The sequence below is a fragment of the Eleutherodactylus coqui genome, chromosome 9 (genome assembly GCF_035609145.1).
Source record: "Eleutherodactylus coqui strain aEleCoq1 chromosome 9, aEleCoq1.hap1, whole genome shotgun sequence".
Classification (NCBI taxonomy): domain Eukaryota; kingdom Metazoa; phylum Chordata; class Amphibia; order Anura; family Eleutherodactylidae; genus Eleutherodactylus; species Eleutherodactylus coqui.
The window spans coordinates 149837721-149909809 of NC_089845.1; the positions used below are offsets into that span (position 1 = coordinate 149837721).

Below are 72089 nucleotides of genomic sequence, written 5' to 3' on the forward strand. Positions count from 1 at the left end.
TCCGAACTGGGTTTCCGTCACAGATCTGAACACAACCTGATAAGCCGTGCGTCTGCGTCCATCACATGATCTAGACAGAATGTATCAGCTGGAAGGGAACAAAGAAAGATCCTAATTAGAGATGAACAAATATACTCGTTTCGAGTAATTACTCGATCGAGCACCGCGATTTTCGAGTACTTCCGTATTGGGGTGAAAAGATTCAGGGGGGGCGGGGGGAGGCGTGGCGGAGCGGGGGGTAGCAGCGGGAAACAGGGGGAAGCCCTCTCTCTCTCCCTCTCCCCCCCACTCCCCGCTGCAAACCCCCACTCACCCACGGCGCCCCCCGAATCTTTTCACCCGAGTACGGAAGTACTCGAAAATTGCGGCGCTTGGGTGAAAAAGGGGCATGGCCGAGTAGGTTCGCTCATCTCTAATCCTAATGAAACTCCTCCCTGAAAACTGCGAAACTGAAGCCGGACGGATTTACATTCTGTGTGGACAGCTTCCATTGAAGTCAATGGAAGCTGTCCGACCCACGGCCCTTCCGCAATCATCATTGCAGAAGGTTTGCGGGATCCGCGTCATCGCCTAGCGACAGCGCGGCATTATCTGTACTGCGCGTCGGCCGGCACATCCGCAGTACAGAATAAGAAGAATCCGGCCAGGTACTTGGGGGTTACCGGCTGGGCACAGGGTTGGATTCCCCTGCGGGATCCCAAATGAAGGATCTGACCCGGTTGTTTGCAGGCGGCCTAATGGACAAAACAATGGCTTGATATTGCTAGCACCTTGTAAGGGTCCTTTTAGATGAGCCGGTCTATTGTTTGAACGAACGAGTGAGTGACGTCACCGTGAGCTCGTCCGCTTTTGTGGGGTCCATTTATACAAGCAGATACATCGTCGGCTCGTTCAAACAAGAATCGCTCAGCCTTTCACATTCGCTGTATAAGTGACCGAGAACGACTGAGCAAGCGCTGGTTAAAGCGAACGATAAGCGAATGAGCCAATGATGGATTGTTTAGACTGAACGATTAGCGTTTACTTTCGCTCATTTGAACGGTTTTTGGTACAATAATGGTTGCGTCTAAGTGATCTTACAACAGAGATACTTTCCCAAGAAGAAGAAAAAATTACTTCCCGGACTTCTGTCTGTGATCTCCTGTCTGCTGTACATGGAATGATCAGAGTCTTTTCCTAGAATCATTGACATAAGACGTTAACACGGTTTCTTCAGCTGGCGCCCGGCCACTTCTCCAGCTGTTCTGCTCCTTCCTCTGCTTAGAAATACTTCTTGTTGTCTTATATTCTTGCAGAAGATTTCTCTCCGGTACGGAGAACACGTCTCCCCAGACACTCATTTACTCTCACCGTAGGGTTTGCTGAGCGTTACATAAGCCAGGCATTCATGGCGCCCCACCTCCTCACACCCCCTCGCACACCCATCCCGCATGCACTCGCCTACTGCTGGGCTGCAACCTTAAAAAATGCCGGGGCTATTTTTTTATCTAACCAAGATAAACTTAAAGGGTTTTTCCAGGGAGAATACTATTGTTGACCTAACCTCAGGATAGGTCATCAATAGTTGATCGGCCGGGGTCCATCGTTTGGGACCCCGACAGATCAGCTGAGCGAGTTTATGCTGTCAGCGCCACAGAGTTCGGAGCGGACATCTCTGCAAGCTCTGTGTAGTTGCCGGCGCTTGTAACTGCAGGCACGGCCCTCATTGAAACGGGAATTTATAGCACGGCATTTAAAATAGGCTTCTTGGGAGCACATTTTAAATGTCCTGCTGTAAGCAGCTGGGAGTTCCTCCAGCCCCACTGCTGGGCAATTCCCCAGCAGCAGGGAGCAGTAGGGTACTCCCTCCACCTCTCTCCTCAAGGGATTTCCCTATACATTATAGGGTTACAGGGCTTCTCGGAGAGCATGGAAGAAGAGGGCAGGGCTTAAGGGACCCGGCCTCTAGTCACACCCTCTCTACTTGCTATGGGGAATCCCTGTGAGAAGCCCTATAGCCCCAGCCCCTCTCTCTGTGCTGTGGCGATATCCTTCGGGGATCCTCATAGCAGAGAGAGAGGGGGGGGGGGCTATAGGGGATTAACCCATAGCAGGGAGAGCGTGGGGCTATGGGTTAATTCCCCATAGCCCCGTGCTCTCTCTCCCTGCTATAGGGAAATCTCTCTAGGCTCCTTCACACTGGCGAGAGCGAAATGAGGCCGTGATTCGCCCTTACCATCCTTCTGAAAACCCCTGGATGTGAGTCATTTTCACATGGGAACAGCCTCACATCCCTGCGGGGATTCCCTTCATCCCTGACGCAGCTTTCACAGCGGCAGCGGGGGATTGCAATGTCCTCCCACTGTGGAAACCCCTGGATGCGACAGCCTCACATCCCTGTCACAGCCGCAGCAGGGAATCACGATCTTCTCCTGGAGCAACTACACTTTTTTTTTAAAGCAACACGCTGCTCAAGTGAATTAGCGTTATTCATGAAGCGCTGCCAACATGGCGGATTTGTCCTACTGTATCATTGTCTGCCACGATACAAATTTCTGCCCTGGACTTCAGACTGACAGCTGTGATGCTCTGCAGCAATCACTCAGCCGTGTGGTTTTCTGGGCAAATACTATTGATGACGAAGTCATCAAGAGATGATCGGTTGGGCTCCACTGCTCGGTATGCCAGGTGATCAGTTGGTTGGGTGCCCACTGGCAACACCACAGCACAAGGGGGTACAGAGCAGAAGCAGTTAGCTCCAACTCTTGTGTAGTGGCCGACGCTCATAATTTCAGATGTAATTGATTTTAATTAGAGCTTGTTGGGGGTTGTATCTGACAGCACATCCCTTTTAGGGCTCTTTCACACGAGCGCTGCTTTAACGCTCAGATAGCCGCACTAAAACAGCGCAGCTATCTGAGCGTTAAATTGGGTGAACTAATAGCAGCCGTGAGCAGGTTGCGGCTGCTATTAGCGAGTGTGCCGCTCCCTTTCCCCCCACTCCCTTTGCCTGGGAGCCGGCGGCGCTGTGGTGTCAGAAGATAGGACATGTCCTATCTTTTGACTGTGAGACATCTCAGCGTAACAAAAAACGTGCCTATTGCGATTTTCTCGGCGTGTCAAAAAAACGCTCATCTGAAAGAACCGATAGGAAACCATGGGTTCTTTTACATGCAATTTTTTAAATGCACATACTCAGCGTGAAAACAGCGCTCATGTGAAAGAGCCCTTAAACGTATGCTCACACATGGCGGAAATGGTGTGCATCTTCCGCAATAGAAAATCCACATCAAAATCCGCTTTCTAGTGCGCATCCGCAGCAGACGTCACCCCTTCTATTAAAAGGGTGAAATCAGGTGTTGATCCTCGTCAAAATCCATACCGTTGGTTTTGATGTGGATTTTCCACTATATGTGACTGTACCCTGGAGGTACATCCCCAAAATCCGTCAAAATCCACAATTAATGTAACGTACGGATTTTCATTCAGATTTACTAGTAATTTCACTCCATTCATTGAAAACAATGACCTCTGCAGTGCAAACCTTCTGCATAGATTAACACATTGCGACTTTAAAGGAGTTGGAACACAATTACAAGTTATCCCCTATTCACTGGATAGTTGATAATTTGCTGATCAGTGGGGGTCTCATCTCTCAGACCCCCGCCGATCTCGAAAACAGGACTCTTGTGTCCTGCTCTAATTGTCACTGTGGGGGGCCACTTCTCCTCCTGCAGTGATGCCACTGTGAATGGAGCGCTGGAGGAGCAAGTGTGGTCAGTGCTTCATTCATTCCAGAAATAGAGGAGCGCTCAGCCATCTCCGCAGTCCCATCGAAAGTGAATGAAGAGTCAGTGTTCTAATGTGACCAGCGCTCTACTCAGTCTTCTCCTCACGAGGGTGAGAAAGCTTGAGGACACGAGACCCCTGATCTTGAGATCAGCAAGGGTCCCAGTAGTGAGACCCCAACTGATCAGAAAGTTATCCCCTAACCTGTGGATAGGGGATAACTTGTAATTGCGTAATATCCACACCGCATGTTAAATTACGCTGTGGTCTTTTCAAGGTAGCATGCTAAAATCCCACCGACTTTACTGCTACCTTAAAGGGGTTGTCCCGCGAAAGCAAGTGGGGTTATACACTTCTGTATGGCTATATTAATGCACTTTGTAATATACATCGTGCATTAAATATTGGCCATACAGAAGTTATATACTTACCCCCTCCGGTGTTGGCGTCCCCGTCTCCATGGCGCCGACCGAAGCCTTCTTCTGCCCGGATTAGACGCGCTTGCGCAGTCTGCCCTCTTCTGTCCCGCTCCGGCGTGCTCGCGCCGCAGAGGCATGCGCAGAAGACCTGTGCGGCGCGAGCACGCCAGAGCGGCCCCTTCAGCGGGACAGAAGCAGACTGCGCAAGCGCATCTAATCCAGGCAGAAGAAGGCTTTGGTCGGCACCATGGAGACGGGGACACCAACACCGGAGGGGGTAAGTGTGTAACTTCTGTATGTCCAATATTTAATGCACGATGTATATTACAAAGTGCATTTATATGGCCATACAGAAGTGCTGAACCCCACTTGCTTTCGCGGGACAACCCCTTTAATACACTGCTGATCTTCCAAGGTGTGAACATGAGAGATCCCAGGAGAACAAAGGCAGCAGGATCAGATATTACATATCTAGCTCTGCACCTTGTGGGGGGAGGGAATGAAGGCAGAATAGAGACGTGACAATTAGTCATGCACCCCCGCCCAGCCCCCTCCTCCTCCTGCTGGATGATTGCTGAGGATGCGGGGATGCTGCATCACTATGGGACTTCCCGGCCGCTCTGGACCACGCTCTCACTCCAACACTACCACGCCGCTTAGCAGCAGCTGATCACGCGCGAGCTAGCCCCTGATTGGCTGCCGCCTTACACACCTTTGAAGATGATTGGCCGAGACTTTCCCCGCCCGGGTCTACGTTCTATGAGCAGCAGTACTAGTGAATGGAGCCGCTGGAGATACAAAGTATAGAACAGAGAGGGGAGAGCAGCACAGAGCACGTCAGCAGCTACACTGCCCATCACATGCCCTGCGAGGTAAGTCACTGCCACCCATGCCAGCCCACGTATAGAAGGCTTAAACTAATAACCATACACACATTACTCCCTAGGCACCCTCCCCATAGCGATTAGTCGCTGTGACAACGATATATCGATATATCGCAGTTTGCAAAAGTTTTGGGGGGCATTAGATTGGGTCGATTTGTGTATTTAAGGGACTTGTGATTTCTGTCTGAAGCATGCTGGGGGTTGTAGTCCAGAGAAGGCACGAGGGGGTGATGAGCTTGTAAAGGTGGAGGGGCATTAACTTTTACATGTAACTGTTGGCTTAGCCTTTTGATACATTGTATCACTTCGAAGTGCGCGAGATCAGGGATCTGTGTTAGGTTTCCCAACCTTCAGGACATGCTGGGAGTTGTAGTGCCACAGATTGCAAATCATTGGTGTAAAGAAATAGGAACTGCTGCTTTGCAGGGTTAGGGGGTGCTATTAATGGCCTGGAAACAATAGTCTGTATATAAGTTCATTATGTTACACTGCTGTCCCTTGTGTATGAGCAGCCACTTGCAGAGGGATGCGTCGTTGCACCTTCAGTAGTTATTATCATCCCCCCCACACTTGTATTGCTGACGGTTTCCCCCTTCCATGTCAGCTGGTTCTATAGGTTACCTGCTGTAATAACAAGCAGCGGGCTCGCTCCGGCGCTGTGTATATATAGCTGTATGTACATAGCGCGGGGACGCGCCCCGGCAGAAACTAGGTGAAAGGTAACGGAGCGGCGGCTGCCAGAGTTCACGTTTCCTGAGGGTTGTAAGGCAGCAGCTGATCACGCTTCCTTCACGTGTACGCCCCGGAGACCGCTGGCCAATCGTAGCGTGAGCTGCTAGACTTTTCTAGCCAATAGGCGTCGCTCAGGGCGCTGATTGGCTGCGGCGCGGTAGCGGTGTGTTTGTGTAACTCGGGGGAGAAGGCGGGAGTCGTGTGAGGAGAATAACACAAAGGCTTCGCATGAAGTCATTGGGTGGCCGGAGTCTGCGCCACACACATGACCCGTGCTGGCCGCAGGCCCACTGGGGCGGGGGCAAAGGTTACAATAGAAACCGATGTGGAAACTCACTACATACTGTGTATAAACACTGGCATCACATTAGGGGCAGGTAAAGCCTGCACGACTGTGTAACTACCACACCCAGCATGGCCTGCAGGCCACACCTTGAGGTCTGTGGCCCTTTTACAGGGGTAATGCACAGTGACTGACCATTTGTGCGTTGGTCGGCGTACGCTCCTTCCGTGGGGATGACTGACCGCTAACACCATTTTTCATCCCCAAAGCAGCTCTCTGGTCGGCCGCACGTCTCGCCGTTTACACGAGCAGCGAGCAATTTTACGCTCGATTTAAAAAAAAAAAAAAAAAAGGCAATTACAATGAATGTGTGCGTGTCCGCAAAATGCCGTCGCCATTCACTCAGCCATGAGCGTCCATGTCTAAAAGCCCAGGAACGATCTTCGCTTGGACATCCCCTTTATGTTACAAATCCGCAGCAGCCATTCCCCGAGGCGCCCTTCATTCCCCGAGGCGCCCTTCATTCCATTCCCCGAGGCGCCCTTCATTCCATTCCCCGTGGCGCCCTTCATTCCATTCCCCGTGGCGCCCTTCATTCCATTCCCCGTGGCGCCCTTCATTCCATTCCCCGTGGCGCCCTTCATTCCATTCCCCGTGGCGCCCTTCATTCCATTCCCCGTGGCGCCCTTCATTCCATTCCCCGTGGCGCCCTTCATTCCATTCCCCGTGGCGCCCTTCATTCCATTCCCCGTGGCGCCCTTCATTCCATTCCCCGAGGCGCCCTTCATTCCATTCCCCGAGGCGCCCTTCATTCCATTCCCCGAGGCGCCCTTCATTCCATTCCCCGAGGCGCCCTTCATTCCATTCCCCGAGGCGCCCTTCATTCCATTCCCCGAGGCGCCCTTCATTCCATTCCCCGAGGCGCCCTTCATTCCATTCCCCGAGGCGCCCTTCATTTCATTCCCCGAGGCGCCCTTCATTTCATTCCCCGAGGCGCCCTTCATTTCATTCCCCGAGGCGCCCTTCATTTCATTCCCCGAGGCGCCCTTCATTTCATTCCCCGAGGCGCCCTTCATTTCATTCCCCGAGGCGCCCTTCATTTCATTCCCCGAGGCGCCCTTCATTTCATTCCCCGAGGCGCCCTTCATTCCATTCCCCGAGGCGCCCTTCATTCCATTCCCCGAGGCGCCCTTCATTCCATTCCCCGAGGCGCCCTTCATTTCATTCCCCGAGGCGCCCTTCATTCCATTCCCCGAGGCGCCCTTCATTCCATTCCCCGAGGCGCCCTTCATTCCATTCCCCGAGGCGCCCTTCATTCCATTCCCCGAGGCGCCCTTCATTCCATTCCCCGAGGCGCCCTTCATTTCATTCCCCGAGGCGCCCTTCATTCCGTAGCAGAACATTTTTTTTCTGCAGTGGATTGTAATGTTGCGGTTTTGAAACAATGGCGCGCAGAACGGATGCAGAATTCAAGCCCCACAGTGTTAGCATTGTGATGGGTAAATGTCGGCAAGCTCTCCTCTCGCCCGGTGTGACGGCGCCCTCCGGTTACATGCGCTGGCCTTATCTCCCGCAGCGGAAAACCTGCAACTAATCCATATCTGTTGGCCTTAAGGCCACCTTCACACGGGTGACAAAATCGCAAGAAAACGCCTTATGTGAAGCCCATGCTCTCCAATGGGTTCCTTCACTTGAGCGCTGCCCTCCCTGATGCCATCTTGCTTCTATCATGTTCTATATTGCCATGATTTGCATTTTTATTTTTGGCCTTGTTTTCCTATGGAGCCTTAGTTTTTACCGCAACGCACAAAATCGCGGTTTTCATGCTAGGCGATTTTTAACATAAAACATAACATAAATAAGCCCTACCCTGAATCTAAGCCCTAGCTGCACTCCATTAAAAAAAGGGAATTCTAACCTAAAAGGCTCGGTCCGGGTCCTCTCGCTGCTCTCTGGAGCTCCACCAGGTGTCCTGTAGTCCTCATTGGCCCACAGGAGATCACTTCCAGCTTGCTGGATTCATAAATCTCACCTCCAGGAAGCGATGGCGCTGATTAGTTCATCCAGTGCTGCTCAGCCAATCTCAGCCATCGCTTTCTGGAGGCGGGATTTATGAATCCAGCAAGCAGGAAGTGATCTCCTGTGGGCCAATGAGGACTGCAGGACACCTGGCGGAGCTCCAGAGAGCAGCGGGAGGACCCGGACCGAGCCTTTTAGATAAGTATTCTCTCTTTTTTTTTAATGGAGTGCAGCTATTGCTTAGTTTTGGGGTAGAGCTTAACCTTCTTGCATAAAATTGCGCAACTTTATTGCAAACAGCAGCAATGTGTGATTTTTTTTTTATTTTTTTTTATTTTTTTATTTATTTATTTATTTTTTTCACAAAAAAAACCCACATCCCTGACGCTACAAAATCGTGGGGACAAAGCTGCGATGTTGCTGCTATCCTAATAGGTGTGACATCTGTACGGCGATTTAATTTAGACTTTCCTTTTATTCGTAGCCCGTGGATGAGATACAGTACATTCCCATCCACTGCATGAATACTGTAAACACTGCAATTTTATTTTTTGCATGCAGTTCTATTGTAGAAAATCCACAGCATTTATACCCTGTGCGAACATAGCCTTAAAGGGACAGTGCAGCCTCTTATATAGAAAATGTTGGGGGTCCGGACAGCCATTGTGGGGAGGAGTTGTATGGAGCAGTGGCCAAGTGCCGCAGTATACAGCTTCGTACAGCCTAGTCAATCGCATTTCTCACTCCATTTTCATTCAATTGTGGCAAAATGTTGCATTTTTGCTTTAAGATTGCATAAAAATACCTACCATAACAGCAGGGCGTGAACACACCCTATAAGTAGTACAGGAACAGCTGAATGATCTCGCTATGTAACAAAACTTTCATACAACCCCCAACTTCCGTAGATGTCTGTGAAGACTCCATACTTGCCATTATAGCTGCTGTAAGATGACAGTCTTGCTCTTTTTTCTTTACAACAGATGGATAAAATGCAAGTGATTAGAAACCAACCCTATGGTGGCGCCCCCTGGAAATCTTCTCCAGAGAAGGGGGACTTTGAAGCTGTGGAAGCTCTTATGTACATGAGCAATCGCTGGAAGTCAGAGTCCAAAAGTTACAGTGATTTGAGACCAATCACTCCGGCATCTGACCTCTCGGAGAGTGAAGACTGCTTGATGGCAGCAGAATTCAGCAGCGGCATGCCAGCCTTTGTAAGTATGAGCTGCCCTGTTAATTGCAGAGATCTAATTGTCCAACTGTGCTACAATACAAGGTCTTACCCCAGACGTATATACGCCACAGCCGGGAATACCATTGACTGGGGGGAGAGAGTTCAGCTCTGCTAAAATCCCTCTACACCCCTTGCTGGCTGCCGGCTAGGGGAGGGGACGGAAGCTTAGCAGAGCTAGTCATGCTAAACTCCCTCCCCAGCCTATGGGAGCTGTCGGCAGGGGGTGGGACTTTAGTAATGAGAGCCGCTGCAAAACTCCCTCCCCCTTCCATTTCCTGAGTGCTCTTATAGGCTCCCATAGAAGTCTATGTGAACTGCTGGTGTATTCCTGCAAAAGATAGGACAAGTCCTATCTTTTCTGGGCGGCCGTAAAAGCAGCTGGCCGTTATGCGCACCGTACGTGCCATCTTGGACGGCCAATTTTATGCGCCGGAAATTTCCACCACGGATTTATATTATTTTAAATTTTTTTTTGGTTGTTTTTCACACTTCTCAATGAGCTCACTATTCCTCTTATGCCTTTACAGTGCCTGACTCCACCATACAGCCCTTCTGAGTTTGAAATGTCACATTCCCCTGGCATCAGCACTGTGTATTCAGCACCAACTACTGAGAAAAATAGGTCTGCAGCTGGCATGAACCATGGTAATTCAAGCCCAGTGCAACCAAAAGCCCAAGTGACCAGCGTCATCCGCCACACTGCAGACGCTCAGCTCTACAATCAACATCCTGTTCTGTCAAAGAATTTTGGATGTCACATTGCAAACGGCAACATCCAGCAGAGGGGTTCGCCTGGCATAGTGGTGCCAAAAAGTGAAATTCATAGGTGTGATGAGATCACTACTGAAACGCACGCCGCGCCTCTTGTCCTGCCTCTACATAATAACCCTCCTACCAGTCTCCAGAATTGCATTGGCAAAATAAAATCTGATGCCTGCCTTGTTCCAATGCAAATCCCGTCCCCACCACTGCTAGTTTCCACGCCATTGCCTGCGAATGCCATGTCACAGGTGCCAGTTTTGTGTCAAATGGTTCCCTTCTCTTCTAACAATTCCATGCTGACCACAGTAGTTGCCAATACTCCTGCCCAGTCCCCGGCAGTCATGCAACCTCTGTTTTACATGGGCACGCAAGTGCCAAAAGGGACAGTGATGTTTGTAATGCCGCAGCCTGTAGTGCAAAGTTCAAAGACTGTTCTGTCCAGTGGTCATCGACTATCGCCAATTGCACCGGCACCATACATTGTACCTCCAGATGGCAAGGTCTCATCACACCTCGATGCCTCCCGAATCAGAAGTCATGTCTGCAGCCAGCCTGGATGCGGCAAAACCTACTTCAAGAGTTCCCATTTGAAGGCACATATGAGAACACATACAGGTAATACGCCGGTCTGGAGTTTTATTAGTGTATGGTGTGGTTTACTACAATTATTAGCGCCTGATTCTGGAAGTAGATGGCTATGCAAAAGTCAGCAGGTAGGTCATCACTAGAGTGGTCACAACGGCACGTAATGTTTCCAGGACTAGTATGGTGCAGACATAGATGCCACCTCACTACCTATCTGGTAGCACCATGTTCAATGGGTTGTGCCATCTGAACCCCCTGTTAATTAGCTGTTTGATGGAATTTTCAGAAAGCTACTCCTAACTCCTGTAGTGCCCACTGCAGGAGATATGTGGTATTACATGGCACCAACTCAAATGCATGGGTGCTTTCACACAAGCTAATTATTCCACCAGGGTGCAGTTTAACCGGCCATGGTGGGATTCTGCACCAAAATCTGCAAGGCTAACTGCGGATTTTGATGTGAAATTACAGGCAGATTTAGGCCATTTTCAATTCTGCACCAAAATCTGCAGATGGCCATTGTGGATTTTGGGCTACTGTGGGCTAATTCCACCCGAGTAACAGCACCCTATAGGGAAAAGCCTAGCTCCAAAGCACACTTAAAGGGGTAGTCCAAGTTTTCTTAACTGGTAACCTATCCTCTAGGTAGGTCATCAGTAGCTGATTGACAGAGATCCCCTGCTTGGGACTCCCACCCATCAGCTGATCAGCCAGCCTGCTGTCAGCTCAGCAGGCCATACGTCACGACAGGAAGTGGGAAGCCCGTTTCACTCCCATTGAAATCAATGGGAGCACCGCACTTCTCTTACACCTCCTGCTTCTCTTATGGTCAGGAGAGGCGGATCCCCGGTGATCAATTACTGATGACCAGAGGATAGGTCATCCGTTCAAAAAGCACAGGATACAACTTTATTAGCCCTCTGCTATGGCATACAAACGGAGACTGTTATAATGGAGCAACACCTTTAAGCCAGACTTGAAGATTTCTATAGAGCATATATTTATGCAGCTTATTTAATTTGCGTCTTCATTTGTCTTCACAGGAGAAAAACCCTTCAGCTGTAGTTGGGAAGGTTGTGAAAGAAAGTTTGCTCGCTCCGATGAACTTTCTCGGCATCGCCGAACGCACACAGGAGAGAAGAAGTTTGCCTGTCCAAAGTGCGACCGCCGATTCATGCGCAGTGATCACCTGACCAAGCACACACGGCGCCACCTATCTATAAAAAAGCTGCCTACCTGGCAGATGGAAGTGAGCAGGCTAAGTGATATTGCTCTGCAGCAGGCCTCAGCTCCCGTGCAGTGAAGGCACTCCGCTGAGCTTGCGTCTCTCGGGTTAAAGTGCTCATGGTGCCGATCATGATGAAAGATCACATCCTCTCGGTTATGGGTGTGAGCCTCGTTCAAACAGTCTTTCTCAGGATGGAAAGTGGTGCGTGAAGAAATGGTAGCAAATACAGACAGACTGACGAAGGGTTCACTTATTTTGTATTTTTTTTTCTGCATTCTTAAAACTTGTCAAATGCAGATAGTTTTGTGCTATCGAATACATAATGTGACCAGGAGGATATGAGGGGCACGAATATCTGTACTGCTTACAATGTTATGTCAGCTAGTCCCTGGTAAGAGGGGCCTAACCTTGACTATTATACACTGGACTGGTTAGCCACCTCCTGACATAACATGGGGCTGCGTATAGCCCATAGTGACTAGTAACCAGCGCCTGACTTACTAACACTTCGAGTTTTAAGTATAAGAACTAGCTAATATGCACTAAATATACTTTGAATAGTTGACTTTTCTATCGCTCGCCGGGTAACGCCATACATACGCTTGTCTTAGGTAGCGTTAGAGACACAGTTTATAGTTTGCAATGTGTGAACGTTACACTCAGGAATGATACTTTTTTTTTAGCTTTCCAGCTTACCAAAAAAGATGCAGGGTATTTGTTTTTAAAGGAAAGCTAAATTCCTTCTTTTTTTGTGTGTGTTTGCAAAGTTTTTGCCCTTTTTAGGCAGTGCAGTAATAGCCTCTGTCTGCCAGTCACCTTTAACACCCAGCTCTGTGGGTATGTTGATGCAATTCCAATTGAAAAGCTCTTGTTAAAGTTATTATTGGGGGCACTTTTTGATCAATTGAATTGGTTTCGAGATTGACAGTTCTACTAAAGGCTGCCATTCGAAATGCAGTCCAGATTTGGATCTGTCTTTTTTTTTTATTTCTTGTATTAAAGGGGTTGTGCCACTTCTAGCTGTTTTGCTGCAGACAGCTCTGTACATGGAGCAGTGGCGCATGTTGGTACTGCAGGCTGAAGCTCTTTTACTTCACCCTGCAGTACCAACCCGGGCCACTGTGTCATGTACGGAGCTGTCTGCTTTCTCTAGTAAAACGGCTAGAAGTGGGACAGCACCTTTCTGAACTTAAGTGGGTTGGGTTTTTAGTTTTGCTTTTAAACCCACAACAAAATGTGCCACTCTTGTCCATGAGTTGGATTTACTTTTGCATTTAGTCAGTTCGATGGGGCTAAGCTGCAATACCAGACACTGCCTATTGATTAGAGATGGCACTGTTTCTGGGAAAAACATAGACTCAGTCTAATTTTGGCCAACCTCTTTCTTATTTTCTTTTTTACTTTAAAATATTTGAGAATTTTGAAGGTTGTGAGTTTTTGTTTTTTTTTTAATTTTGTACAATGTTACTACAGAACAATTCCCTCATATGTTTACTATGAACTCGCATGTGATTGGAGCCACGTACGGCCTGTATAAATCCATTCACCTGTCATTTAAAGTAATAACTGCGTTGAACAAAAAGACTTTAGCAACCAAATAGACCATGCCAGGAGTAGTCCTACAACCCCCATAGATGTCAGCAGAAAACTGCTCAAAAAGTTAGGGGCCAGTAACAAGTATCTAAAGTGTATTGTCTACATAGTACCTGGGCAATGTCCAGCTCCCGTATTATATCCCCATCGTATATCTATGGCTTTCCTAATATCCACCAGGCTGGGTTCTCAAGTTCTTAGTTTTCGACTTAAAGGGGTTGTCCATTAAACCATTGATGGCCTAGCCTAAGGATAGGCCATCAATAGTAGATCAGGGAAGAATTCCTCACCCAGAACCCCTGCTGATTAGCTGTTCGCTGGGCTAGTGTATTTGTGCAGTGGCCAGGCTTGATTTTACAGGCAAAGCTCCAAATCACTTTAAAGGGAACTTTAGTACCAAACCTGGCCACTGCAGTGGGAATGGAGCTGTCTGCTTCCTGCAGAAAACGGCTCCATGCATATGTCCATCAAACAGCTGATTGGATGGGATCCTATGCAGCAGACACCCACTGATCTACTATTGATCGTCTATTCTACAGATAGGACATCAATAGTCTACAATTGGACAACCCCTGTAAGGTCATTTTAATGTGTATGGACACTGACATCTCTGCTTCATCATTGGATACTTACAGCAAAAATCCCGTTCTCAGTACTTGATGATGCACATATATATAATATATACTATGTAGAATTATCTGCACATATGTATTTGGAGGAAATACATGCATGCACACGCATATATTTACCTATTGCTGACAGCATAGTTTCATGTCAGTATTTACAGTTCCGACCTCTTACGGGGGTAAAGGTAAATGTTTACTGAATCCTTTACTACTTAATTTGATGTACTACAGTGAGAGAAGACGCTGCAGGTTTCAGTTGCTTAAAGTGCATCTTTTTGTATATTTGTTTGTTTTTCTTCTTTGAACTGCACTTTGGTCACCGGTGTCTATAAAGATGTGAAGAAATGTGTAATATTCTATATGAAGGTCTTTATAATATGTTAAGGTGTGTCTATTGCCAACACATAAGAGAGAGTGCCTACAAATGTATGCTTCAGTGGGCTGTACGCCCGTCCCGGTCTATCCAGAATAGAAGAATGGCTGCCACCAAAGACTGCACACAGTAGTATACAAGGCAATGGACATTACACTCTAAAGCTTTATTTCTTCGTTCTCCGAATGGATCTATGCACAGACGGGACATTCTTGTGACTATTTCATATTTTTGCACAGTATTTCATATTTTGTACTTTATACAGTTAAAAAAAAAATAAAGAACACTTTTGTATCAGCGGTGAGTGACGGTAGACTTATTATTACACATCCAGGCAATAACCAGATATGTATACTCCTCCACTGAAATGTAACGATTATCGCTCAAATGAGTGAAAGCCAATGATAATGGTTTGATTGAAATGCAACCCAACGACAAACAAGAATCGTTCAGTTTCAGCCGGCATTAACCCTTTCCAATCCACTGTCTGACGTCTGAAGATATTATGATTTAAGGCTGTGCAGTTCCGATGTTGGAAGACATCCGTCGGGGCTCTCTTCCTGTATATTGCCAGCCTCTGTGCTGTCGGAGCCTATCCAACGTGTCACCTCATGCAGTACTGGCTTTAGCCAGCATATAGCGCCATTGTATAATGGCAGGAAAAGAGTAAGGTCCCTAAGAAAACCAGGATACAAATTGGACTGGAAAGGGTTAATATCATTGTTGGCTCATTTACTTATCGTTGCATTTAAACGCTCCTTACTCAGTGTTAGGCTTCTTTCACATGACTGCATATCAACAGGCCATTTCACGGCCGGCCAATATGCGCTGTGATATGATGCATTGGATTCCAATGCATCAGATCACACGGGCATATTTGCGAGACGTAAAAACGCTCCACCGGCCAATATGGCGCTGGGCGTTTTTACGTCGAGCCCCAAACATAGTTCTGGAACTATGTTTGGGCCGGAATACATCGGGCTGCTGCATGGGCTCCTATTGGAGCCCATGGCAGCGGACATGGGTGAGAGGGAGTTTAGCAGCGTGGCTGCTAAACTACCTCCCTCTGTTCTCTTCCCCGTGCAGGCTTACCTCTCCTCCCCACTCGGTCTCTGCAATGGGAGGGGGCGGGTCGGAGCTAAGCGACTCTTGGGGAAGCCCTGCCCTCTCTTCACGCTATGGGGATTCCCTCCATCTTCCCTGCAGCAGAATTCCATCTCTAAAGTCCTGTCAGTCCCTGCTAGGAAGAGGAGAAGCTCCGGGACAATGAAGGTAACGCTCGGGAAGTCCTCTCATCCCTGTGGAGACTAACAGAAGCTTACAGTGGGACATTTTAGATGTGCTTCTGGGTTTAGCAGTGCGGCAGCACACCCTCCAACCCCCTTATATCCCTTTCTCTCCCATTCCCATTGTTTAGAAGTTTAAACTAAACAATCGGAATGTTTAGCTAATCAACCTCCCCCTCCCTTGTTATCCAGCTCCATAGGAGTCTATGGAAACTCCTGCGCATCGTGCACCAACGATAGGTCAGTTCCTATATTTGCACACAGCTGGGAATTTCAGTCGCTCATGTCCTATTTTTTTTTAGGAGCATCTTTTTAGTGCGGCTAAAATTCCTTTGTCTGAACGTCTCAATAGGAAATCATTGGCTCTCATAGGCGCGTGTTTTGTGCGTGTGTATGTTAGCTGCGCGAATTTCCCCATGTGAACGAACCCTGAAAGTGCCTAAAATAGGCATGTGAGCCTCCGAACTAGACCTTGAAGCGATGGAACGTTGTGGTCTGATCTGATTAATCACATTTTCTTTTACATCATGTGACCGGCCGAGGGCTTCTTTTCCAGGTGTCTATGGGGCTTTCTAATATTAAAAATGCATCGCGGCAAATATCGCAATTTACCGTGAAATTGCGATTTTGCGCAATGCGATTTTAACATTAACAAGTCCCATAGACCCCCGGAGAAAAAAAAAATGCAGCGAATTTCGCAGTGAAAAAGAACTGTCGTGGGTAGTTATCCTCACACCTACCTAATCATTGTCCAGACCAAGGACACCCTTTCATGACCACAGTCTTACCTAATGACCGTGACCTCATTCAGCGGTATATTGCACTTTGCTACATTGCAACAAATGTTTAGGATTGGTTTGGGTAACATGGAGTTCAATATATTAACTTGGCATCTAGATGCTACAGATCTCAATTTGATCAAGCATGCGTGGGTTGTGCTGGTAGCACAGGTTTGACCCACGGTGGCCTCACCTGACAGGAGACTTAAAGGATCTTTTTCTAACGTCTTGGTGCCAGATACCACAGGACACCTTCCGAGATCTTGTGGACTCAACATGTCAAAGCTGTTTTAATAGTATAAAGGTGATTTACACATTAGACCGGTGGTTTATGTTATGGCTGGTAATTGCATATACCACGTGCACAGGGAGATTTGAAGAAAAAAAAAAAAGGGTGAAATCGGGCACTTGTGGGCAAAAAGATAAAGTAGAGATTAGAAGGTTGAGCAGAGAGAAGTTATTAAAGGGGTTGTCTCACGCCGAAACGTTTTTTTTTTTTATTCAATAGGCCCCCCGTTCGGCGCGAGACAAACCCAAGGGATGGGTTAAAAAAAAAAAAAAGTTTATTACTTACCCGAATCCCCGCGCTGCGGCGACTTCTTTCTTCCTTTACCAAGATGGCCACCGGGATCTTCACCCACGATGCACCGCGGGTCTTCTCCCATGGTGCACCGTGGGCTTCTGTGCGGTCCATTGCCGATTCCAGCCTCCTGATTGGCTGGAATCGGCACACGTGATGGGGCGGAGCTACGAGGACCAGCTCTCAGGCACGAGCGGCCCCATTCACCAGGGAGAAGACCGCACAGCGCAAGCGCGTCTAAAAACGCCAGAAGACAGTGAATTTAGACGGATCCATGGCGACGGGGACGCTAGCAACGGAACAGGTAAGTGAATAACTTCTGTATGGCTCATATTTAATGCACGATGTATATTACAAAGTGCATTGATATGGCCATACAGAAGTGCTGAACCCCACTTGATTTCACGAGACAACCCCTTTAAGGAACTCCTTAAACATAAAAGGATACAGCATCTGTCAATCATAAGGAAGGTGACCAGGGATTGGATAGCACTGCAAGCAGCAGGGATGATCCGTGGCAGCCTATCAGACAGTTCGGGATTCGTACAGGTTGGGAGGTATTAAACCACACTTGAAGGCTTCTTTCACACAAGCGCATATCGGCCGGCCGTGAAAACGGCCGCCCAATATGCGCTGTGATATGATGCATTGGATTCCAATGTATCCTATCACATGGGCGTATTTGCGAGGCGTAAAAACGCCCGGCCAATATAGCACCGGACGTTTTTACGTCGGGCCCAAAACATAGTTCTGGAACTATGTTTGGGCTGGAATACATCGGCCGCTGCATGGGCTCTTATGGGAGCCCATGGTAGCGGCCGTAGGTGGGAGGAAGTTTAGCAGCATGGCTGATAAACTCCCTCCCTCTATTCTCCTCCCCTTCCCCCGTGCAGGCTTACCTGTCTTCCTCCCCGCTCGTTGGGTGCAATTGGAAGGGGGTGGAGCTAAGTACCAATCTGCTCCTCCTCCTCCCATTGATGGCTATAGACAAGGGGTGGGGCATGGGTGGAGCTAAGTGCCTACCCTTTCCCCGCCCCTTGTCCATGGCCATCAATGGGAGGGGCAGGGCGAACCACCACTTTGCCCCACCCCCATCCAGCCCTCTCCAATTGCACAGACCGAACGGGGAGGAAGACAGGTAAGCCTGCGATGGGGAAGGAGGGAAAATGGGAGATGGATGAATTCAATGGAAGCCGTCCACGCGAAATCTGCACTAAAATAGAACATGCTACAATTATTTTCCTCCGCTGGTGAAAATCGCTGTTTGATTCCGCAAGTGTGCAGGAAGAAGTGCTTTTCCATAGCATGTAACGAATGGTACATGCTGTGGATCCGCAATGCAAATCCATTCTTGTGCAGGCGGCCATACAAGGTATTTGGGCATTACAGGCTTTAATTGAAAAAATTCACCTACACAACAATAAGGATCACCAGGGAACCTGGTCGAGAAGCACTCCTGACCCTGTATTAGGCTAGGTCAGTTGAAGTTAGTACTCACACGCAAGATACGTAAGTGAGGCCGGCCTTTAATTGACTGTAAGTGTGCACACCATTAAGAAATGCAGAACCTCAAGGACATGAGTGGCCACAAAAGTGGCATTGATTTGGGGGAATTGGAAGGCTGCATTTCTAGTCACCTATAGCATTAGTAGTAATGTGTTAACCCCTTAAAGAACAGACTAAAGTCATTTGTGTTTTCATTTATATACCACTGGTAAAAGTTAACAATGTCTGCCTCGCTATTGTGATGCATAGCGTATAAAGCTTTGTTTTCTTTGTTCACAAATAAATATTGTTACTTCTGTAACTTCTTCGGTTGCATTGAACTTGTGTTGTGACATCTCACAACCCTGCCAGTATCTAAACAGCATTTGGGGTTTGTGTGAAATATACAATGTGGGTGAGGGGTGATTGCAGCTGTTAACCTTTTAGGCGCTGCTGTCAGAAAATACGCAACATCAGAACTGAGCTTTTTTAGTCACCCTGCCTCCAAGAAGAAATTTAATTAAAGGCTAAATGTTGTATGTACTCCAGAATGGCATTAATGGAAATTACAGATTGTCCCGCAAAAAAACAAGCTATCACACAACTATATTGACAAAAAAAATTAAAAAGGTTATCATTTTATTTTTTCCCAAAGATATATACCCTGTTTCCCAGAAAATAAGAACTAACCTGAAAATAAGCCATACCCTGGTTTTTGGGGAGGCTTGAAATAAAAGCCCTACCCCAAAAATAAGCCCTAGCTGCATTACATAAAAAAAGTAATATTTACCTAGCAGGCTTGGTCCGGGTCCTCCTGCTGCTGTCTGGAGCTCTGCCGTGCATCCTGCAGCCCTCGTTCACCCACAAAAGATCACTTCTTCGTTACGGGATTCATAAATCCCACCTCTAGGAAACGATGGCTCTGATTGATTCTCCAGCGCTGCTCTGCCAATCAATGCAGCACTCGATGAACCAATGTGATGGCTGTGATTGGTACATCGAGCGCTGCATTGATTGGCTGAGCAGCAGGTCGAAGAACCTATCACAGCCAACGCATTGTGGAAGCGGGACTTATGAATTGGCCAATCAATGCCACGGCTTAGCGTGTTGGAGCTTCGGAGAGCAACGGGAGGGACCTGGACCGAGCCTGCTAGGTAACTATAATAAGGCGTTCCCTGAAAATAGGACCTGGTGCCTCTTTTGGGGGAAAAAGTAATGTAAGACAGGGTTTTATTTTCGGGCCAAAATACTATGTAAATTTGATATTGTCATACTTGTACTGTCCCATGCAATAACGTTATGTCATTTTTGCTGCAGTGTATATGCCGGCACTCCCAAAGACGGTGGAATTCTATTGGTTTTCCATTTTACTACACTTTTTTTACTACAATTTGTTTTTTACGTTTTTCGGTACATTATATGGTACATTACATAGTTCAATTGAAAAACACAACTCATCCGGAAAAAAGCAAGACCTCAGACATCTACGTCGATGGATAAACAAACGAGTTATGATTTTTTTTTAAGTAGGAAGAAAAAACAGAAATGTAAAATGGCCCGGATCCCTAAGGAGTTAACAGGCAGACACATTAACCTTTTCCAATCCACTATCTGACCTCTGAAGACATTATGATTTAAGGCTGTACAGCTCCTATGTTGGAACATGTCCGTCGGGGTTCTCTTACTGTATGTTGCCAGCCTCTCTGCTGTCAGAGCCTATCCAATGTGTCACCTCATGTAGTACTGGCTTTAGCCAGCAGATAGCGCCGTTGTATAACGTTAGAAAAAGAGTAAGCCCCCTAGGAAAACCAGGATACAAATTGGATTGGAAAGAGTTAACATCACATGCCATTCAAGACTGATGGTAAAGTCTGCAATGGCCAAAACATTCTAGTAAGTGATATGCACTGCAATCAAACATTGTGCAAGGCACGAACACAAACCCATTCACTCTCAAACATAAACAGGAAAGCAAACAAATAGCAGAACATTACTCAGAGCGAAGTCAGATAATCTCATCTCTGAATACTGCTGAAGCCTGAAGTGAATGATACACGATGAAACTGGAATCAGTAATTTAAGGACATTTTCTGGGATTTAAAGTTGCATGAATCTGGGCTCGATATACCTAAGGGATGTCAGGTGAGCATGGCGGTCGGTGGCCGCAGCATTGTCAGTCTGTCAATAACTTGCTACTATGTACCACATAGGTAAAATGATGTCCAGACTACATTGACTAGACTGGATCCACTTCTAGTGTAATCATGTACAGTACTTCATCTTGTTTAACAGGTTTCCATTCACTTGAAGCAAACAAACCTTGAAAATGGTGAGAAACTATGAAATAGAAATGCTGTGGGAATGGCAAGAAGACGGTTCATTTCTTGAGGTTGATATTAACTGGAGTGATCAGTACTATTTATTGTAGCGCACAACTTACTGGAACAGGCCCATTTACACGTAACGATTATCACTCAAAATTCGTTCAAACAACCGAAAATGAGTGATATTCGTTACACGTAAACGTGTGCATCGAGCACTTTTTGTTTGAACGATGATTTTAAGGTGAACTTAAAATCCATCGTTTAGCTACTGAGAGATAAAGCAAACACATTTGTCTCTCAATAGACCGCATGCGGTTATCTCTGAGGCATGCAAGACAGGAGAGTACAACGGAATCTGCAACAGCTGTTTGCATAGCTGGACGTGTGTTTGAACACACACTGGGCTCTGTAAACAGCTCCTGGAGGCCCTTTTACATGCAAATAAAGATAATGTGTTAATGGCCATTAACACTTTATGAAAATAGATAGCAAAATCTTTCAATCTTTTAGTCGTTTGAAAGATTATCTTTGCGTGTAAATGGGCCTTAAGAGTGGTTAGAGCTCCAAAGTAGTGGGGCTATGTAAACTGCAGTCTCCCTAATTAGCTTATTGCACATCTAACAACGTATTTCCTTAAAGGACTGGTGGACAGAGCTGGAAACCTGACCCGAGGATTTAGGGCCCATTTACATAGGCAGATAATCAGCCCATAACTTTAGATTTTTATGTGGGAGTTGGACCGATATTAACCCTTTGCAATCCAATAGTAGATTCAGGGTTTCCTAAGGGGCTTTCTCTTTCTCTTACAATGGTGTGGTCTGCTAGCTAGAGCAAGTACTGCAGTATGGGACATGGTAGAGAGGCCCCCCGACAACAGAGCGGCCAGTAATATACAGTAAGAATACCCTGCCGGACGTCTTCCGACATTGGAGCTGTACAGGCTGCAATCAGAATGTCTTCAGACAGGGGATTAGAAAGGGTTAAGGGGTGTACTAACACTTCCATTAGGAAGTGAACTCTGCAGACTGCAAACAGAATGGAAGTGACTGAAAGCTTCCTACTATGATGACCTCTTGAGTCCACTGTTTCCTGCTTCTTGCCATGCACCATTTTCCATGTAGCTTTTCTCATCTCATTAAGAGCAGGATCATAAAGAACTGTCAGCTGGAGTAAAAAAAAACAATAGCCGAGTGTTTGGAAGGGGAGTGAGCCCAGGAAGAAATGGCTAGTGGAACTGCCCATTGAATGGTCCAGAAGTGATTTACATACTGCACAGGCAGCAGAAAAAAAGGATTTTCAGGAAATTGCAGAACTGAGGATGATAAAACAACATTGGACACAGGGTCCTAGCAGACCCTGATCAGCTCTGCCAGTGACTAGTGTCACTACAGGGGATGTTTTTCCTTGTAACTGGGGCTCCTAAGGATGCCGCAGCTACAGCAAAAAAGTGTCAAATAAAAAAAAAAAAAAAAAAAATAATAATTACATAAATAAGTAAAACAAAATTAAAGAATAAAATAAAAATATATACATAAGAAGGAAAATAACCCAAAACCGTCGCCATATGCGCCCCGTAATCCCAAACCATACATAATATATATGAAAACGTCCAAAAAAATGAGGAACCCATTCCCATAGCATATTTACGCTAAAATAAAGTAATTAAAAAAATAATATATATATAAATGTTAAAAAAAGCATTTTTTTTAGCATTTCACCCCCACTAAAACTAAAAACCTAAAAAAAAAGTCAGTGAAAGAGATATAAAAAATAGCTCATGTCACGGAAAAAAAATGCAGCAAAAATAATTTTGGTAGCTGAAGAAAAAAAAAATAGAACAGTTAAAACACCACATGGGTAAAATCTAGGGATGAGCGAGCGTACTCGGAAAAGCACTACTCGCTCGAGTAATTTGCTTTATCCGAGTATCGCTGTGCTCGTCCCTGAAGATTCGGGTGCCGGCACGGAGCGGGGAGCTGCAGGGGAGAGCGGGGAGGAACAGAGGGGAGATCTTTCTCTCCCTCTCTCCCGCTTGCTCTCCCCTGCTCCCCGCTGCGACTCACCTGTCAGCCCCAGCGGCACCGAATCTTCAGGGACGAGCACAGCGATACCCGGATAAAGCAAATTACTCGAGCGAGTAGTGCTTTTCCGAGTACGCTCGCTCATCTCTAGTAAAATCCCTAAAAAGTGACTGGTCCTTAAGATAAAAAAAACAACCTAGTCCATAAGGGGTTAAGGTAATTAGTGCACCAAATTAAAAAATATAAAAAACTATAGTGGAATTGCCTGTATGCATATATTGAATGCTTACTTATTTGTCTCCGTAAATGAGGTAGGAACTAAGCTCCCGCCCCTTGTCACTATTTGTAATACGAGGGGCGGAAAGGGGGCGGAGCTAATCTTCGAGATTTAACTCCACCCCGTCCTGCTACCTGCTATTGCAAATAGTGGCAAGGGGCAGAGAGGGGGCGGGAGCTCAGTTCCTGCTCCTGGCTCTTCCATCCTGCTCCCCCTGCAGACAAGGACAGCGTATATCGGCTCGGCGTTAAAACCTAGCCGATATACGGTCGTCTGAATAAGCCCTTAATAGAAGAAATCTGCAATTCATTCCACAAGTCATCAACTGACCCGTTCATCACTCATTCTGGTAAAGAACATTAGATTCAGCATATAATGTGCCATTGTATAACAATCCACAATGTACAATATATCACAATATATAACTAGTTCCAAAGTACACAGTGTATCGTTCACTACTCACGGACATCATCGGGCACCACCCTCTAGGCTGGCATGAATCTTCGCTGAACATACAGCATGTCCTAGATCGGGCCCTAATCCTTGATATCAGCATATGGATGATGTAAACAGTCCTGGCATTCTTTCTGCCCTATCAGAAGGGAGTGAGTAATATACTGACTGGCATCTTAAAGGGGTTGTCCCACGCCGAAACGGGTTTTTTTTTTTTTTTAACCCCCCCCCCCGTTCGGCGCGAGACAACCCCGATGCAGGGGTTAAAAAAACAAACAGCACAGCGCTTACCTGAATCCCGGCGGTCCGGCGTCTTCATACTCACCTGCTGAAGATGGCCGCCGGGGTCTGCTCCCTCCGTGGACCGCAGCTCTTCTGTGCGGTCCATTGCCGATTCCAGCCTCCTGATTGGCTGGAATCGGCACGTGACGGGGCGGAGCTACACGGAGCCGGCATTCTGCACGAGCGGCCCCATTGAAGACAGCAGAAGACCCGGACTGCGCAAGCGCGGCTAATTTGGCCATCGGAGGCCGAAAATTAGTCGGCACCATGGAGACGAGGACGCCAGCAACGGAGCAGGTAAGTGAATAACTTCTGTATGGCTCATAATTAATGCACAATGTACATTACAAAGTGCATTAATATGGCCATACAGAAGTGTATAGACCCACTTGCTGCCGCGGGACAACCCCTTTAAGTTCTTTATTATACTCTGGTAATGATGCTTCCATGGATTGTTGCAGTAGATATGCACTCTTATTAAGGTCCTGATGAACCTAAGCCACAAATTGGGAGAGTTACACTGTGTACCTTTACTATAGGCCGCCTGCACAATCAACAGTGTAAACGGATCCTGTATGCAAGCAGAGTCGCTAAGGTGTTTCACTAACGCCCCCTGCACACGAGTGGAAATTCCACGTCGGGATTTCCCACAGAATTTCCGCCCGTGCCCGCCTGCATAAGGTTGCAGCACATTCTATTTATGTGCGAGTCTCACAGAGGCCCGCACAGAAATGTCAGTCCTGGCGCGCCGGCTGGGCTGCAGCCGGCACATCACAGGGAGGAGAAGACACAGAAGAAGGTGAGCCACACTGCTCACTGCAGGGGAGCGGTTCAGATCCCGCTGTGAGAATTCTTGCAGCGGAATCCGACCCGGCCATCTGCAGGTGGCCTAAAGCCTCATGTCTACGGGGAAATATCCGAAGCGGATCACCCACACGCGTGATCCACACCCCATAGGGATGCATTGGATATCTGCAGGTAATTAAATACCTGTGGATGTCATTTTCCTCTGAAGCGCGGATTGCGTGTGCGGGAAAACACCCGCAGCATGCTCCATTTTAGTGCGGGTCTCCAGCGCAGACGGCTCCTGTGGCTTCTATTGAAGCAGCTGAATTTCTGCTGTGCCACGGGACCGTGGGAAAGCAGGCATTCAAGGAAAAAAACGTTTCCGTGGGAAAGCAGGCATTCAAGGAAAAAAACGTTTGCACGGCGCATGTACGCGGCACGCTGTGGGTGTGCTGAGCACATCCGCCGGGCTGAAGAACGAACATCCGACCGTGACGGAGTGGAGATCCGCAGCGTCCGGACAGGTGAGTATTTCTGATTTTGTGGCCTCATGTCTGTGGGAAAGGAGGGACCCACAGCGGGATTCTGAATGGAGAATCCGTGCGGGCCCGAAATTCCGTTAACATGAACCCTAAGGAGTCCGAGGTTCTCCATGATACTCCACATGGAGTCTCCATATTACAAAATACAATATCCTACCCTATACAGTAATACAGTATCAAATAGAACATGAGACCAAATGTGTTGTCAGATACCATATAAACCTCAGAAGCATACAGTACAGAAGGGACTCGTAGATCTCTAATAGTCTGCGTGAAGCCTACAGATGAGGCCACATATTGCACTTCATGTGCATCCAAGATGTGGCCTCACTATTTTGCAGGGAAACAAGCACTGATTGGGGTTGTACATCCTTTAATGATCAGCAACTGTTTGAATTTTCCTTTAAAGGGGTTGTCCCGCGAAACAAAGTGGGTCTATACACTTCTGTATGGCCATATTAATGCACTTTGTAATGTACATTGTGCATTAATTATGAGCCATACAGAAGTTATTCACTTACCTGCTCCGTTGCTAGCGTCCCCGTCTCCATGGTGCCGTCTAATTGTCAGCGTCTAATCGCCCGATTAGACGCGCTTGCGCAGTCCGGTCTTCTCCGTGTTGAATGGGGCTGCTCGTGCTGGAGAGCTGGTCCTCGTAGCTCCGCCCCGTCACATGTGCCGATTCCAGCCAATCAGGAGGCTGGAATCGGCAATGGACCGCACAGAAGACCTGCGGTCCACCGAGGGTGAAGATCCCGGCGGCCATCTTCGCAAGGTAAGTAAGAAGTCACCGGAGCGCGGGGATTCGGGTAAGTACTATCCGTTTTTTTTTTTAACACATGCATCGGGTTTGTCTCGCGCCGAACGGGGGGGCTATTGAAAAAAAAAAAAAAACGTTTCGGCGCGGGACAACCCCTTTAAGTTTTCTCATCCTCGCTTTTCAAGAGTGACAACTTGTTGTATTTCTCTGTTGACAGCCATATGAGGTCTTGTGTTTTGTGGTATTTTGTAATATGACCATTTAATATACCATATACTGCATACAAAAATTGTAAGTGGTTTGAAATAGAAAAAGACCTACAATTCTGGCGTTCTTTTTCTTCTTTGTGTGGGATAAATAATGCTACATCTTAGGAGGTTGGACCTTTGCGGACATTGGCATTACCTGTTGGGTTTACTTTTTTTATATAAAAAATGAGGAAAGTTTTACTTTTAATGTATTTAAAAAAATTTAAGTGGCAGGGAGCAGGGGGAGGTATTCTAAATGGGCCGTTAGTCCCTTCTGTATGGAGTAAGACAAACATCTATGAGGGAAATTCCCCAGTTCTCAGGACCTTTTAGGCCGTGGCGGCGCCACTCCAGAGACCCCAAACTTACCTGCGGATCCGGCTTCCTCGCTCCCGCATGACGCTTCGGCGTGACGCGCCGCAGTGTCATGTGACACGCCGGCCACGGCACATGACACACCCACCACGTCACATGACGAAGCGGCGGTAGGTGGGGAAGCGGTTTCACGCTAAGATAGAGTGACGGACGGCTTCTATTGACTGCAATGGAAGCCGTCAGCGCGTACACCCGTGGCAAATAGAGCATGCCGCGGGTGAGGACGGGTGATTTCTGCGGTGGAATTCCGCACCGTGAGCACTGAGCTATTAGGTTCAATAGAACCTAATAGCTGCAGGCAACGCAGCGGATTTCCGCCGCGAATTACGCGGCGGAAATCCGTCCATGGGAAGGAGGCCTTAGTCAACACTTTACTGCAAAATGAAACGGTGTTAATGTATCAGTAAAATAAGGAAGTAAAGGCTGGGAAAGAAATAGAACATAAAGTAACTTTCCCCTTAGTTACCTAACCAACAAACCTACTGAATAGATATTGAATCGAGGGGAACTTCAATACAGCTAACCCGGTTTTATCTAAACTTTACTATATGTGAAACCCAAATGCCTGAGCAGATAAATGGAATGCTAGACCGGTCCAATGATGCAAATAAGCGACGCTAGATGGACCGTATTGACTATAATGAGGTCCATCTGACGCCCATCATGGCTATGCTATTTCCTAGATGAAATAGCATAGCCATGCAATTCAGCCTATCGGACCCTGCCTCCATCAGAGACTAATAGGCTGCTTTCATAGGTATGGTACACTACATTACATAAGTAATGCAGTGTACTGTGCTAGCAATTGAAGGATTGTATTTTCAAGTTCCCTAGAGGAACTAAAAAGTAGTATAATATAAAGCTGAATCAAGTTAAGTTACCAAATAATTTTGGTAGCTGAAGAAAAAAAAAATAGAACAGTTAAAACACTACATGGGTAAAATCCCTAAAAAGTGACTGGTCCTTAAGGTAAAAAAACAACCTAGTCCATAAGGGGTTAAGGTAATTAGTGCACCAAATTAAAAAATATAAAAAACTATAGTGGAATTGCCTGTATGCATATATTGAATGCTTACTTATTTGTCTCCGTAAATGAGGTAGGAACTAAGCTCCCGCCCCTTGTCACTATTTGTAATACGGGGGGCAGAAAGGGGGCGGAGCTAATCTTCGAGATTTTACTCCACCCTGTCCTGCTACTTCCCATTGCAAATAGTGGCGAGGAGCAGGGAAGGGGCGGGAGCTCAGTTCCTGCTTCTGGCTCTTCCATCCCCTCCCCCTGCAGACAAGGACACCGTATATCGGCTCGGTGTGAAAACCCAGTCGATATACGGTCGTCTAAATAAGCCCTCAAAATGAGAAAGTCCAATTGAAAAAAACGCAGCCATATTGCAGCATTTTAAAAAATGCCAGTGGGTAAAAGCCTTAAAATAGAAAAAAAATACACGTAATCGGTATCACGGAGTTCATATCGACCTAAACAATGATGCATTGAATTACATCATTGAATGGCTGTGATTGGTTAGTCGAGCACTGGCTCTGATTGGCTCATTGAGCGCCGCCTCAGCCAATCAGAGTAATCACTTGCTGGGGGCGGGGTATTTAAGCCCTGCTACAAGGAAGAAATGCTGTATCGGTGGTCAGGACTACATGGAAGCCTGCAGCAGCGACCGAAACCAGCGCGAGGGACCCTGACACCGCCTACTAGCTGAGCATTGCTTTTTTCATGTAGTTTAGCTAGGGCTTATTTTCAGGGGAGGGCTCATATTTCAAGCCCACCCCTGAAAATCGGGGAGAGCTTATTATCAGGGTAGGTCTTATTTTCGAGGAAACACGATATATTTATATGTTACCCACTAAGTGCAAATGGGGACACTTTCTAAGAAAGACCAGATAAATCTTGAATTGCTGCCACAGAATAATCTTCATCCCGGTCATAAACAAAGGTGATTATCACCAAGTGTGTCTGAGTATGATGACCTCTTTTGCCTCTACTCTATGTACCCTGGCAAGTGTCCAAACACAGCTGTGTGCTTTCATTTATAACCCCAGATATCCCTTGGACTTGGACAACACCACGCTTTATGGAGAATTGTGCAATATTTCACTTGTTTACCTTAAAACTTGTTCAAGCATCAGAACTTGTGGGCTGCTGTCCTGTAAACAGCAATATGAAGCCGCCTGCAGGAGTCTCATTCGGGCAGCAAGGGGTGTGTAAGGTGACGGTCAGGCCGGCTGGCATCAGGTTGCCATATTTAGAGGTGGTGGCCGTGTACGCTTCCTTTGCTGATCAGGGGGACGTTCTGTACTAAGATTAACGAAGTCCGGAAGGCGCACATTTGAAACTCTAAAGGAAAGCTAATTTTGGATTTCTGTTTGAAGAAAAGCATCTATTGTGCACCCCTGCATAGAGCTGGGGAGGACATAGTGAAAGTAATTCCTCAAGATCGCCAAAGCACAGCAGCAATTAGACATAAAGATATGTATTATAATAATGATGCGTCATTTGTATAGGGCCATGTCATCTACATGAGTGCAGAGCTAGAAGAACCTAAATCTCTATCCCCATCGCACTCACAACAGTTAAGGCACATGCATGGCTAGTCTTAGCTATGTGTCATCCATGCAGTTGCACACGCTGGCCACCAGCTTGTAGGAGGGCAGCAGGCAGATGTAGGCGGGGAGTGATTGCCTTCTTTATGTCCGCCTGGCCCGTTGATCTTCTAATGTGCCACAGCGTCTTCTGAAGCTACATGAATCATCCTCCTCCTGGCTCTGTCACCTCCCCTCTGATGTTCCAAGGCACTACTGTGAGCTCATCGGCACCTCCACAACACAATCATTTTTCTGTTATGAGCAAGTTTCTGGGGCTGTATTTATAACATGATTTGGTTCTGGGGCTGTATTTATATTATGAGCTTGGTTCTGGTGCTGTATTTATAACATGATTTGGTTCTGGTGCTGTATTTATATTATGAGCTTGGTTCTGGTGTTGCATTTAGAATATGATTTGGTTCTGGTGCTGTATTTATAATATGATTTGGTTCTGGTGCTGTATTTATATTATGAGCTTGGTTCTGGTGCTGTATTTATAACATGATTTGGTTCTGGTGCTGTATTTATATTATGAGCTTGGTTCTGGTGTTGCATTTATAATATGATTTGGTTCTGGTGCTGTATTTATAATATGATTTGGTTCTGGTGCTGTATTAATGTTATGAGCTTGGTTCTGGTGCCATATTTATATTATCAACTTGGTTCTGGTGCCATATTTATGTTATGAGCTTGGTTCTGGTACAGTATTTATACACTGAGCTGTTCTGGTGTGGGTATGCTGTTATCTTGCTGCTTTCTGTACAAGTAGTATACAGGCTGTCTATCTAGAAGTGCAATATATTGTTTTTCCTATGAGAGGAGATGCCAAAAAAATATTCAGCGCAGGGTGATATGTCAACTGAGAGCTACACTGGGCACATAGTATACATGTTATCTCCGGGTAAAGCTCCCTCTAGCTATATATTTCACCTGCAGAGGCCTAATAGGGCATATGGACAGGGATTGTCAGAATTAGACACCTTCTTTACTGGTATGTAATGTGTAGGTACTCTCTGCATTGCTTGTAAGCTATAGAACTGTATCAATGTGCTTTTGCTACAATGTTGTAATGTTCAGTGTAAGTCACAGGTAAATAGTCTGGTCTCACCTACTGGATCTGTATGCTAGAAATAAACTGTGAGGACATCTATGCATATCTAAGCACATAGAGCAAGAATATACTTGTAGTCTGGGAACTGACAGGGACGACATGTAAGCAGTCTGGACATACCCACTAGGGACATAAGTGGTCTTGGTAAAAACAGTGAGGACGCATTATCCGAAACATGAACATACTGGGACGACATATGAGTCTTAGACACATACAGTGATGTGATGACATACTTTTCTGAAAAGTCTTTGTAGAGATGGGAAGATAAATCTTACAAGATGACTGTATAAAAAAGAAGGAGACCAAACGCTCATTGCTGTAGGCACCCACCTCACAAACCTAAGGAGAATATATAGAGAAGAAACCCAAAGGAAAATAAAAATCGAGATTAAAGGCATAGTCTATATGAAACAAAGAAAAAGTCAATTAAAGAGGTTGCCTCATCACAGTCAACAACTTTAAAATTGGCTCTTGAGACCCCCAATAAGTTACCAACACCAAATGTAGCGTTACATGGTGGCCATTAAGATTAGATACATTTCTTAAGGCACATAAAGGAGAGTATTGAGCAGAGGACCCCATCTATGGTGTCCGCTTATCCTCATAAGGCATACAAACAGGGGTTATCCTGATAAGGCAACCCCATTAAAGAGCATCTGTCACCTGATGCCCCACTAACTGTACGTTTGTAGCACTCAGCACTCACTAGACATCCCAGATTTCCTGCACCAAATACAACTTAGGTTGCCAGAGTCCCCCTAGGGCTTCTTCATAAGAATTACTTCTAGCTAATCAGACTTTCTGATCATGGGCCCATTCAGAAGGCGCCTATTTACCTTCTAAAGCACAGACAGATCCTTGACCCTACCTTGGTCATGCTATACCTCCTTGTGTCCCAAGTACTATACAGACGTCTTGCTCCTTATTTTGCATTAACCAATTGCACTTTAGCATGAGTGAGGTGTCAGTTACAGATTTTCATTGATAACTAATTGGCTACTCCTGAGACTTTCTTAGGATAAAGAATACATCAGTACCTGCTCGAGAGATACTATAAGAGAGAGATAAACATTTGTGGCGCAACTTCTATTCTCTCCGTCATGTTTTATAGACAAACAAAAATTAGCTTAAAGGGGTTGTCCCGCGCCGAAACTTTGTTTTTTTTTTCAATAGGCCCCCCGTTCGGCGCGAGACAAACCCAATGCATGTGTTAAAAAAAACAAACGTTTAGTACTTACCCGAATCCCCGCGCTGCGGCGACTTCTTCCTTACCTTAGCAAGATGGCCGCCGGGATCTTCACCCACGATGCACCGCGGGTCTTCTCCCATGATGCACCGTGGGCTCTGTGCCGTCCATTGCCGATTCCAGCCTCCTGATTGGCTGGAATCGGCCCACGTGACGGGGCGGAGCTACGAGGACCAGCTCTCCGGCACGAGCGGCCCCATTCACCAGGGAGAAGACCGGACTGCGCAAGCGCGTCTAATCGGGTGATTAGACGCTGAAATTAGATGGCACCATGGAGACGGGGACGCTAGCAACGGAACAGGTAAGTGAATAACTTCTGGTTGGCTCATAATTAATGCACGATGTACATTACAAAGTGCATTAATATGGCCATACAGAAGTGTATAACCCCACTTGCTTTCGCGGGACAACCCCTTTAGCAGGTTGTTGGACCTTTCACTGTCATAACCTTCTATGATGATGATGACACCATGTCTGGTCCTAGCATATGACTCAGCTTGTGGTCTAACTATGAATAGACACTTCTCATTTATGCATGTATTAACACTCAGCTTTCTAAGGATATTAGTAATTATTAGGAAATTCTAGTGCCAGTGTTTCTGGTGCCACACAGCTCTGCTACATGTACATCACATACAGCTCTGCTACATACATGCATGTAACTCCCTCACTGGAGATGAAGGACCTTTGATGACGTCACCATCGTGTGATCAGGGGCGGAGCATGTAACTCACTCACAGGTGGTTGTTAATATTTTGATAATTCATATGACTTCTAATTCCCAAGTTTAGAACATTATGGATTAGTTATGTAGACTAATTTTGAAAAGTTTTACATTCGTTGCATTCACCCCACAAAACATGGTACAAGTGTTTTAAGTTTCTTTTTTATTTCCAGACAAAGTGCTATCCAGCCAGACCAAATTTCCAACTTCCATACTCAGGTCTTAAAGGGGTTGTCCCGCGCCGAAACGGGGTTTTTTTTTTTTTTTTAACCCCCCCCCCCGTTCGGCGCGAGACAACCCCGATACAGGGGTTAAAAAAACAACCCGCACAGCGCTTACCTGAATCCCGGCGGTCCGGCGTCTTCATACTTACCTGCTGAAGATGGCCGCCGGGATCCTCTGTCTCCGTGGACCGCAGGGCTTCTGTGCGGTCCATTGCCGATTCCAGCCTCCTGATTGGCTGGAATCGGCACGTGACGGGGCGGAGCTACACGGAGCCGGCATTCTACACGAGCGGCCCCATAGAAGACTGCAGAAGACCCGGACTGCGCAAGCGCGGCTAATTTGGCCATCGGAGGGCGAAAATTAGTCGGCTCCATGGAAACGAGGACGCCAGCAACGGAGCAGGTAAGTATAAAACTTTTTATAACTTCTGTATGGCTCATAATTAATGCACAATGTACATTACAAAGTGCATTATTATGGCCATACAGAAGTGTATAGACCCACTTGCTGCTGCGGGACAACCTCTTTAAGATTTTCAATTTGTGTTAATTGGCTCATAAGTGAGTATTCAGAGATTTCTCAGTTAGGAGAAGTATCGAATGAGCCCCATAGCCTTGCTCGAGACCCAGGGTTTTGCCCTGAGTCATCACCCTGCTGAAACTTACATGTTGCTTTGTAATCATCTACATTCTGCAGCTGGAAACTGCAGATGCTAGTGTCACACCCCGCAGTTGAGAATTATGACTAGATAAATGTGGAATGCCTACTGGCACTCTATGGTCTGTGGACATACAAATTGTTCCATAACCAAATTGGCAGCTGACCTGAGGAAGCTTTGCTGCTAACTGTAAGGAACTCAACTGCCGAGGACAGCTTGTGTTAAAACAGGGGAGAGTTGTAGTGACCCAGTACTGTAGTACCGCACCTGACCAGGCTGCTGGGAATTGGAAGCTGGGGAGCGCTGACAGTGGGAAAACTTCAAAGGAGGTGAGGAGAGCACTGCATAGTATAAAGTTAGCTGTGACTAATTTCCAGTCAAAATCTGCACTAATGGTAGGATTTTGACAGATTTTTGGATGTGGAAATGCTGCAGAATTTGCAGCATTAATTTGCGCGCGGACATTATGCAGCATTTTCACCACATGTAAACATACCCTAAGTCAGCTTGAGGTACACTGCCACGTGCAGAGTGGCCTCAGTAGTATTAGGGTTTCCTATATTGACCCCAGGAGTAATAGTGACCCCCACAGTGGCTGCAGCAGTAATAGTGCCCCCTATATCAGCTCCAGTAGTAATAGTGACACTCACAGTGGCTTCATTAATAATACTGTTCCCTGTATTGGCCTCAGTAGTAATAGTGACCTCCACAGTGGATTCAGTAGTAGTACTGTTCTCTGTATTGGCCTCAGTTGTAATACTGAGCCCCACAGTGGCCTCAGTAGTAATAGTGTCCCCTATATCAGCCCCAGTAGTAATAGTGTCCTCCACAGTGACCTCAGCAGTAAGTGTCCCCTATATTAGTCCCAGTAGTAATAGTGACCACTATATTAGCCCAAGTAGTAATACTGTCCTTTATATTAGTTCTAGTAGTAATAGTGACCCTTATATTAACCCCAATATTAATACTGTCCCCTAAATTGGCCCCAGTAGTGATAGTGACCCCCACAGTAACCTCAGTAGTAATAATATTACTACTGGGACTCATATAGGGGACACTATTACTAACAGTGTTCCCTATATCGGCCCCTAGTAGTAACAGTGACCCCCACAGTAACATCAGTAGTTATAGAGCCCCCCTGAGACCGATATACTTTGCTTGCTCTTGTCTTCGGAGCCCTGCTGCTCCTTTGCTCAGTGCTGCTATGGGATGCACACACTGCCGGCGGTGTGTGCGTTTGCACTCCTCCTCCCTTCACCTCTCCTGCAGAGCCAACAAGGAGAGGTCAGGGGAGGATGATCCTGGGTGAACACACTGACGTCAGTGTGTGCATCCTGCAGCAGCGCCAGTGAGTGTTTACCAGCCAGGGAGCCACGGCACCCCAGCTGGTAATCACCTTCATGGTGACCCCGCATCCCGAAAACATGACAAAAGCGGGACAGACATCCCAAAAGCAGGACAAATGGCTGTCCCGCTTGGCACCCTGGGGAAAGCAGGACACAGGATCCCAAAGTGGGACTGTCCCATTTAAATCGGGACGTCTGGTCACCTTACCTTAAAACCTCACAAACAGTAGGGATGTCCCCTTAGTGCCTCTCTCACAATAAGAATGCCCTCTTAGTGTTCCTCTCATAGTGATGATGCCTTCTAAGTGCCCCATTGAGATCTCTTCCAGTAGAAGTTGTACATTACACTGTATATTGGATACACCCCAACCACATCATGTCATCCTCTATCCCTATGGAGCACTTCCTTCCCCCAGGAACTGTCGCCCACTATTGACCCTTGTGCTGCAGCAATCCCCTGAGGCTAAGCTGCAGCAAGCCCCCCCACAGGCTGTTCACTGAACCTGGCTGTCCCCCTGTACTGAGCCTCTTACCAGACAATGGCACTGAAGAAGACAAAACGCTTTGCCTCCAGATAATGGTTCTGAAGGTTGCCTGCCTTCTGCACCTGCATATGGTGTGCCTGACAATGCTTCCTGTCCCGGCCATTCCCAGTTTCATCAATATGAAGTACATCAGGAGTAAGGACAGGAAAGTGGATTTACATGCTGCAACACCCCATAGTGAGTAATAATAATAATTATCTTTATTTATATAGCGCCAACTTATTCCGCAGCGCATATGTAGTGAGTGACTACATCTGCCTATAACACAGGGCTAGAGGAGATGTAGCAGAACATGGTTTAGTCCTGCGGGGGAAGCACCTGGAATCCAGGGCTGTCCCTCTGGTTTCAGGGCAGTTGGGAGGTCTGTGATTATATAATTTGGACACTATGTTGTACACCACAAGTGAGGAGAATTATCCATACAAAGTTCCGAATAGGTCATCATACAACCTAAGGCAGGCCCTGCTCACCATACCTTTTGCTTTCTGCATCCTTCCCCTTTTCCCCTCTCTGGATGTCCTTCTCTTATACAGACAGCATGGTTTGGCATAACTAATCATATGTAAGTGATCCCATAAACAGGCACCCTTCCACCAGGCCCCTGTGCCCATAGGTAAATCCAGTACTGTACTAGTTATATATAATATACACTAAAATAAATATATCTTTCCTCTAGGACCTTTTTAGCTTCTGTGTGAGTTGTAGTTCCTAAAATATATAAACTTTCCCTTTTTAAATTCCTTGCATGCACAGACCGGACTAAAATACTCTTACGCAAAAGGATACATAGCCCCATCAATCACCAGCATGATTAGAAACTCTCCACATGTAAATTGGACGGTGTGTCCAGCCATGTGTTTCCACCAAGGTACTTTCTGTATTTTGAGTTCGGCTGACCTTGCCGGGCTTCCCCTCATAGCTTTAAATCCTCCAGTTAATCATTGCAGCTGGTAGATGCCATAATCAGCTCAGCAGATCCTCCGTCTATTTTCAGCTCTGCTGCATTCCTGCATATAGTGGAGATGTTGACTTGTCTAGTCTCTGTCTCCCTAGAATAACCTATGGGGTTGAAGCAAATCTGAACAAAGAACTATAAAAACTAAAAGCTTTATATGTCAATATCGCTAACCCAGAGCCAATTTTATCTTTTCTGCAGCCTCAAAGACTATGGAAATGTTTGCGTATGAAAAATCAATGCACATATCTTACTAAGTCCCTGCAAAAAAAAAAAGTGCAGTTATCTGTTTTTACATTGAGTTTTCCTTCTCATGCATTCAAAATACCTCATACTTGGTTTGCAGGTTCTCCTACATTCAGGTTTCTAATGTGGGCATTCCCACCTCTGATCAGCTGTTTTTTTTACCCATGAAGGTGCACAAGCTCAGCTCCTATTCCCCTCTCCTCTTTTAGAGGCTGTGTAGCATAATCACACCCACTTAATACTACACAGCTATCTCATCCTCTTTCTGAGTAGCTGATGGTCATTCACCCTCACTGCTGATAAGAGAAGAAAATGAACTTGGAGTGAATTACAGGGCTCTGTAACAGTACCTTTCTCTGCTCTGATCTCTGTCTTCCGGATCTCCTCCACCATTCCCCAGCACTGTCATACAGCCCTCTGTAATAGCTCAGAAGAAAGGCAGTGAATCCATGTCCACAGCAGTTGAGCAGGCTAGGGCAGGAGTTGTCAGTTTACTCTGACTATCAGAATTTGCTAAGATTTCAGTCCTGCAGTCCAGTGGCTTGGAAAACAATGCAAGCATAGAAATCAAACATTCAAAAATTTTAAATGAAAACCAATTACACAATGTTTCCATTTCCAAAAACACATTGATTTAAAAAAGGTGCAAAGGTGTGTAAAGGTGTACATAGCCTTTAAGTCAAGATTGAAAGGGCGCCCCCTTACCCCACTAGAAAGCCACGTAGCCAACCACTTTTAAAATTGTAGACCAGAAGTGACTAAACCATATATATAACTATATACTAGCAGGGAATAAACCACACACATAAATAAACATACACATGGGTGTACCCTGAAATTTAAATGGGAGGAGGGGGGGCACTGAGTCATAGGTGACATCGGGTTCTGTCAAGTAGTTCCCCTTTAAAAGATTCAGCATAGTGTTAGGCTATCTCTGGCAGTTCCATGGAAATGAATGGAGGGGAAGTGAAAATGAGTGACCACCCTGCTCCATTCATACAAGGTGACGTGGGACCCGAACTCTCATGATCAATGTGGTCCCAGTGGTCTGGCCCCCACTGATTGTACACTTATTGCCTATCCTGGGGACAGTTGATAAGTTGATATGGTAGTCAAACCCCTTTAACATTTCTGAACCAAATACAACACCCAATAAATGCCTCACTCTCTACGTCAGGTCCCTGTTCACTCCACCTGAGTCCCATCCCTGGATTGTGTTATTTCGCACAGGCATCCACTAGAATATGCTTTCCTTTGTGTAATGGGGGTTGGCTTTCACAACCAGAACCCTTACCCCAAGAGCCTCTATTACACCAACCCCTAATTCTGCAATTCAGACTGCTGCACCTCCATACTGTCCCCTTTCCCGTAGGTCTTCACTTCTCAGTACAGAATAGGAGTGTAGTTTTTGCACTTAGTTTCTGCTCTAAAGCCCCATTTACATGCAAAGATGATCACTCAAAATTTGTTCAAAAGATAGGGAGAATGATAGTTAGAGCGATCATTTTGTATAAGCTGCTAATGGGCACTAATGCCCATCAGTAGTTTATTAGCCTAATTTGCATATAAATGAGGCTCCCTTTACAGTATGCAGATAACAGCAAGTGGTCTGTTATCTGCATACAGCCCCTTTGCTCTGTCACGGGACTGCAGCTGAAAACACTGTTATCAGCGCTCCCGTGGAGAATCACAGCATTTGGTTCCTGCTATCAGCTCTCCGGCCGAACGATGGATTTAAACTCAACATAAAATCAATGTTTTCCCGAAAAGCTAACGATGGTAGCATTTACACGCAACGATTATTGCTCAAAAGACATAGTTTGAGCGAATTTTGAGCAATAATCATCCCGTGTAAATGGGGATTAACTCATCCAGATTCATCTAGTAATCAATTGGAGCTATATAAATGCATATGTGATAAGCTTCCTCTATTCATGACTGTGAGGAGTAATCAGCAATTATGCAAATGTCAGTTTGAAAATATAGTAGCTGTCACTCTTGTGGTAAAACAGGAAGTATCCACCACATGACTTTGTGACAGTCTATTTAGTAGAGAAAGGGTGCCTCTACTGGTTAAAGGGGTTTTCTGCCCTTATTTTCACTAATGAGCTATCCTCTGGATAGGCAGTCAGAAGTTTATGGATGGGGGTCCGCCACTCAGGATCCCCATCCTTCAGCTAATTTTTCAGCCCACTGTCAGTGCAGTGGGCCAAACATTGCCATTAGCACAGGAAGTGCATGCGCCAGCTTCACTCCCATCATTTCCATTGAAATCAATGGGAGAGCCACTCTGCTATGGCACTTCCTATTCCTCTGATAGCCAGGCCATCTTATCTAGTCTTGACCAGGAGAGGAGCAAGACGTGACATAGCAGCGTGGCTCTACCATTGATTTCCCCGTCCATCAGCTACTGATGACCTATTCAGAGAATAGGTCATCAGTGAAAAAGAGGGAAGAAAACCTCTTTAATCATGAGGCACCTCTTAGAATTTGGTAAAAGTAGTAGGCATGAGCCAGAACTGAGGAGCAGCCTATGCCAGAACCTGGGGGTTCTACCACCTCGTCTTAGAAAGAATAGTGACACCTATGAACTGATGCCGAAGAGTGCGTAATGGACTAAGTTTTACTAATGCGATGAGTTATAGTATTATGCCAAACAGAGAAGGCCAAAGTTGATGTTTAGTAAGTGGCCAGGCGACAAGTTGTTATTTTGTGCATCGCTGTAATGCAGAGTGTGAAATACCGTGAACCATTGCTGAGATTAATAAAACTGGTAGGTGCCAGACTTTAAAGAAGTTCTGGGTGTAAAAGAGTGTTCCTGTGAGTGGTGCGAATCATCTTGAGTGGAGAAGATGGCGATCATGAGTAGTGACTAATCCCCTTATATAACACCCTGTATTAATTATAATTAATAATTATCACCTGGGCTGGTGCTCTAATAGGCAGCTAAAAACTTTAGCCTGCAAAGTCTTTTTTCTTTTTGGTGTAACCATTTGTTCTCCATACTATCCATACATTCTCCAGACATCTCTTTCTTCTATAATTTAGGACAGACATTGTGACGGTCTCAACCTGTTTATGATTCATAGAGTCTCGACTTGAAGCAATATATGTACAAAACACATAAAAACAGCTGAATTTAGAGATAGAAGGTGAACATTGCCCCGTGCTCCCACGTCGCACACTTCTGTGAGCCAGGAGGTAATAAACCTGTCTGATATCACATTCATAAAAGAAACAATAATTAAACGGTATCCTTCGATGACATGTCTACTGAGACTCATAAAATGTAATTCATCTCAGACGCCAGGATACTATTCCTACGCTGCCAATGCAGCACATCATTAAAATGTAACTTTGATTATATTTGCAGCCTAATATAATACATTTGATGCTACTAACTGCAGAATGTAGCAAATTACATAGTCAAATAAATGTCCTATAATCAAATGCAACTTGTCAAACTATTGTTGTACCCTGTAGGGGACCTTCACAGAGTAGACCATTACTAAAATGATTGCTTTATTAAATACGATTAAAAGTACGCACACATAAGGGCACAGGCAGACCCTAGGAGGCACCCTCCATGAGGGAGAAGACCAGGGGGTGCATCAACAGGGCCGGTGGACAACGACAAACTTGGTCCACACTCAGACATAAACATATCAAATCGATGAGGTCCAGTAAGTTGTGTACACTTTGATGGCTCCCTTAACGGGATTCGGTGTCATATTTTAATAATAGAGGAGTCCTTGTAGACCCGACTGATTTACGATAGGTACTGGTTCCTCTAATGCCTATACCCTTAAGGCCTCATGTCCACGGGGAAAATAAGAATTAAAATCCACAGCGGATCACCCGCACACGGATCTGCGCCCCATAGAAATGCATTGACCACCCGCGGGTAGATAAATACCCGCAGATGGTCAATAAAAGTGATTTTAAAAAATTCTGGCCAATGAAAAAAAATGGACATGCTCCATTTGAGTGCGGGTCTCCTGCAGGCTTCTATTGGAGCCTATGGAAGCCGTCCGGATCCGCAGGAGACCCGCGCCTGAATTAAACTCACCTGCTCCGGGCGAGGCAGATCATCCTTCCTTCGCGGCAGGATCTTCTTTCTTCGGCCCGGTAGATGTGCCCGGCGCATGCGTGCGGCACATCCCCAGCGTGCCGAGCACATCCCCAGCGTGCGGAGCACATCCGCCGGCCGAAGAAAGAAGATCCGGCCCCGAAGAAGAGAAGACCTGCACGGTCCGCTGCAGGTAAGTTTATTCTTATTTTCAGCCCTCATGTCCGCGGGGCAGGAGGGACCCGCTGCGGATTCTCCATGGAGAATCCGTAGCTGGTCTGATTTTCCCCGTGGACAGGAGGCCTAAAGGTACTGTCTTTCCCTAAATTGTAAGTAGACGCATGGTCTAGGTTTAATACGGTGGCTCAGACAGTTTAAGCTAAACACACTCGGAGGTTACTAACTCACTCGACGCGTTTCACCACTAGTTTTGCGGATCTTCCAGTGTTGTGTAAGCCAAAGAAACCAATCAGGTAATTTACAGCCTGAGTGTAGGCGTAGCAATCACCAATGGTCCTGCAGGAGTTATTGACTTGCGAATAACAGTGCATGCAGGAGCTTGTGGCGAATGTGTTGAGTGTTTAGTATGGGTCGATGCCCGCAGGTACAAAGTCTCTCTGCTGGAGAACAATTTTCTGCTAATTCATTGTGAAGCAAAACTTCAGGTTTATAACTCAATAAATTGATAAGGCCAAACGTGTGATCAATCGATACTGTGTAGACACTGGGTTAGGTTGCTGGTTCCAGAGGGTGTATATCTGACTATGGTAATATTGCTCAGGGGAAACTGTAATAGTCAGTAACACTGTCAGTAGTATCCAAAATGATCAGGATAACTGCTAGTGTCTTGATGGACCTGGGTATCCGTGTATGACTATTGCTCGGGGAATTCCTTTAGATATAAGTGCAGTCCCAAAGAGCCAATATAGCCAGTTAATTCACGGATCGCTTAGAAGATATCGGATATATATAGTCATCTCTATGTGGCCAAAGCTCATCGTAGCAGGACACTGCTGATAAAGCATTTTTCCCGAAACTTAGAGACATAGTTTTTTAAATAGCTTTCCCTAAGCTAGAAGGTAACAAGGTATCTGCCCTCTAAGGTTGCATAGTGTCAGATCACCCTAGTTGACTTAGTGAATAGCAAAAAATAAAAAAGAGAGAGTGGTGTGACCCATAGCCTTGATGGTACCCTAGTCTACCATCAAGGCTATGGGTCACACCACTCTCTCTTTTTTATTTTCTGTTATTCACTGGGTCAACTAGGGTGATCTGACACTATGCAACCTTAGGGTGCATTCACACGAACGTATATTGGCTTGATTTTCACGCCAAGCCGATATACGTCGTCCTCATCTGCAGGGGGGGGGGGGGGGGATTGAAGAGCCAGGAGCAGGAACTTGGCTCCCGCCCCCTATCTGCCTCCTCTCCACCCCCTCTGCACTATTTGCAATGAAAGGACGTGGGGGGGCGGGGCTAAGTTCTGAGAATTAGCCACGCCCCTGTCCCGCCTATCCCTATTGCAAATAGTGCAGAGGGGCGGAGAGGAGGCAGAGAGGGGGCAGGAGCTCAGTTCCTGCTCCTGGCTCTTCCACCCCCCCCCCTGCACACAAGGACGACGTATATCGGCTCGGCGTGAAAACCGAGCCGATATACGTTCGTGTGAATGCACCCTTAGAGGGCAGATACCTTGTTGCCTTCTAGCTTAGGGAAAGCTATTAAGAAAACAATGAGTTTTAAACCTGAAGTTTTGCTTTACAATGAATTAGCAGAAAATTATTAGTTTACTGGCTCTGTTAATGCATCCCCTGGTCTTCTCCCCTCATTGAGGGTGCCTCCTAGGGTCCGCCTGTGCCTGTATGTGTGTGTTCTTTTAAGCGTATTTAATAAAGCCATAATTTTAGTAATAGTCTACTCTGTGAAGGGCTATTCAGAATTTCTTAGACTATCCTGCACTCCGTGACTAGTACTGTGTAGGGGGGAAACATCTGGGTGGTTTTAGGAATATGTTCTCAAACAACCTCTATGGGGCTAATAGGAGAAAATGAGTACATTGCTCATTCTAGTGTTGGAAGGGTTTCCAATGGTGGCGCCCCAAATCAATCATGCAGTCTTTTTGTGGAAAAACAATTTTAATTTACTGAATTTAAAATGTTTAAGTGAATGAGCCCTAAAGGTAGCTGTCAGATCCAAGCAGCTTTGCTTTATTGTACCTAGTCTATAGTGAGCAATCAGATCCCAGCTTTTAAATACACAAGTCCCATTCCTGCCTATGTTTGTAGGTTCTACTCCCTGCCTGTAACACACACAGAAATAACCTCAGCATGTAGGAAACCAGAGAAGTACTGAGCAGTGGAGATGTGATTTCAGATGCTGTAACACAGTAAATAACTCACCAAATAACTGGAACAGCGTGTCTATCCAAGTCCCTTCAGCAGCTCCTTCCTTCCCTCTCCTCTTCACGTAGGGCCCATTCACACCTGCGTTAGGGCTATACGTCTCTCTGTTCCGTTTTTGGGGCAGAGAAACAGAATTAAAACAGAAATAAATTGATCTGCTTCCCCCCCTTTGATTTCCATGGGCTTTCCAAAAACGAAAGCAAATGGAAAATTTCTGTTTGCTTCTATTCTGTTTGGTTCTGTTTTTTTTGTTCAGTTAAAAAAAATAGAAGCCAAATGAAATTAAAGCGAACTGAAAGATTTCCGTTTTCTTTGCTTTCTTTAAACGCATTTAACATGGGAAGAAAATGGATCCGTTTTTTTTTGCCACTTTCTTTCAGTTTTTCAGTTCTAAAAACGGGAACAGAGGGATGGAAAGCTCTAACTGAGCCCTAATGCAGGTATTAATGGGCCCTTATATGGGCAGCTTGAGCCATCACCCTCCTCTGTTTGCTGTACTCTGTCTTATCTATGCTACTAGAGAAGGGCATGACATGACAACAGGCAGTGTACGGCAAATTAGAAGAAAGGGAGACTCCTAGTGGTCAACATTCAGAGTGATTTTTCAGCATGTTTTAGTTCTCCATGAGGTGATGGCTTTCCTGCCTTGATTCCTAGGTTTCAACCTCTGGAATTACGCTGCCTGTCCATGGGCACGGCGGAATATTGCTAGCGAAGGAGCAGGGGGAAGCACTGACAGATAGGCTCACCGTGGAGAATCGCGGCAAATCGCAGCATGCCATGATTTGAATCCTGTGAGCAGAGAATCGCTGTAATTCTCCACTCGTGGACGTTGAGCTGAGCTTTTCATAGTTAAGTCTATGGAAAGTGTTCACTGCGTTACTCACGGACGGATTATCACCGCGGATAACGCAGTGACATATCGCCTGTGGACAGGAGGCCTTAACCCTTTCCAATCCACTGTCTGACCTCTGAAGACATTATGATTTAAGGCTGTACAGCTCCGATGTTGGAGACATCCGTCGGGGTTCTCTTACTGTATATTGCCAGCCTCTCTGCTGTCAGAGCCTATCCAACGTGTCACCTCATGCAGTACTGGCTTTAGCCAGCATATAGCGCCATTGTATAACAGCAGAAAAAGAGTAAGCCCCCTAGGAAAACCAGGATACAGATTGGACTGGAAAGGGTTAATGGTACCTGATGTTGGTTATGGAGGCATCCCCCATGTGCAGTCTGGGCAAAATATGTTGTAAATAACAAACTTTACTCAAAAGTTGAATTAGTAGTACAATCTCTTGAACATTGCACAAAAGTTACAAATATTTTGAAAATGTAGATTTTACCAATCTGCAACACTGACTTGTTGTTCCCCGGGGGAGAACAAGTTCAGTTTCTTTACTCCACAACAGATTCTTTATACGGGCATGGCCTTCTTGTACAACAACATTATCTTGGCTTGTTTCTCTTATGGAATCAAGTTTAGTCTCTAACTATGCAGAAGGCTCTTTGTACAGCAAAACAGTCTTTAGTACTTGTGACATACTTGCCATACATGTGCGACACACTTACGATACATGTATGTCCTCCAGGTGTGGGGTTTGTATAAAGTGGGATCGAAAGCTGATCCTGGTTCATACACGGCAAGTACTGACTGTCTTAAGGCCCAATTACACGTAACGATTATCGCTCAAAATTCGTATTCAATCCCCTGCCACCAGAATACAGAAGAAGACTGACAGGGACAGGGAGAAGAGCCAGACAGCGCTTCTAGGTGAGTTAACTTTTTTTTCTACAGCTAGGGAGGATTTTTGGGGTAGAGCTTATATTTTAAGTCCCTCCCCCCGTGAAAATCATTGTTGCAGGGGTTGCCTTCATCCCACCGTCTTCAATGGGGCGGCAGCAGCGCCGGCCCCTATTGAAAGCAATGGGATAGCATCTCGGTCCTCTGTCACAGCCGTAACAGCTGTGGCAGGGGGATTCTTTCATCCAGGCTGCAGTCCCATCATCACTGAACACTGTGACAGTGCTCTCACAGTGTTCAGTGATGAGGGGACCTTCGTAGAGCAGTTTTCCGCACACGCTCGTCTGAATGAGGCCTTAAAAGAATACTGACAAAAAAATCCCATAAACTGCAATACCCAAGTATTGAATCGTAGAAGCGATTAAAAAATTGCCCAATCAAATCCACTATGGGGACTAAAAATGAAAGAAAAAATAAGTGAAAAAAACATACTACTGATGCATCCATAAAACTCTAATCTATCAAAATAATGCATTATTTGTAAGGTGAATGTTGTCAGAAAAAAATACATACCGGTAATACCAGAATTGCACTTTTTTGGTCACCCTATCTGCAAGAAAAAACTTCATAAAAAGTGATGAAAACGTTGTATGTATCAATACAAACCACAGGCTGTCCTGCATAAAACGAGGGAAAGATAAAAAAAAGTTACGGTTGTCAGCAGATCGCAACACAATTTTTTTTAATGAATTTTTTTTAAAGTGGTACAGCAAATAAAAAGCCAGATAGATTTTTAATTGTACTGACCCGTGAAATAAAGTTATCATGTCATTGATGCTGCAGCGCATGTGCTGTAAAAACAATCCCCCCCATAGATGGAGGAATTGCGGATCTTTTTTTCCATTTCATTCCACTTAGAAATTTTAAAACCATTTCTCAGTAGATTATATGGTACATTAACCCCTTAACGCTGCAGGACTACAGTTAGGTCCTGCAACTTTGCGATATGTATCAAGGGAGATCGCGGGATGATCTCACTCCATACATCACAGCTGCCAGCTATTTCATACAGCAGGCACCCGCCTGCAACAGCTCCTATAAGCCGCACCACTCATCTGAGCTGTTAACCCTTTAAATGCCTCTGTCAATTCTGACAGTGGCATTTAAATCCCCCAACCAATATTCATGGGTCCTGTACGGCTACCCGTAATGAGATCACGGGTTGCCGTGTGGGTGTCATGGCAGCGGGCTGTCAAAGCAGAATGCCTATTAAGCCATGCCTATATCTTTGGGAAAAAAATAAAAGTAGTACAGCAAAAAAAAACTATATAAGTTTGGTATCATAGTAATAATGCTGACCCATAGAATAAAGTTATGTCATTTTTGTCGCAGTGCGCATGCCATAAAAATAGGGCGCACTCAAAGATGGCGGAATTTAGTTTTTTTGCCATCTCACTTCAAATTTTTTTAAAAGTTTTTCAGCACATTATATGGCCCATTAAATAGTACCATTAAAAAATACAACTCGTCCCGTAAAACAAACAAGCCTTCATACAGTGACGTTGATGGATAAATAAAAGAGTTATGATTTTTTAAAAGGGAGGGAGGAAAAACCAAAAAAGGAAAAGAAAGGGCCATGTCCTTAAAGGGTTAAATAAATAGTACGAATGAAAAATAAAACGCCTCCTGCAAAAAAACAAGCCCTCAGACAGCTATGTTGACAGATAAGTAAAGGAGTTATGATTTTTGGAAAGGGTGGAGAAGAAACCAAAAATTGAAAATATTAAAAGGGCTGCATCATTAAAGGGTCAATGGACACCATATAATGTTATACTCCACCCATCAGATATCTATGATGTACAGTATACTGGGGTTATACTGTTAGGCTGGGTTCCCACTGGGCGGATTCCCGCCGGAAATCTCGCGGTTTGCCCACAGCAGTAACCGCGAGATTTCCGCCAGGAGAAGCGCCGCGGAAAAACCCGCGGCGGCTTTGAAGCGGCCTGGCCCCTCGCTCTTCCGCTGCGGCCGGCGCTCCCATAGAGGAGAGCGCGGTCGCAACGGAAAGAAAAAAGAATGGACATGCTGCAGTCGGCAAAGCCGCGGCTGTGGTCGGCAAAGCCGCGCCGCAGCCGCGGTTTCGGGCAGATTAACCGCAGCGGATTGGCCATCCTGTGTGGACGAGATTTCTGAGAAATCTCGTCCACATGGTAGCTAATCTCGTGATTAGCGGCCGCAGGCGGATTTGCCGCGGAAATTCCGTCCGGAATTTCGGCAAAAAACCCTTTCAAAAAATCATAACTCCCTGTGTGAACCCAGCCTTAATGTTTTGGGCAAACTCCTTTAATTGAGGTTTCTTTTAGTGTTTTTGTGGTTAGAATAGTAAGTTAGCTTTACTGTTGCAAAGTGACCAGAGCCTAATAAAAAAACCTGGAGGACACGTGTGTACTGTATATAGAGAGGCAGCAGTATAATTAGCCTGCAGTCTCATTCTTGGACCACGCAGTCTAATCTCTACTGATACAATCACAGAGTCCCTTTGGTATGAAGCTTTCACCTATTTATAATGTGCCAGCACGCGGGTCACCCTGCTCTGGTAGATTCCAAAGGTTACTTCAGGTAATACCTGTTTTTTCCTAGATACATTTTTTTGAACATTCTGCTTTTATTAAAAAGTTTTTCAGATATTTACAAAATATGGAAATAAATAGGGATGAGCGAGTATACTCGCTAAGGCACTGCTCGCTCGAGTAATGTGCCTTAGCCGAGTATCTCCCTGCTCGTCCCTAAAGATTCGGGGGCTGCCGCAGCTGACAGGTGAGTTGCGGCGGGGAGCAGGGGAGCGCGGGCGGGAGAGAGGGAGAGATCTCCCCTCCGTTCCTCCCCGCTCTCCCCCGCAGCTCCCCGCCCCGCGCCGGCCCCCGAATCTTTCGGGACGAGCCGGGAGATACTCGGCTAAGGCACATTACTCGAGCGACTAGTGCCTTAGCGAGTGTACTCGCTCATCCCTAGAAATAAACATTCGCTTATCATTGATGTGGTATACATCAGGAAATGTTATACGAAACATATACATTGTAAAACTTCAACATAATATAAGTAAAAGAGAAAAAATAAGAAGAAAAAACTTGTGGATCAGGTCATCAAAACAAAACATAAAATTGCATACTTAGGCCTCAGATGAGCGCGTGTTTTTTGCGCTATAGGCAAAAATGCTAAATGGGCAATGTTTCGTATGTGCATCGCATGACACGTTGCCTGTTCCATGGAGCTGCTGTGCTTGGAGAAGCACAGCTGCTCCAGGAGGAGGGAGAAGAAGCCCCGCAGAGCTTCTTGATCTCCCTAAAGCAGGGAGAGTGAAAGGAGCTATAGGGGGTTTCTCCATAGCACGTACAGACAGAGTGGGGAAAAGGGTTAATCCCCCATTGCTCACTGTCCTTTACTATGGCGAAATCCCCCATAGGTCTGCTCACTCTCCCTGCTCTGGGGAGATCCCCCATAGCTCCGCTAAATCTGTCTGCTATGGGGAAATCCCGAGGGATATCCCTCAAAACGGAGAGTCAGTAGGCGGGCTTTGAAAGAGTGGGCAGGGCTATAGGTATTCTCAGAGAATCTTTATAGCAAACTATAGAGGGGCGGGGCTAGAGGGTGATCCATCTAGCCCTGCCCCTCCTCCCACATTCTTGAGGGAAAGCCCTGTAGCCCCACCCCCACTCTCTCCCTGGAATAGGGAAATCCCTTGTGGAGAGAGGTGGGGGGGGGAGTCTCCTACTGCCCCCCTGCTGCTGAGGAATTTCCTAGCAGGGGGGCAGGAGGAATACTCCACTGCTTACAGTGGGGCATTTGAAAGGGGCTTCTGGCCAGAAGCACCTTTTAAATGCCCTGCTGTAAGCAGCGGGAAATCTGTGGCCTGTGCAGGAGTCTCCATTATCTCCTGCTCCCATATAAGTCAATGGAAACTCCTGCCCATCGCGCACCGAAGATAGTGCATGTTTTATTTTACTTAGGTGTGCGGCGTTTTGCGGCCCCTAATTCCGTGCATATGAACGCTTCTATAGGAATCCATTGGTTCTTTTAGAAGCTTTCATTTTGCATGCGCAAAAAGCACGTTTGTCTGAACGAGGCCTTAGAATAATTAAAGTAAGAAGTTGGCATATAGGTGAAGGTGCTTTGAATCCAGATTTCCCAATCTTTTATATATTTGCCCTTTTTATTGGAAGCACAAGAGTACATACACTCGAACCAGCTGTTACTATTTATGACTTTAATTATATCAGACGGATGGGGTAGATTTATCATTCCAAAATCGAGCAATAGATATCCTGGCAGCTATCAAAATATGTAGCATTGAGGTATGTATGCTATAGGCTAATTGGTCAGAGTCAATATTCAAGAGAAACAGTGTGGGGTTAAGGGGTATTTGTATGTCATATAAAGTGGACAATAGTTGGGAAATCAGGGTCCACAAACCTGTAGTGTGGGGGCAGGACTACCATAAGTGAAGCAGAGTTCCATCTGTTGAGCCACATCTCCAACAACAATTAGAATAGCGGGGTGATATTTTATTAAAGAGGTTCTATCATTAGAAAAAAAAATTCTACACTTACCTATTCCTCCCCCATCAGTCTTCTTACCACATTGTTTCCTCGACGATCTACTCCTGTCTCCTGCAGTCCAGGGAAGGGGAAGGGGGGGGGGGCACCTGCAGCTGGATGATTCTTCTTCTGGTAACGAAGCGTCCATTCTCTGCAGTCTCCTTCCTGCAGGGCAACGTACGCTATGTCACTAGTGACATAGCTGTTAGGGAAACCATCAGAGATTTCTTAGCGTGTTTCATTGCCTGGTCCGAATTATATGAGAAGTCGTGTACACAAATCCCTGACACATGACACAGTGAGTATCATTCGACAATGATGACCTTCTGAGTTTATTACCAGGCAGACAATGTATATGTAAGTTTACTTACGCATCATCAGAAATACACCCCCCCCCCCTTTAATCATTAGAACTCATGATTGGCTCTAGGTGCTAATGGTTTGACATATGTTAATGCCTTGAAGGGTGTTACTACTAAATACATAATTCCTAGGAACCAGAAACTAGATTCTGTATTCACTGTTCTAGTAGTTTCTATATGAATGTAGGGGGTTAGAAACCGCTATCTGTAGACATTCCTAAGCCAGGAAAGGGTATGGGGGAGTATGAGCTTGCATCTCATACATACCAGTGCATAACAGAAACACATTAACCCTTTATATGCTGGCTATTCACTAAGAAGGAAGTTATACCAGTATATATATATATTTATATATATATTTATAGTGGCAAGTGGGGTTACTTGCCCGAGATCCTTTGCTTACTGTCCCCTGCCAGGGGTGGCTGCACCGCAATGACGTTCAGAAACACCAGGTAAAGTCCAAATGCTGGTTCCTTCAGCGTTTATTTCAGCATAGCATAGCAACGTATTCAGCATACACACAGTCCAGCATATCATATTGCTCAGGCGATGAGCAAGGGGCCGATTACCGGTTACTTACAGGTGCAGGTTAACTAAACCAAAGTATGCAACTGTGCTCAGAGGCCCTCTACAGGCCACTCTTGCTACTGCTTTGTCACTATATATATATATATATATATATATATATATATATATATATATATATATATATATACACACACACATATATATATACACACATACATATATATACACACACACACACATATATATATATATACACAATAGATACATATATTATTACTATAACATAGCATTCATAGCCTAGCGGGGAGTGCCAAGCTATTGCCGAGACTGCGCATGTGCGCTGTCTCTCTGCAATAGCAAATGAACACTCGCCGCGAGACAGCACACATGCGCAGTCTCGGTAATAGCTCGTCATTCCTTGCTAGGCAATGAATGCTACATCACTAGTGACATAACCTACACTGACTTGCCGGAAGAAGAATGCAGAGAATGGACATGTAGTGGCCTGGAAATAGACACTACATAGCACTGTTTAGTTATGGGGAATGGTAATATAATAACTGGCCCTAGGGGTTTAATCTGAGTCAGTTTACACAAGGGATGCAGGTAACCTAGCAACCAGTTAGGACATTTATTAGCCAGCTGCACAAGATAGAAAAAAATGCATAGAGACTCAAGTGAGGCAGGTAGCCTAGCAACCAGATAGATTGTGACTGGCTGCAGACAAACTGGTCAGGTGACAGAGATGATAAATAGCCGGACAATGGTCAAATGAGCCAGAGTGAGTGGGATGCACCAGGCAAAGCAAATGCCAGAGAGTAGAGGCAGAATAGGTTTAAGCAATAAGTAAAGAGAGTAAAGAGTAGTGAGAAAAGAGAGGTGACAGGCAGAGAGAGAGCGCCAGAAAAAAGAAGCGCCCAAGAGGGGAAAAGAAAGTGCCATGCAGGAGAGAGAAGTGAAAAGAGAAAGACAGATCAGCCGTGACAGAGAGAGAAAGAGAGAAACGAGAGAAATCTGAGAAACCGTGAGTAACTGAGAAGGAGAGTCAGCTTTGACAGTGAATAGAAAGAAAAGAAAATAAGAGTTGTAAGTATGAAGAGAGGGAGATAAAGAAATAAAGAGGTATAAATACAAAGAAGGATGGAGAAAAGAAATCGAGAGTAAGCTCCCAGTATATGAAGTACACAGGTGTCTACATTGCTGCAATTTGTGTATCAGTTATTATGCACTGAATGTGATGAAGAAAACGGCCTCATCTCACTGCCTTATTTAAAAATACCGTGGTTACAACAATTTAAAAGGGTTGTCTCGCGGCAGCAAGTGGGGTTATACACTTCTGTATGGCCATATTAATGCACTTTGTAATATACATTGTGCATTAATTATGAGCCATACAGAAGTTATTCACTTACCTGCTCCGTTGCTGGCGTCCCCATCGCCATGGATCCGTCTAATTCTGATGTCTTCTTGCTTTTTTAGACGCGCTTGCTCTGTGCGGTCTTCTCCCCTTCTGCTCGGTCCAGGCACGAGCGGCGTTCTGGCTCCGCCCCCTTCTACGCGTCATCGCGTAGCTCCGCCCCGTCACGTGTGCCGATTCCAGCCAATCAGGAGGCTGGAATCGGCAATGGAACGCACAGAGCCCATGGTGCACCATGGGAGAAGACCCGCGGTGCACCATGGGAGAAAACCGCAGTGCATCCCTGGGAAAGGACCGGCGGCCATCTTGGGAGAAGGTTTTTTAAACTCCTTATTTCGTCGGATCGGTAAGTATCAAGCGGCTTAAAAACCGCTTTACTTTGCTATTTTATGCCAGGGGGGTGACAGGGGGAATGGGGTAAGGTAAAATTTTGAGGTTTGCCGCGAGACAACCCCTTTAAGCAAAATATCTGGCTCCGCGTATTATTCCACACCTCACCACTCACAACTACAAATTGTGCCCAAGGACACTGGCATCCGAACAAAACAAATCACAATTAATTGCCAGCCACAAATAATAATAATAATAAAATTAGTGCTTACCATAGCGCTTTGTGGCGGATCGCCAGCCATTAGGATAAAAACGTTCTAATTGATTGCTAGGTTACACCGGCATCCCTTGTGTAAACTGACTCAGATTAAACCCCTAGGACCGGTTATTATATTACCGTCCCCATAACTAAACAGTGCTATGTAGTGCCTATTTCCAGGCCACTACAGACGCATCAGAACAAGAAGAAAAGGATCTGGCCGGCTTGCAGTGAGGTGACCCGGGGGACTGGAGAAGATCAGCGATGAGAAAATCCACTGAGAAGACTGCTTGGGGAGGAATAGGTAAGTATTAGAGATGAGCGAGCGTACTCGGAAAAGCACTACTCGCTCGAGTAATTTGCTTTATCCGAGTATCGCTGTGCTCGTCCCTGAAGATTCGGGTGCCGCTGCGGCTGACAGGTGAGTCGCAGCGGGGAGCAGGGGAGAGCGGGCGGGAGAGAGGGAGAGAAAGATCTCCCCTCCGTTCCTCCCCGCTCTCCCCTGCAGCTCCCTGCTCCGTGCCGGCACCCGAATCTTCAGGGACGAGCACAACGATACTCGGATAAAGCAAATTACTCGAGCGAGTACCGCTTATCCGAGTACGCTCGCTCATCTCTAGTAAGTATTGATTTTTTTTCTAATTACAAAACCCCTTTGAGTCTTTGGGGAGTGAGATACCAACGGCAGAATAATTTACGTATATTTTCCATAGGATTAGTGCATTTGGAAACCATCGAAATGGAGGAATAACTATATTAATCCATTGGTCTTCTGTTATTGACATTTGTAGCTCTGATTCCCATTTCTCTTTCATAGAAGCCAATGGCTGAGGAATAGGAGATATTAGAATTTGGTAGTATACGGCTATGTCTTTATTAGCTCATTGAGAGGAGTTCGGCCAGGCTTCCAATTTAGTAGGGATGTTGATTCTGGTGGGATTTGGAGTTTATGTCTTTCCTGGGTACATGTTTACGATCTCTGGGAAGCTAATGAAGCCCCGATCTGCCCATAGCTGGCGAATTTGGGCGATATCCAGGCTTTTCCAGATGGAGAGATCAAGATCTTCTGTTATAATAGAAAGGACATCTATATTTGAATTATGTATGGGGGACGTTACTAGGCCTTTTTTGACAGCTACCATTTCCCACACATTTGTTATAGCTTGTGGTGAAAAGGGGGCTGTTTTTTAAAAAAATAGAAGAGTTAATAGGTGGTTCTTGAGCGAAAATTTACCAATTAGAGTGTTTTCAAGTGGAACCCAGAGTTTTGAGCCATCATTGAGCCAAAGAGATCTACTGTGTTTTCCGGAAAATAAGACACTGTCTTATATTAATTTTTGCCTCAAAAGATGCAAAGTGTCTTATTTTCAGGAGGTGTCTAATAATACTTACCTAGCAGCCGGCGTTCGCGTCCCTCGCGATGGCCTGCAGCGCTGCTGCAGGCTACCATGTCCTCCTTCACGCCGACAGAGCAGTTCTTTCTAGGGGAGAACAAAAATAACAAATGAGAATACAACTAAGCTGTTATTATCTCAGACACAACTCAGCGGTCCTGACAGAAGACACCGACCTACCACCACCACGGAGATCCAGTGGGCTGAAGGAGCTGCAGTGACGTCACCGCTGTGGGAGGAGCCATTGTGCAGTTTATTAGAAAGTACTGTATACTGGATAAGCTGACAGCAGCCAGCAGGACCTGTGATGATGTCACCGTCATGTGATAACCTGTGTGGGTGGAGTCAGGGACCACATGATCAGGGGCTGATCACTGTATCCAGGAGTCTGCTGAGCTGCTGATGTCTGGAAATCAAAATGGATGTACCATGTATTAGAGCTGTGTGTGGGATGTGTGGGGATCATAATGGATGTAGCATAGCTTTGTGGTGCATTGCGACACCAGAAACAATATAATTTCCTAATAATTATTAGTTTATATTATGGAAAGCAGAGGTAAGTCGGTTAGAGATGGGTCACTACTCAGTGCTAGTGCTGTGTGCGTGCCCGCAGGATAAATTTTAAGTAATCTAAAAATAAATAATAATTAATATTGATCTTTTTCTACAAAGTTCACTATACACTAATAAGACTACATCTTTACCTTTAGTGTTTAGCTGGGACCTTGACCTAACCACAGACAGACCAGGCCTCCAAAACACCCCAGATTCTGTGGGACAGTCCAGGATGTCAGACACTATCCTGCAGTCTCGGGCAGCAGGAGGCATTTCCTGACCCCTTGCCCTCAGTCAGGACTGGCGCCAGCACTCTACCTGTGGTATGCTGCGAAGAGGTCCAGACCTGTGATGTCATGAGGGGGCGGAGCTCAGCAGTGAAGACTGAAGGTTACATAGGCATGCAAAACAAAATTGCTTGTCTGACCAAGCCCTTAAAGGAATATTGCAGGACTTTTTTAGATTTTTAGATTGATAACCAACAGGTCATCAGTAGATGATCAGCAGGGATTTACCGCTTGGGATCTCCACAGATCAGATGATTCTTGGGGCCGCTGTTACTGTAGTCAGTGCAGAAAGCAGATCGTGCTGACTGGAGCGCGTTGGCCGGGGATGGTACTGCAGACACAGCTCCCATGGAATTCAACGGGAGCTGCTAATGCAATACAAACCTGAGCCACTGCACTATAGTCAGTGTATTCTGCTTCCTGCATTGAACTACATGATTGTGGCCCCAGGAATCAGCTGATCGGCGCAGATGAAAAGAATAAATATAAAAGTCCGCTTTAAAAGAGGAAAATGACTGTGGGAGAATGTGAGAGAAGGAACTACAAGTTCCAGCATGTTGTTTTGTGATATCACAGCTCACAACTGTTCCGGATCTGGCGGGAGAGTACTGGTTTTCAACCACTGTTCTGTCGACCCATTTTTTTTCCTACAGGGAGAAAATATGGCTAATTAGAGATGACGTCATGTTTGAGTCACATATCAGAATGTCATTGGTTATTCTGCCACTGGCTACCCCTGATCAGTCATGTAGTCACTGTATGGTCTGTAGAGTGATGATGGGTAGTGGCATTCTTGATTCTGAACTGACAACTCCCATTGTAAGAGTAATACTAGGAAGGACAAACTTAAATAGCAAGGGTTGATTTGACTTTACAGTGTATCCCTTTATTGATCTTGGTTCTGGTGTTGTATTTATGTTATGATGTTGGTTCTGGTGCTGTATTTATGTTATGAGGTTGGTTCTGGTGTTGTATTTATGGTATAATGTTGGTTCTGGTGCTGTATTTATGTTATGATGTTGGTTCTGGTGCTGTATTTATGTTAGGATGTTGGTTCTGGTGTTGTATTCATGTTATGAGGTTGGTTCTGGTGCTGTATTTATGGTATGATGTTGGTTCTGGTGTTGTATTTATGTTATTGGGTTGGTTCTGGTGTTGTATTTATGGTATGATGTTGGTTCTGGTGTTGTATTTATGTTATGATGTTGGTTCTGGTGTTGTATTTATGTTATGATGTTGGTTCTGGTGTTGTATTTATGTTATGATGTTGGTTCTGGTGCTGTATTTATGTTATGAGGTTGGTTCTGGTGCTGTATTTATGTTATGATGTTGGTTCTGGTGCTGTATTTATGTTATGATATTGGTTCTGGTGTTGTATTTATGTTATTGGGTTGGTTCTGGTGCTGTATTTATGTTATGATGTTGGTTCTGGTGCTGTATTTATGTTATGAGGTTGGTTCTGGTGTTGTATTTATGTTATGATGTTGGGTCTGGTGTTGTATTTATGTTATTGGGTTGGTTCTCGTGCTGTATTTATGTTATGGGGTAGGTTCAGGGGCTGTATTTATGTTATGATATTGGTTCTAGTGCTGTATTTATGTTATGATATTGGTTTTGGTGTATTTATGTTATGAGGTTGGTTCTGGTGTTGTATTTATGGTATGATGTTGGTTCTGGTGTTGTATTTATGTTATGATGTTGGTTCTGGTGCTGTATTTATGTTATGATGTTGGTTCTGGTGCTGTATTTATGTTATGATGTTGGTTCAGATGCTGTATTTATGTAATGATGTTGGTTCTGGTGCTGTATTTATGTTATGATGTTGGTTCTGGTGCTGTATTTATGTTGATGTTGTTTCAGATGCTGTATGTATGTAATGATGTTGGTTCAGATGCTGTATTTATGTTATGATGTTGGTTCTGGTGCTATATATATGTTATGATGTTGGTTCTGGTGCTGTATTTATGTTAAGATGTTGGTTCAGATGCTGTATTTATGTTATGATGTTGGTTCTGATGCTGTACTTATGTAATTACTGCAGAATTGATGTTTTATAGGTAAAAACAATTAATTTTTAAAACAGCTGTCAGGAGAGATGACCTATCTTCTTTAGACCAGTTCACAGTATGATATAGACAAGTGTCGCAGTCTCACCATATGTCTAGGGATCTATGCTGCTATGATTTTGGGTCACTAGATCTGCAGTTGGGCTAGGACACTCCTCCGTTTTACGGTTACATCAGTGCACCCATAATAAACTCTTGTGAAACTGGTCTTAAGGCTTTGCCCACACATAGTGTAAATGTCTTATGTAGATGTCAGCGAAAGGAAAAAAAATGGACCACAAATCCTTAAACGTTTCCACTCAAATTTCCATTCACTTTAATCTGAAATTGCTGTAGATTGTGCATTTATTTGATTTCCTACAAGCCTTCGCCATTAGAGAATTGCTCAGTAATGCAGGTGTAATTTGGAAAGCTCAGTCATTTGTCTACATAGTGTAGGAGTATTGTGAATTCTACAGTATCTGTGCTGCAACGGCGAGATGTGTAATAATTTAACGTGGGTGGAAACGATACGAGAAAGAAAAAAGTAATGCCTTTAAAAAGTGAACATAAAAGAGACAAATATTTGATGCGATGGAGGACAGCAGTAGTAGCATCTCTATAGAAAACAGTGCTACACTGCCACCTAGTGGAACCAAAAAAAATTACTTTTAGATCTTTATTCAAGTCCATTTCAACCAAATTAAGGGGCTCGTTCACATGGGCGTTATTTTGACGCTAAGTAAGCACGTCAAAAAGTCACGCCCACTAGAACCAATGGTTTCCTATGGATTTCTTCAGACGCACCTAAAAAATTGGACCACCAAAGATAGGACAGAAGTGCGTTATTTCAGCGCCCAAAACTTTCTGCAACAACAGATAGGTCTTCTGCTATCTTTGGACCACAAAATGCTGGAGGCGGGGAGCCGTCCGAAAAAGGAAGGGGGTGGGAGTTCAGCAGAGGCTATCACTGCTAAACAATGACAGGTGCCTTGAATGAGGCATGTAAAAGTAATTAAAGTAGTTCCGCCAACCGAGGGATTTCGGGACTGCGGCGTCATTTCACTGCAGCCAGCCAGAATAATCTTGAATAATAGTCGTGATTTGGTCGCAGCTATTCTTCATTTATGCTATTTTATGCTCTGATTCACAATTTTTCAGCGCGGCTATCTGAGCGTCAAAATAACGCCCGTGTAAAAAGAGGCCGAAAGCTGGATGTTCACTTAGCAGAATTTTATAAGTCCTACTATACAATCTGTAGGCTTACTCAGACGGGCGTATATCGGTTGGTTTTCACGGCCGATATATGCTGCCCCTCTCTGCAAGGGGAGGAGGCAGGATGGGAGCTAGTGCATTGAGCTCCCACCCTCTCTCCTCCCCTTGCCACTATTTGGAATGGAATGGGCGGGGTGGGGGTGGAGCTAAGTTCTGTCCCTCCCTCTCCCATTGCAAACAGTGGTGAGGGGCGGAGAGAGGGGACGGGAGCTCAATGCACTAGCTCCAATCCCACCTCCTCCCCTTGCAGAAAGGGGCAGCATATGTCGGCCGGGTGTAAAAACGCGATTGATAGACGCCCGTCTGAATAAGCCCTGGGGTTGGGGATTCTATAGATATTTCCATATGCTGTAAATCATTTCGGGGCTATTGTATTTATTGGTTCAATATATTACATTTATGCGCTATATTCCAGAGACTTGGACACGTAGTCTCATATGTGGTATGGCATTAGTGAGGAAAGAGATACTTGGTTTCTCAATTGTCAGCACATAGCAGAGATGATCCTGTACTTAAGGCAGCCTTTACACGGGCGACAAAATTACAAAATTTTCTCACGATGCGACAGCGCTACGAATCGCATGTATGTGAAGCCCATGCTATCCAATCGGTCCTTTCACATTAGCGATGTTTTATAGGCTGCTACATTGGGAAAAAAACGCGGCAGGTTGAATATTGCTGCAATTTGCCATGTTGTGTAGCCTAATGTTTCCCCTAGAATAAGCCCTAGTTGCATTGAAAAAACAATACATTACCTAAGAAGTGCTGTCCGCTCCGCCGCACTTCTTCTCTTGAAGCTATGGCTCACTTGCTTGCAGTCTTCAGCCGCCGCTTTCTGGTTAGGGGGTTCATAAATTCCACCTCCAGGAAGCGCTGGCTTGATTAGTTCATCGAGCGCTGCATTGATTGGCTAAGCCAAGGCTCCCAAGAACCAATCAGATCCAGCGCTTCCTGGAGGTGGGATTTATGAACCTCCTAACCAGGAAGTGGCGGCTGAAAACAAGTGTGCCAGAGCTTCGGGAGAAGAAGTGCGGCGGAGCAGACAGCGACTGTTAGGTAATGTATTGTTTTTATTTAAATACAGCTAGGGCTGATTTTAGGGGAAACAGTAACACTTCCTACTGTTAAAGTTGCATCGCACCACCCGAAAACTACGATGCAACACAAAGGAAGGCTCCACAGGGAAACACGGGCTACAAAACATTGCAAATCGTGGCAATATTCAGCATGTTATGATTTTTTTTCCTTCAATGTAGCAGCCTACAAAACATCACTAATGTGAAGGAAGCCATAGGAGAGCAGGGGCTGCACATACATGCGAATTGTAGCGCTGTTGCATCACGAGACAATCATTTGATTTTGTCGCCTGTGTTAACCCTTTGCAATCCAATTTTAGATTCAGGGTTTCCTAGGGGGCTTTCTCTTTCTGCCATTATACAATGGCGCCATCTACTGGCTAGAGCCAGTACTCTGTATGTGATATACTGGAGAGGCCCCCCGACAACAGAGCGACCAGTAATTTACAGTAAGAATACCCTGCCGGACGTCTTCTGACTTCGGATCTGTACAGCCTTCGATTAGAATGTCTTCAGATGTCAGACAGTGGATTGGAAAGGGTTAAAGAGGCCTTAAAATGTGATTTTATTTTTAAGGACTCCACAAAGTATATAAGTTTCGAAGTAACTTTTCACATTTACTAGCAAATTTTAAAAGCTGATTATTTTAACTCCTTCAGGACCAGGCTGTTTTTTTACCTTAAAGGGGTTGTCCCGCGAAAGCAAGTGGGGGTATACACTTCTGTATGGCCATATTAATGCACTTTGTAATATACATCGTGCATTAATTATGAGCCATACAGAAGTTATTCACTTACCTCTTCCGGTGCTGGCGTCCCTGTCTCCATGGCTCCGTGTAATTTCGGGGTCTTCTTGCTTTTTTAGACGCGCTTGCGCAGAAGGGTCTTCTCCTTCTGGTCGGTCCGGGCACGAGCGGCGTTCTGGCTCCGCCCCTTCGTGTCATCGCGTAGCTCCGCCCCATCACGTGTGCCGATTCCAGCCAATTAGGAGGCTGGAATCGGCAATGGACCGCACAGAGCCCACGGTGCACCATGGGAGAAGACCCGCGGTGCATCGTGGGTGAAGATCCCGGCGGCCATCTTGGAGAAGGAAGAAGTAGGAAGAAGGAAGAAGTCGCAGAGCGGGGATTCGGGTAAGTAATATTTTTATTTTTATTTTAACACATCCCTTGGGTTTGTCCTGCGCCGAACGGGGGGCCTATGCAAAAAAAAAAAAAAACGTTTCGGCGCGAGACAACCCCTTTAAGGACCAGATACTTTTAAGAGATTTTACCCATGTGGTGGTTTTACTGCCCTATTTTGTTTCCTTTAGCTATCAAAATTATTTTTATTGCGTTTTTTTCATGACATATAGGGCAATTTTATAAATATCTTTTTCACTGACTTTTTTTCCCCGTTTTTTAGTTTTTTGGGGGGTAAAATGCTGAAAAAAAATTTTTTTTTGAAGATTTATAGTTTTTTAAAAAAATATAGTATATTTATGTTAAAATAAAGTATGGGAATGGGTTTCTCTATTTGTTTCGGACGTTTTGATATATAGTATGTATAGTTTTGGTTTAGAGGACGCATACGGCAACGGTTTTTGTTATTTTCTTTCTTATGTATGTATTGTTGTTTTATTCTGTAATTTCGTTTTATTTGTGTATGTAATCATGTTTTCTGCTATCTCTGTCCTCCATGATGTCATATAAGACCTCTGGGGGACATTCCCCCTAGTTACAGGGGAAAGCAACCCCTGTAGTGACATTAGTCCCTGGCAGAGCTGGCCAGGGTCTAGTATCTCCCTCCAGTCTCCAGCTCGGCTGTAGCAGGGAACCCTGGCGGTCACATTAACACCCCCCCCCCCCCCGACTCCCATAGTGAAAGTTACACTGTACTTTCACTTTCAGTTAGGATTGGGACATCGACACAAAAATATCGATAGTCGATAGTATCGGCTATCGCTGAACAAACTATCGATTATTGTAAAATATTGGCGGAAAACTATCGATATTTCGATATATCGACTTTTTTAAATGCTGTATAAAAATAAAACAGGTCGAGGGTTAATAAAGCAACAATCAAAAAATATATCGTTTTCTTGTTGAATTTATTATTAACTTCTAACTATTTATAACATGAAAATATATTAAAGTTACAAATGAAAATAAAAAGTTACAGATGAAACATAGAATTAAAATTCGGTATATGAAAAGAAGTTTTTCATCATTGGCCCCAATAATTGTTATCTAATGAGCCAAGAAATATTAATTAGCTCACATGCTCTCCCTTCGGAATGCTTCTTCCAGCAGACAGAATTTCACCAGCTTTTGAAAACATTCTTTCTGCAGGAACTGAAGTAGCAACTACAGAAAGATATTTTCTATCAAGCTGGTACAAATTGGAGAAGGGTTGACATATTTCCCTCCATATTTTAAAAGGATTGTCTCCTAAATGACCTGCGGGGCCATTTTTAAGTACAAAACAAGGTCCTGCCGGCTACAAGGAAGCCAGAAGATGGCCGCTGGACCTGACGGGATGTGAGCGTGACCTCTGTGTGTTTGTGGGGCTGCGTGACCTGAATTTTTTCAAGTTGCCCCTGAGGGACCATCGGTCTCCATGGCAACTTGTAAACAATGCAGGGCCTGGTAACACGAACAACACTCCCCCGAACGCAATTGTAATTGTAATCTATGTAGATCACGGCATGTAACGGGTACACTCCCTCTATGATGTTATCGGACCCCCACGATATAATTGCGGAGGGCTGATGGGTTGCCATGGCAACAGGATACTTGATACTGGAATCCCAGCTTGCCATTGCCTACGATCGCTATTGTAAGCGATCAGGCATTGCAGAACAAAAGTCCTGCAATGCATTATATCATAGCGATCATGGCTGCTATGGTTCAAGCCTCCTACAGGGACATAAAAAATGTTTAAAAAAAATAGACAGTCAAACTTTATCTGGTGCCATGCAAGCTCTCTCAGTGTTTACCACCTTTCCCACTGGCACCATCGTACTCCCAGCATCATGAGAAAGAAGTAGAGGGGCTCCGTCACCATGGAGATTTGTGGCCTATCAAGACCCTGGAGGCCTGGTGAAGCCAGGGCTAGATTTTGAGCGTGGCCAATCGCGGATGGTAGTCGTGAAGTCTGGGAGCTGCTGGAGACCAGAAAAGACCTGACCAGACCCAGAGACAGGTCCCGTGGCCCAAGGGCAGAGATGAGGAGTTCCTCAAAGCATTTTTGTGTCCCTGCGACCCGCGGCCCCGGGTGCTGCTGACTATTTGTGGGACACCCGTCACTGGGGAGGAAAGGCCCCGTAAGCTACCTTCAGCCACATAGACCACCAGGTGCAGGCCCAGGGAGCACCCAGGCCACTACATAGTTGGAAACACAGACTCTGTGACTCCGGGTGCCACTGATCACCTGTGGGACACCAACCCCTGGAAAGGAAAGACCCCATAAGGCCCCACAACGGGTGGAACAGGTTGCCACAGGAGGTGATGAGTTCTCCTTAAATGGAAGTCTTCAAAGAAAGGCTGGACTGACATCTCTATGAGATGATTTAGTGATTCCTGCACTGAGCAGAGGGGTCGGACCCAATGACCCTGGAGGTCCCTTCCAACTCTACCAGTCTATGATTCTAGGTATCTGTAGCCACACAGACTACCTAGAACAAGCCCAAGGCTCACCCAGCCCACCACATAGTGGGAGACACAAACTCTGAGATCAGGGCCCAAAGAGCTGCATCCCAAAACCTGCAATACTGCTGTATCACCTCAGAAGGCGCATAAGTACAACTCGCTGCCCCGTGTGGAGGTCCTAACCCACTGAGAGACCCCCAACAGCTACACAGTGAGATCTAAAGTGGAAAATAAGGCCCTGAAGCCCTAGCGAGACATCTATCCTACGTTATGCGCACCCAAGCAAGAAAAGCAGAAGATGCTAAGCCACAAAATTTCTTTAAAAAAGAACTTGCGGATCTCCAGAAGTGAAACATCACGTATGGTCAAAATGTTATCACTGCTGTTTCTGGAGAACCCGGGGTGTAAAGCCATATGTATGACGGAACCCTCGTATTGTATCACTGCTCAACGTGACAGGCCTGTGGCCTCTGACCCTGCTGATATTGCGGAAGTGGCATGAACTGCGTGAATGCTAACAACTAACATAAATTTCTCAAGTGCAATGCATCCCGAGTAGACCTGTGCACACATTGCAGTCCACGCAAAGATATGTAGAGATACCAACCCAACTATCATAAGTAAACCCTGTGACAAGACGCACGCAATCCCTTCAGCAAGAGGAGATGCATCTTCTTCGTGCCGGAAGGCCGCTGCACGTTTGTTCAGTGATCATACGGCACCGGAGTATGGAAAAATACTTGCGGCAGCCCAACGCACACAACCCGCTCCAGCCTTCTCGACAATCCCTCACCCAGATCCCTTCAGGAAACAAAAACAACTCAACCATAACGCGAACCAAAGGCAGAAAAGACAAATCAGCTTCAAATCTTCTACAAGATCCCTCACAAACAGCCCAGGACGAACATCTTTCGCATAATTCGGCACAAGACAACTACTCTACATCTCCCCAATCATCTCCAAGCCACAGTCCTATTCATGCATCAACCTTTGAGACCCCACAAGTCACCTCAGTGGCGCAAGAAGTATCAAGACTCTTAATGCCAATGTTTGATAAAAGGCTGGAGATGATATAAAGCTTCAATCAGCTTTGCACTGTCCCTCATCACTACAAATGCTCAAAAAATCGTAGACTTAGAGAACAAAGTGAATTTCTATGAGATAAAAGTCTCCAATTTGGAACAAACAGTCACCAGATGTTAAGAAAGTGAATTTTTTCTGAGAGAGACACTAGAAGATCTGGAGAACGAGATTGCAGGAATAATCTGCGCTTTGTGGGCATCTCAGAAAACCTCATGGGAAACAATCTTACTGTCCTGCTGATGGAAGAATTATCCAAGTGTAGTGGCCCGGAGGGTCCTCCAGAATAGTCACACTAACATTTGTTCTTTCACACCTGTCTACATGCTTCCCTGAGGCGTAGAAGGTGTTGTATGATGGAGAAACCCTGTTTGCCCCTTCTTCCTAAGCGAAAAGCTTAGTGCTAGCAATAGCTGGTTGCCTATTGGCTATATATAACTTCTCCACTGATTGGTGGGAGAGTCCAGAGCGGGAAAACATTAGTCTCTATGCAGAAGGGGAGGAGAGCAGAGAAAAGTGTGGGAAGAGAGAGGAAGTGAAGGAGGAGTCAGAGCAGTCGGTAGAGAGAAGAGTCTGCAGCGAGTCGTCGTTGTCGGAGGAGGTGTGTTAGAAGGGCAGCCGAGCCTGCAGTGATTTAGCAAGCCTGCAAGTGTAGCGAGGTCCTTTTCCGCTCTCTTGTTCTTCCAGCATTGAGGAGATCAGAGTTGAAGGCCATTGTTCCACTAAAACAGTGAGTTAAACTACCCAGTGATTTTAAACCCAGAACTAGTTCAGCAGCCATTTCAATTCTCATCCAACACCTGCATCTTGCACTTCCAGTAAGCATGTTAGGTTGTGCTGCTGGAGTTTGTTGTTCTACAGGGTTCCAGGAGCACACCTGCACAGGTGAGGGTTAATTGTGCTGGCTGGGTGTGTTTGTTCAGGTCAGCCAATCCCCTGGGTCTGGGTGTAGATATGTACCCCAGCCCCTTTGCTATGAGGAAGCTGTATTTCCTCAGCCTTATCTGCTGTGTGAGTAGTGTCTGGTCAGCTTGCAGCTTGCTGTGTGAGTAGTGTCCTGTGCTGTCTGTTTAGTGTCTTCCTAGAGTAGGGACTGCAAGACACGAGGAGCCTTGTCGGGGCCTTGCAGCTTAAGTTCATTGGTCAATGTACGAACTAATCCCTCACTTTTATATTCAGCTTTACCATCTGCTTTTGTATGTAAGGTTTTGTGGTAATTGGGTTTGCGCATTTAATGTGCCAGTTCTGCCTGGTTGTGAGTATCACCCTTTCAGGAAGAGCAGGGCCGAGGTTCCAGCGTGGGGCCGCCTTTATTGAGGCGATTGCTCTGCTTGTAGATAGGGCCAAGTCATCTTCTCTGCAGAACAAGGTCAGTTTCTCCTAACCCGTGTCTTCAGGTCACATTCGTGTGGGCCCGGTTTTTATTTGCCAACACGAACGTAACAAAGCCCATCAGATAGTCAAAGCTGTGGGGGAATCAATACTGAGTAACCTCTGGAGAAAACAGAGAGAGCATTGAAAAAAAAGTGTTGTTCAAATTACAATTCTACTGTTTTCCACGTGTTGATTAACTGCATCATTGCCGGTTCTGCTAAATCCCTGTAATGTTGCAAAGTCTAAGTGAATTTCTACTGTTTATCTCAAAAGCTTAAGTAAAACTGTGTGCTCCCAGTTTACTAAGACAAGCTACTGGACTCTTCTCAAGTTAATTTACCATTGCTTCACTGAAGAATTCAGATTGGAGTACTGGCATCACCCGTGACAAAACAACTGTTTATTTTACACATATCTATATACGTTATTTGTGCCACTGTGTGACAGCTGAGCAGGGCACCATTACCGCCACTGTTGGGAGGGATTACAGAGCCATCTTGCAATCCCTGTGGTCTCCCCCACTTAGGCACACTCAGCTCGGCTGTTGCACAAGGCTCTTTCCTCGGACATCCCTCTGGATAAAGCTAGCATAGAGAGAGCTCACAGGATAGGACCCCCTAGAAAATATGATACAAAGGTCAATGCCCCAGACAAGTAACTGCAAAATACCTTAACTGGGCAATAAAAGAAAACATTCTGAGAGATTACCGTCGCCTACCTGTCTTGAGAATCAGAGACTTTAGGGTCTTAATATTCTAAGACTTCTCTGCTGCCGTTTTTCCAAAAACGTAAAGCCTTCACCCCAGTTTGCCACCACCTACACGAAAAGGCCATAAAGTTCCAGCTATTGTTTCCTGCTAAGCTGAAAGTACAAGATAATGGCCGACAATTAATCTTCGATGATCCTCACTCAGCGCGCCAACACTTTCGCCTCTAGGAGAACGACTGACCACAATAAACCATCATTCGGAAAATGTGTGCATTTCCATATCAGAGGTGTATCTCATATTTCGATACAATGCTCATACTTCTGGACTGGAGTGTGAACTTTCTTTTCCCCCTTCCTCATTGTTTAAGTGACGAGGCCTAGGCATCATATTGGTTTAAAAGTTAACGTATAAATACATTTCTTCATGTTTTTGTTGAATATATGTTTGCATTAATATGTTTCTCTCTCCTACTGTTCCATAGATCTGGACTGGTTGTGTGTGGGTTTTCTGTCATGCCCCAATCAACCTACCGTCACTTGCTGGGAGGACGGGAGGGTAAGATGCATCACAACTGCAGACTACACAGCCCAAATCAAGATGACATATGGAAGAGACATAACAGGACAAGAATACTCAACTCCCACTGATATTAAGATGGTGTCATGGAATGTGGTGGGCTTAACACACCAATCAAACGAAAAAGGCTCTGAACCACTTGAAACGTTTTCAACCTGATATTATCTACCTGCAGGAGACACACTTTAAACCCAATACGAGGGCCACTTTGCGGACCCCCTGGTTGGATTCCTGCTACACTCGAACTCCTGAGGGGTGGCCATACTCTTCCGTAGAGGCCTGCCATATTCCATTGAACAAGAACTGATAAACAGGGAGGGTAGATATCTGTTGCTAAAAGTTTATATATACAATGAACAGTATACCCTCTTTACTGTATACGCCCCAAAGCAATCTAATACTGATTTTTTTTTGCAAAGATCGCTTCTATGCTGCTCCAAAAGGCAAGACCCAAAGGAGGAGACATTAACACCATGATTCACCCAATTCTAGATAGTTTTTCACAAAATAATACACACACACAGACCTCTAGGGATCTCCTGAATCTCATGGAAACACTATCGCTCTGTGACTCCTGGCGCACGGTTAATACTACCTCAAGGGAATACGCATGCCACTCTTCAGCGCATCATAGCTTTTCAATAATAGATTTTTCATCCTATCATTTTCCCTATTTGAAAACTTCTTGGTTGCCTCTATACTTCCTATTGTAATCTCAGACCATACTCCGATTCTATTATCCTTCTGCAGTAGGGCACCGCAAAGGAGAACAAAAAACTGGTCCTTCCCCTCATACTTGTATGACTCATAAAAACAGACTGGGCCAATTATCTGGATGATAATATTGGTCACATAGAAGACACCGCTTTATTTTGGGCTGCATCTAAATCGGTAATGCGAGGACACATAATAAGCTGCACTTCCCGTAACTGCAAACAGATACGACTTCAATTCTCTAAACTACAACTCTCCCTACTCTCTGCCCAACAGCAATATGCTCCTTTCCCCTCCCAACATAACAAGACATCCTACGACCAAACAAAGCAAATATTGGAATCTTTTGTCCAAAGACCAGTGCTATGGCTCACAAAATTAGATTGGAATCAATTTTATTGACAAGTCTACAAGCCAGGGCAACTTCTGGCCAATATAGCTAACTCGCAAACAAAACACAAACCAATCATATCCCTGACCAACCACGCAACAGGCGTCAAGAACTTTCAGCAAACGGACATAGAAAAGATTCTACAGACCTACTTTGAAGACTTATATAGGGCATCCCCCACTAACATAAATAATATTGAAGCCTGGCAGGACAACCTTAAACTACCTAAACTCATGTCGGAACACACCGACCTCCTGGAATCACCATTCTTCAAAGAAGTGTGAACAGTGCTGATAACCTCACCAAATAACAAAACCCCAGACCTTGATAGCTATAGTAACGAATACTACAAAATCCTACAAGTAGAAATTATATCCACATTAACAAAACTGTATAATGACATCTACACTCTGTAGTAGTGCAGTACACAGAAGGGCCTGTAGAGGGCTGCAGACAGGACTTCTGGTGCAAGGGTTGACACAAAGGGGTGGAGCAGGAACTAGAAAAGGGCCAGTTCCTGCCAGAATCAAGAAGAGAGAGGACTAGTGCAGTAGAGCTGAGGTGCTGCAGGCTGGTGGCCTAGCAGAGGCCAGAGTCCGACAGGGGCGACAACCCTGGACTCACACCCAAGTGGGGTGCATATGGACTGTGTATATGGACGTTGGATGATATTGCTGTGTTTTGTGATTGCGGTGAAGACAAATAAAGGCTGGCAGGAGCCAGATAAAGAAATCCACATCTCCTGAGCAGTTTCTACACGTGTGGTGTGCTATTTTCATGTGCAAGAGGTCGGCGATCCACAGGCAAGTGTACCCCTCTTGCTACAACTCACAATGTTCAAGTTGACATGACCCTCGACTCTAGGACCGTTCTTATACTTAAGCCCAACAAAGCTCCTACATCGGTATCATATCAACTAATATCATTATTAAACTGCGAGTTTACTTAACAACTCCTGACCAACTGTCTCCAAAAGATACTTCTGAGCATTATCCACCCATCCCAAAGAAGCTTTACTGCCCAAAGACAATTCGCCAAGAATATCCGAACTGCCATCGCAGCCACCATCGAGGCCAACTACCCGAACACCCCCAAACGCTCCTACTTAGTCTAGACGTGGAAAAAGTGTTCGATAAGGTATCTTAGCCCTTCCTGCATTTCACCCTACGGAGGAGATGCTTTGGCCTGAGCTTCTGCAACTTTATTCACCATATCCAAATTAACATATCCACTACCCTTACAGTAAATGGACATAATACGCAAACCCATAGATATATTCAGGGGGACCAGACAGGGATGCCCTCTTTCAACCCTACTCTTTAACCTCACACTAGACCCCTTCTATACCATTTCCAATCATTAACCTTACAACAAACAGCCCACCCATACCACATCAACATCTCACTGATAGCTTTTGTAGATGACGTCCAATTGGTTGTCAAAAACCCAACAGACACTCTCCCGCTGGTAATCCAAGACCTCCAAGAATTAGGACCCCTTTTGGGATACACCCTCAAACTGGAGAAAACAGAGGCCCTAATAAAAAAAGGCCCACCCCAGCCAGAATGGACCCTTCAATACCCTTTTCAGTGGCAGACAAGTTCCATTACATATCTAAGAGTGCATAGACCTAAATCATACCATAGACTATAGACGATTAACGTCAACCCCTATATTACATTATTGGAATAAACCTTATGAAAATGGCGACAGCTCCCGCTATCCAATATAGGCAGGTGCCATTTGATCAAAATGGTGGAATTCCCCCGTCTCTTATATATACTCCATGCCCCCATGCTCCCAATATACTTCACTCTCAAAGACGAAAAATATATAAATACTATTCTACATAAATTTATTTAGTAGGTACATAACGGATGCCCTTTAATAATTTAGGACAACTGAAATCCAATGGTGGCATAAACCTTTCCAATGTGAGAATATACAACATAGCAGCGGTAACGAGAATAATAACCGACTGGGCACAACAAACCTCTATATTTGTAGATACCCATAGTGAATAAAAACTAATACCAGGGATCAGTCTCCCCAGTTTCTTACATCTTCCATACCCGATGATCCCGGAAGAGTGTAAGGACAATCCCTTACTAACATCAACATGGAAGGCATGGCAAAAACGCCGAAGAATGTCCTCCTTGCACCCTAATTTTTCATTATACCTAACGTTGCTGAAAAATCTGAACTTCCAACACAACACACTCCACAATGAATTCCATCGATGGCAGAAGGGAGGAATGATTAATATCAAAGGCTTACTGAATGCAAACACTCACCAGATGCTGTCTCTCCCAGATCTACGAAACAAATACCCCGAAGCCCTTACAACATTTTCGCAATACCTTACAAGCAAAAAGTTACATCGATAGAATCTTGGTCGAGATGCTCGCACATGAATGGTCAAAACTCAATCACACATGCATGACACACTCCTAACATGCGTGATCAGACAACCAGAGCCTACCAACATCCACATACCCCAATAGAATACGTTATATCCCAAACAGCTCTTGTTAAATGGACTACTGATATTCAGGAGTTAACGGTCCCGCGCCTATTGAAGGCCCTAAAATACAGTCGGCACTCCCTCCCGTCAAGTCGCTATGTTGAAATGACTCTACAACTCTACCATAGGGTATACATCCCCCCTCAAAGAGGATTCAAAATGGGAATATACCAAGATGATAAATGTCCCCGATGTCGGGAGGTGGGGGCGGGTCTACTCCATTGTCTGTGGGACTGCCCTGTAATTCAGAATTTCTGGAACAAGATACACAGATTCACCACCACACATCTGACCTCGTATGCCCCCTCAATCCTGTATGGGCAATTTTTGGTTACACTGTTGGGGACACTATTACTACTAGGACCACTATGGGAGACACTAGTACAACTGAGGCCAGTCTGTATGTGGCAGCATAAATCAAGCTGATTTACGGTATGTTTACACATGGCAGAAATTTCCGCAGTATTTCTGCATGCAAAAAATCTGTCAAAATCTGTAGTATTGGTGCGGATTTTGACTGAATTAGTTGTACAGTACATCTGCAGCTGATTTCATACTATGTGGCGCTCCCCTTCACCTTCTCTGAAGGCTTTACCGCTGTCAGTGCTCCCTGGCTTCCAGTTCCCAGAGGCCTGGTCAGGTGCAGGGCCGCCGGTCAGGTGAGGCCACTACAGGACGCTGGGAACCAGAAGCCGGGGAGCGTTGAGAGTGGAATGCCTACGGAGAAGGTTAGGGGGAGCGCCGCATAGTATAAAATCAGCTGCGGATACGTGGGAAAATCTGGTCACCTTGCCTTAGTATATAGAGAGAATTATGGAAGAAGACCTAATAGATTTGTAGTTGGGGTGACCCCAGGAAGCACTTCAGCCAATCACAATCAGAGCTATCAGCAGGCGGGGATTTTAAATCCCCGGCTGCTGATAGCTCAAAACAGCAGTGCGGAGCTGGGGACAGCAGCAAAATCTCCACTGAGCCCCGGCAGCCATCAATGGCTTTTCAGGGAAGGGCTTCATAAACCCTTCCCTGAAAAGCCTGTTAAAATAGTGGGGAAGAAAAACACTCACTTGCCGTGGCTCAGCGGTGACTTCTGCCGCTGTCCCCAGCTTCGTAGCTCTCAGCTATCAGCAACCGGGGATTTTAAATCCCCGCCTGCTGGTAGCTCAGATTGTGATTGGCTGAAGCACTCAGCCAATCACAATCAGAGATACCAGCAGGCGGCGATTTTAAATAGCATACGTGTTACTGCACTCTGCCCCCCCCCCCCCGAACGCCAGGTGGGGTGCTCTGATCTTCCCGCACCCCACTGTCCCTGCCTACTTGCCTCGGCCCTGGCTAACCCCAGGCGGACAACTGGGCGGCGGTCCCTGCTCTGGCTAGGGACCTGGCAACTACCTAGATGGAAACTCACTAACGGGGGACAGAGTGCCGACAGAAGAGGCAGGTGGAACAAACCAACAGAACTTACAAGTACAAGCAGGGCTGGAGATGGAGCTCACAGGCAAACTGACAGGACACTGAATAGCAACTAGTGCTGACTGAGACAGACCTGACTAGAGGCTAACAGGACCAACAGAAACAGACTGAGCAAAGGATAGCAAGAAGGAGCTGACAGACAACTAGGGACTGGCTGAGGAAAACTGCAGACAGACTGACTAGATGAAAGCAGAACCAGTAACTGGCAGTGATCTCAATTCACTGCCAGTCTTTTAACCACAAGGTTCCGTCCAGGGGCGGAGAGTGGGAGGAGGCAACTCCACCCACTGCTGTATAAGAAGTACGGAGGAGTGCGGGCGGCACCCTACGGGCGGACAAGCCCACGCCGCCGCCCACCGGCCGCCACAAGCCGCTGGAATAACCCCGACACAGGGCTCCAGGCCGCCGGAGCGACGCGCGCCGACCGCGGGACCCCGTGCCGCGCTGCATGGTAACAATAAGGGAACACAAAGATCACCGAAGAGACAACAGGTTTCGACAAAGACTTATGGAACCCCCTGTGACCCCTCCTTTTGCGATTTCCATGGGGCCGGTACCCCTTCTGTCCCACCCTGTACGGCTCAGATACCGACAGACTTTCCTCACAATGCAACTGCATACGAGACCCCACCCCTATGTTCCATCCCCCCTGCAGAGCATCGGTGGCAACATCAGCAGCAGGACAGGCGGACGGGGTGTGAAGGGAAGTGAGACCTCGGGGACTGAGTGCGGTATCGACTGAGCAGGGAGGAAGGGGAGCGCGATGGCTATGGCAGGACGGCCCCCACTGGGTTAGCTCCCCAGTGGCCCAATCGAATTGGGGGTTGTGCAACGCCAGCCACGGCATCCCTAGTACCATGTCTACCGACATTTTCTCCATCACCAGGAATGATAGACTTTCCGAGTGGCGACCCCCCACCGTGAGTTGTAACACT

The 72089-nt window shown here is 45.7% G+C and overlaps 1 protein-coding gene across 1 annotated transcript; it reads left to right on the forward strand.

Moving 5' to 3' along the window:
* Positions 1-4829: 4829 nt before the first annotated feature.
* Positions 4830-14803, forward strand: KLF10 (KLF transcription factor 10). Its single transcript, XM_066578626.1, has 4 exons — positions 4830-5059; positions 9089-9319; positions 9867-10716; positions 11730-14803. Exons 1-4 carry the CDS (start codon positions 4967-4969, stop codon positions 11987-11989), a joined length of 1434 nt encoding a protein of 477 aa, XP_066434723.1. The 5' UTR covers positions 4830-4966; the 3' UTR covers positions 11990-14803.
* Positions 14804-72089: the final 57286 nt, after the last annotated feature.

Excerpts from the sequence above, each read along its gene's own strand:
- KLF10 (XM_066578626.1), top strand. The coding sequence starts at position 4,967 with ATGGAGCCGCTGGAGATACAAAGTATAGAACAGAGAGGGGAGAGCAGC. Across the intron at positions 9,320-9,866 it reads GCAGCGGCATGCCAGCCTTT|TGCCTGACTCCACCATACAG; the intron begins GTAAGTATGAGC and ends ATGCCTTTACAG. Across the intron at positions 10,717-11,729 it reads ACATATGAGAACACATACAG|GAGAAAAACCCTTCAGCTGT; the intron begins GTAATACGCCGG and ends TTGTCTTCACAG.